Source organism: Mytilus edulis, chromosome 8 (assembly GCF_963676685.1).
Source record: "Mytilus edulis chromosome 8, xbMytEdul2.2, whole genome shotgun sequence".
Taxonomy (NCBI): Eukaryota; Metazoa; Mollusca; class Bivalvia; order Mytilida; family Mytilidae; genus Mytilus; species Mytilus edulis.
Genome location: NC_092351.1, coordinates 85,560,823 through 85,632,911, shown reverse-complemented (window position 1 = coordinate 85,632,911; position 72,089 = coordinate 85,560,823). Strand labels below are relative to the sequence as shown.

Here is a 72,089-nt window from a genome sequence, read left to right as displayed (position 1 = left end):
GGAATATAATTAAGGGGGAAAGTAACCAATTTTTTGTTCTTTATCGGTATTTCCGCTGTTATAAATTTATATCGGAGCACTCCCGCTTTGGATAAATAGGTTTCATGCTGAAACAAATATTCTCACAGATATTTACAAAGTGTGGTGGGGTGCTTTTATGTTTAAAATCGTTATATACAGGTTAGACTGTGATTTTAAAAACAAATGTTGATATCTTTTTATATTTACAAAAAAAAAAAAACGGTGCGGGAAGCGGGAATATAAAAAAAATAAAAAATTATGTTTTGAAAAAAATAGGTGCGGGCGGATCCGTCGAACAAGGAATCAAATTGGTGTGGCCTAAACAGAAAATACATGTAAACAACTGTCCGTATATTTGAACATTCTACGGCATTTCAATACGAAAATATAAAAGAAATAAATATAATCAAACAATAAACGGTTGTCTTTATCAACTATTTTAAAAATAACTATAATTTTGCATTTCTGGCATTATTTTTTTCTGTATTCATCAAAACAACTAAATACTACATTATTTATATAGCAACTTAATGTTCATGAGTACCTACAGTTGCCTGGAGTCTGTGTTTGGCCAAATTTCGTCTGTTGTATATAAGTGCACGTCAGTTTGTTGCTCTTCGATATTTTATTGTTCCCATATCTACTACTAACACAGCACACATACTACAGCTGGAATTTGATTATCGTATTCATTGTCAATTAATATGGTGATTGATTTGTACTTTTTATAACTTATATTTTATCGAGCTATATATATTTTTTAAATACATGTACTAACTGCTCGATGAAGTCCATAAGAAAACAAGGCATCAATTAATAGTCGATTAAGACAACCACACAACACCTCTATACATGTATAAAAACATACAGAATGTTTAAAAAATACTAAAGTTTGAAAACAAAAGAAGTGACCTCATAAGTTCTAAACGAGAATGTATTTTTCGCTCCTGCTTTTCATTCATCATTTTATCGAGTTTAATATCATGTGATTCCAAGGTGTTTGTGATAGACCTATCATTTAGTGTTGTTGAGTTGCTGTCGAAAATGCGTCACTACGCATATCTCTTTATTTATGAAAGTAAACAATTAACAGGATCAAATCATAGCATGCTGCGTCGTCATAATGGTGTTAATTTTTGAATTTTCAAAATATATCATGACCTGATTTAATTTCTTTGGAAAATTACAATACTCTCAAAAATTAAAGCATTTTATAAGATAATACAATACGAGACAAACAAATAATTATGAATAGAGAATGAACGAATTTCACCTAGTATTTCTAATAGTCACGCGTCATCTTAAAGGGGTATTAGGAAATTTATTCTCATGCATTTCACCCAATTCACATACTTGTTTAATAGCATACTAAAACATATCTCCAAATTATAAAAAAGTCTAATATCAATAGTTTACGATGTACGGACTCCAAAATATGTATCAGAATGTCGTGTGTATTTCAGTCTAATTAACTATTGAAGTGACCTATGAAGACTTCCGACGGTCATATTGCGCTATTTTAACATAAACATAGATATACATTTATAGTGAAATATATGTTTTTTCTGTTTTATTTCATATTATAGGTTTGAAACGTTTGTCAAAACTCGTTTTTTCATGCATAAGAATGTTTTTTTAGAGGACACTATTGCTTTCATTTTGTGTTATAAATTCTATCCTTAGTTCTTATTGTCAGTTTATTGTTGACTTTCTCAAAAATTCATGTAAGATATGATACTTTGATTGGATTATAAGTTCGTATTTGACTACATTATATAAATTTTTGCTAATGAAATGTACAAAACTGAAATTTTATCGGTATTTTTATTTTATTTTGTACATTTTTCCTTAAAAAAATTGCAAACGTATGGCTTTTATGACCATTTTGAAAACAAATCTGATATTTGGTATTGTTTATATTTGTTCAGCATAAAGAAACGTTAAACAACAAAAAGAAGAATATATGCTTGATAAGTTTTATTCAATTTGAGATTCTTTAACTTGACATGCTGAAAAATCTAATAAATGGTCAACTAATGAATTATGAAATCTAGGTTGTAGCTTGATGAAAGATATGAAAATACCTTGCTATGAGGACGGTTAAAATATCAAGAAACAATAATATTTTGTTGAATAGCAGAGGTCAATTCATAATTTTGTATCAATTTTTATTGATATTTCTGCCTTTTTTGTAGAGTTATCTCCCATGCCAATGCAAATCTCCATAGGAATATTTAAACCATTATTTTATAGTTTTCCTCAAGGTAGATTTAATGGGACTTTTTTCTGTGTATATTTGGGATATGATGCTAAAGATGAAAACTTAAAAATTCTCTGTTGCAATTACTTTAAGGTGAGGGTTAAATTTATGCTAGATTGACTGAACTATATTTGAAAACAGATATGTCTGATGGACGTTATGAGTGTAATTGTCCGCAATAAGAACAATATATCGATGCCCCAATTTCTGTTTTTCAAGCATGCTAATTTCTACACCATTTATATAAGTGCATTTTATTCTAACAGATAACAGTCTAATAAAATTATAAGAAATCAAACACACAACAAAAGGCAATGAATAACAATATTTATTTGTTCTTTAAAACTTTTTACAAATGTGTTAGAGAAATGACCGATTGACAGCAAATACAATGCAATTACCAATATAATTTATATTTCCTAATGACAGAACTCTTATGAAAAATAGCTGATAAGCATTGATTAACGAACATGTCCATACGATATAAGTTTTATAAATCTGACAATAATTGTACGCTTGAAAAATCTAACAAACTGGGCAGATCGACCGACGGAGGAACGAACGTGCGATGGTTTTTGTACCCAACAATGCGTCGCGCGATGGACAAACACATATATAGTTATTTACCAATAAACGTACGCTATAAGAGCAGTATTTGGATTTTGATTGCAACTTGACCCCCCCCCCCCTTCCACAATAAACAAACAACAAACCAACAAGTGACTAGCTTTTAAATCGTATTTTGGTAAGGCATACCGTTGAAATTTAGGACAGGCAGAAAAAGAACATAAACAAAAAAATGGGGGGATGTATAGGGAACATGTCCGGTCTTCTAGATATTAATTTAATCGTTTTTGCCAAATCAAAAGCTACGACAAATTTTGAAATTGATGGTATATCTTCTGTGTCTGGTAAAAGCCTCCTTTAGCAAATTGAATATCCTTTTTTATAAGATTTTTTATTGTCTTCTGACAAGTTCTGTTTACAGGTGGAGACCTCATGTAAATAACCGTTATGCTGCAATCATTGCCCAAAATAAAAAGGTTATTTTAGGAATAAATGTAAAACTCCTGAAAGTAAATAAAACGTGAATTAAAAAATTTTAAGTGGTATTTTAATGAAACAGCAGCCCACCAAACAAACAACAACTACATCTAGAGGTTAACATATGGTATAAAACAAGAGTGTGTACATTATATACACCTGCATGCCAAGTTCTAAATTGCCGTGAGTCTTTAAATTTCAAAAGCCGTAAAAATCATCAACAGTCCGTTATTACTTTTTTGAGATTTTTCTCACTTAAACAAGAAACAGAGAAAGGTATTTATGATTCACATGATTTTATCAACGAAAACAATTTTACCAATTTATGTGTAGTTCTTATAAGCAATGTTTTTACATCTGGCAAATGTCGCCTATAATTTGCAGAGATGATTGGCGGGAGACGTTGAATTTGTCTGCCAGCGACGTCGTGCATTTTAACGCTAACGTTGAGGTTATTATGGAGGGGACGCAAATTTTAGGTCAAACCACGTTTATCTTCGAAATCAGCAAGGTTACATATATTTTTAATTTGAGATTTTTAGAAAGCATGACAGCATACAGTTAAGGTAGAAAATGATAAAAAAAAAAAACATTTTCAGAACCACTCTGTTTCCATATTTTTAGGTTTAAAATACTTCTACCTCGAGCATCTAATCCGCAATGTCAATAAAGGCTTAAAATTTTTGTATAGTCATTCTTGAAGGATTTTTTTTGTCTTTATTGTCACCTATCACAGCTCCAGATTGAACCAGATCTTATTAATTTACGACGAAGAATATCTGCTCCAAATATGTTTTAAAACTGCTTAATCTTTTTACAGAAATGCAAATATCCCCATTTTTTAGCCTCCGTTTTCTCGATAAGAAGCACGATAAGCATTGTTCTATTTTGTGTTTTATTTTATAGCTCATCAAGGCCTAGAAAATATTTCAAAATTACAAAAATGACATTATATCGATAAACTGTGTTGGATACCCTTAATTTTCTGAATGTAACGCGACACATTTGTGATAAATACATTTATTTCTAAATTATTCTCGAAATTACAAAAAAACTATAAAGAAAAGTAAGGAAAACACACTACACAGAAAACAAAGGTAAGACAACGCATCGACAGACCAAATTATACTGGTAGATACATTGTATCACAACACTTATAAGACCATTAACAAACAGCTGCATAGAAATCTTAGAAATCAATACTAAATTAATCACTTATTCCAAAAAAAGGATAGAAAACATAACAGAGACCATCATATATAAAACAGTTGACAACATAGAAAACAACAAACAAAACATAACTAAGAAAACTAAACAGAAAGCACTACTTAGAAATCCGATACACAAACACTACAAAAAAAAACACCGAACGACAAAGCACAGCTTAGAAAACTGAAGACATAATACCATATAGAAAAAGTTCTAAAATACAAAACTAAGGTGAAAAATAAATACATAAATAACTGGTGAAAAAAACCTACAAAGAACACTGGAGATAAGTCACCACCTTTAACTATTTTAAAAGTTCCATCCAGTCACTACACTACATTATAATCATATTACACTAAAGAAAATTTATTTGTATATCATACAGAATATAATTGAAAGTTCTTTCTAGACTTCGATTTTATATTGGTTCTCATACGTCATTAATAGTTGTACATTGCCAGAAGTATATATTGTACTTTTACTTCAACAAAGTAGACACTTTGTAAATACTCTGCATTGTAAGAATATACAATACTCATGTCTGTTCATGTGATAAACTTGAGATGATATATTACTAAATATGTATTTCTGATCTATTAACAGATTGTACTACAATGCATTTCGTTTGTCTTAATATATTTTGTTATCTCGATTTCCGCACAAATATATCACAACCACACGACACGTCGCAGTCCTAACGGCTAAAACGGTGTGCTGAATAAGCTCGTGATTATCCGTTAACTCCACCATGTTATATTGCACAGATGATTCAACGACAAACTTGTTTATGAGGATCTCGTGTCAGCAACGCTCTGAAATCAATTGTGTATGGGTGAGTGTCATATGCTGTCCAAACGTCCGAGGGTTATGTGTATCGTGGTTGTATTGTTATTTCAGTCATCAGCTACCGCGTCAATGTTTCAAATATTTTGGCCACGAGCATCACTGAAGAGACATGTATTGTCGAAATGCGCATCTGGTGCAAGAAAATTGGTACCGTTAATTTTATTACTACCACTGGGTCGATGCCTCTGCTGGTGGACTATTAGTCCCCGAGGGTATCACCACCCCAGTAGCCAGTACTTCGGTACTGGCATGAAAATACGGATTTTTTTGTGTTATTAAAATTTACTGTTACAAAATGATAGAAATTATTATAAATTAAGGAATGTATCTCCCTCATGCAAAGCTCTGGTTCCTTTCACAGATTTGACTATACTTTTTGGACCTTTTGGATTATAGCTCTTCATCTTTTATATAAGCTTTGGATTTCAAATATTTTGGCCACGAGCATCACTGAAGAGACATGTATTGTCGAAATGCGCATCTGGTGCCAGAAAATTGGTACCGTGAATTTTATTACTACCACTGGGTCGATGCCTCTGCTGGTGGACTATTAGTCCCCGAGGGTATCACCACCCCAGTAGCCAGTACTTCGGTACTGGCATGAAAATACGGATTTTTTTGTGTTATTAAAATTTACTGTTACAAAATGATAGAAATTATTATAAATTAAGGAATGTATCTCCCTCATGCAAAGCTCTGGTTCCTTTCACGGATTTGACTATACTTTTTGGACCTTTTGGATTATAGCTCTTCATCTTTTATATAAGCTTTGGATTTGAAATATTTTGGCCACGAGCATCACTGAAGAGACATGTATTGTCGAAATGCGCATCTGGTGCAAGAAAATTGGTAGCGTTAATTTTATTACTACCACTGGGTCGATGCCTCTGCTGGTGGACTATAAGTCCCCGAGGGTATCACCACCCCAGTAGCCAGTACTTCGGTACTGGCATGAAAATACGGATTTTTTTGTGTTATTAAAATTTACTGTTACAAAATGATAGAAATTATTATAAATTAAGGAATGTATCTCCCTCATGCAAAGCTCTGGTTCCTTTCACGGATTTGACTATACTTTTTGGACCTTTTGGATTATAGCTCTTCATCTTTTATATAAGCTTTGGATTTCAAATATTTTGGCCACGAGCATCACTGAAGAGACATGTATTGTCGAAATGCGCATCTGGTGCAAGAAAATTGGTACCGTTAATTTTATTACTACCACTGGGTCGATGCCTCTGCTGGTGGACTATTAGTCCCCGAGGGTATCACCACCCCAGTAGCCAGTACTTCGGTACTGGCATGAAAATACGGATTTTTTTGTGTTATTAAAATTTACTGTTACAAAATGATAGAAATTGTTATAAATTAAGGAATGTATCTCCCTCATGCAAAGCTCTGGTTCCTTTCACGGATTTGACTATACTTTTTGGACCTTTTGGATTATAGCTCTTCATCTTTTATATAAGCTTTGGATTTCAAATATTTTGGCCACGAGCATCACTGAAGAGACATGTATTGTCGAAATGCGCATCTGGTGCAAGAAAATTGGTACCGTTAATTTTATTTCATCTTCCAGTAAAACATCCCAAAGGTTAGTGAGCTGCCCAGAATAGGTCATAAAATTCGAAACTTCGAAAAGCATTCGAATCTAATAAAATAACTTATGAAGGATCTTAATTAATATTAACATTAATATCAGTCAGCTACTGACCTACATGCACATTTCTTGTATATTCTACTGGACAATAACAAAAAACACACTATTGTTTTTATACCCTTTTAATCTTTATTTGTGTTTACAGAACAATACCGATTTCAAAATGTGATTGATGATCTTATCTGTGTAATTGTTGGCATTTTTTTAGGTGATATTATCGTAGATATGTAAATAAATTTATAAGTATGAAGGTAAAAAACAAAAAAAAAAACATGTCGTACAGGTTAAAATAAAAATAAAAATTTGACAATTTCACTAATCACCAATAAGTTGGTCAATATAAAGGACAAATTTAAAAGTTTTAAATATTCATGAAATTCAATGTTTGAAATTCATTTAGAGTACATATCATGCATATTGTCTTGACAAATGTAAACAAATAGAAAAAAATGAGATAAAAAACAAACAACACATTGACGGCATGTATAAGATGTATAAGTACCGAGCCACGTCAATAGTTATCAAAAGTACCAGGATTATAATTTTATACCCCAGACGCGCGTTTCGTCTACATAAGACTCATCAGTGATGCTCAGACCAAATAGTTAAAAAGCCAAACAAATACAAAGTTGAAGAGCATTGAGGACCAAAAATTTCAAAAAGTTGTGCCAAATACGGCTAAGGTAGTAATCTACTCCTGGGGTAAGAAAATCCTTAGTTTTTCGAAAAATTCAAAGTTTTGTATACAGTAAATTTATAAAAATGACCATATAATTGATATTCATGTCAACACCAAAGTGCTGACTACTGGGCTGGTGATACCCTCGGGGACGAAACGTCCACCAGCAGTGGCATCGACCCAGTGGTGTAAATAGTTATCAAAAGTACCAGGATTATAATTTTATACGCCAGACGCGCGTTTCGTCTACATAAGACTCATCAGTGACGCTCAGATCAAAATAGTTAAAAAGCCAAACAAATACAAAGTTGAAGAGTATTGAGGACCAAAAATTTCAAAAAGTTGTACCAAATGGATATAAACAGCAATGTGTTAATACGTATGTTAGTTTACAAGTGAGAATGTGGGTTTGAAAAAATCAATCTGACATTTTGTTTACGTATAATTCTTCGTTTATTGTTTGTCAATGGGACATTGCAGACATTGAAGTTAAATGCTACTCCAGTGTGATTCAATTGATCATAATAACTCTAATTAGATACATATAAGAAAGAAGACATGGTATGATTGGCAATGAGACAACTCTCCACAAAGACCAAAATTACACAGAAATTGACAACTAAATGTACATTAATTCAACGAAAAACAAATTATTCATTTCATGTGCTCAATGTTTATTCAATTGTCTGTATCATTATGAAAATGACATTTTGTTTTTTACCAGGAACAAACCTTACAATTAAAACATGTTTATAGATTTTATTGGGTGTTTGTTTTTTAAACAAGGAAGTAAATACAATATATGAGTTGAACATCTGGTATATATCAAACGAAGTTTTGTTGTAGTAATCTAATATAAAATCAATAAAAAACATGCAATTAATGCTTCATATGTTAATTTGTCATTATTTAACACCTATGCAATCAACACTAAACGCGCGTCTGGCGTATATACAAAATTTAGTCCTGGTATCTATGATGAGTTTATTTTCAACATGCTTCAAATCATCATTTACTAATCTGTGTCTTAATTTGACAGAAAAATAAAAAGTATATCAATAGATGTTCTTTTTTTAAACACGGAAGTCGGTGCAATTTACGAGCTGTTAATGCATGCAATGTAATATTTGATATATGTAAAACAGGTTTGATGTAGTAATCTAATATGATATCTATAAAAACCCTCACGCAATTTGTTCTTGACATGTTGTTTTGTATTGTAAAACAGCTATGCAACCTCTACCACAGAGTGCTTAAAGTTAAAACTGAATTACTTGAGATTTTTATTACTTTATTGGAGTTGAAGTCTCTCGGCATTTTATCGGCATATCAATTTGATTGTTACCTGTCTTAACATACAGTTTGGTAAACCAAAGTCGTGCCCATAGTACCACATATATTAAGGCACACATAGTGATGCGAAAAACAATACCTTTCAAATAATAATATGTAAATTCAATCCGCAACAATACTGTTCATATATATGTTCTATCTTACAGCTTTAGTCACAAGAATGGAGAAGGACAATATTTGTAATCTTTTTTTTAAAGAAGTATTAAAATGTTCAATGTATTTTCTATACAACAATACAATACAGCATAAACTAATACAGAACCGCCGGTCAGCAACATTAAGCCATTTATTTCAATTGAACAGACGTAAGTAGGGTGTGCTTACCCAATGTTTCGTTTTGTGTACTATTGTATGTCGTTGTTTGTCTTTTTTCGCCATGATATTGTCAGGTTATTTTTCAACTTATGTGTTCAATCTAAATATATCTGCAATAGAAGTTGCATATTTACTGAAAAGCCTCAAACTAAACGTAGATATGCTATTATAAATAACCAAAATTTTTTTTTATTTATATTGTTTTAAGTGATGATATCAAATTGTTATCAAAGGTACCAGGATTATAATTTAGTACGCCAGACGTGCGTTTCGTCTACATAAGACTCATCAATGACGCTCAGATCAAAATAGTTATAAACCCGAACACGTACAAAGTTGAAGAGCATTGAGGACCTCACATTCCAAACAATTGTGCCAAATATGGCTAAGGTAATCTATTCCTGGGATAAGAAAATCCTTAGTTTTTTTTTCGAAAAAATCAAGACGCGCGTTTTGTCTACATAAAGACTCATCAGTGACGCTCATATCAAAATATACCCTTTTCACTTCAGTCTGTAATTTCGGTGTCGATTCGTTGATTTCCGACATGTCAAGCCTTTTATGGTTTTTGACACTGCAAAGTTTGCAAATTGGCATTTCACAATCAATTCAGTAAAATATGAAGTTTTCGTCATGTTCTTTGCAAAACAGATTATCTTCCGGATTGATATTTGAGTCACTTAGAAAGGTATGATTTTTGCACATTTTGGACCTTAGATATTAAGTTTTACAAAATCCACACATCAATTGCTCGCATTGCTCACAATAGTTAAGTCCTGGTCCGCTCATACATATATCACAGGACTTCGAGGCGGATTGCGCCATTTTGGTTGTTTTACTTATTAACCATGAAACTAGTTAAGTCTAATGATATTAATCGACATCAGACATGCAAAACAGGAAGTTCAGGAAATTGCTACCATATCTAGATTGAAAATACAAATTGTAAAGTCAGTTTGAAATGTGTTTATTTGCTTTGAAATGTGTACTATCTATATATATTACATGTCAATTCAGAAATTCGACTTTCATACAGGCAGACAACGGTTGAAATAGAACAAAAGAATCGAAGCTCTTTGTTAGAGAAGGCGATAAATGCTTACTGTAATGTTTACTATAGTGACAAAATTTTTAAAAGTTAATAGAAACAAATAAAATGACAACTTTCTTCTCAACTACGACGTTTTGTGTGGACGAGGCGCGTTTTTGGCGTATTGAATTTTAAACCTGATGCTTTTTGTTATTCATTAATCATGTGTTTCTTTGTCTAATACGTTCTCCTATTTATTTGTATTGTAGTCCTGTAATATTATGTTGTCATTTCAATGTTATATTTAACATTGCCATTAAAGTTCGAGGTTTGGCATGCCACAAAACCAGGTTCAACCCACTATTTTTTCCTTTAAAAATGTCCTGTACCAAGTCAGGAATATGGCCATTGTTATATTATAGTTCGTTTCTATGTGTGTTACAAGTTAACGTTGCGTCGTTTGTTTTCTCTTATTTTTGAGTGTAAATTGACATTGCGATAAGACGTGTCACGGTACTTGTCTATCCCAAATTCATGTATTTGGTTTTGATGTTATATTTGTTATTCTCGTGGGATTTTGTCTGATGCTTGGTCCGTTTTTGTGTGTGTTACATTGTAGTGTTGTGTCGTTGTTCTCCTCTTATATTTATGCGTTTCCCTCAGTTTTAGTTTGTTACCCCGATTTTGTTTTTTGTCCATGGATTTATGAGTTTGAACAGCGGTATACTACTGTTGCCTTTATCTATTTTAAAAACACCATTTGCATAAGTTTTCAATTTATCTAGAACATAGCTAAGCAGAAGAATTAGATATCAAGTCGACGACATGGGTATCTTTCAAGTTGGATGTAGAAAATGCATAACCTCCGATTTTGAATTATTTTTTACCACGGACGGAAAACATATAAATCTATTAGTTCAGTAATTTTTATGTTTGCCCTTCCATTATGTGATTAAAAAAAAAATTAAAAAAGGGTAACTATTGTATCGAAAAGAGAAAATCGAGTGCACCTTTTTATGTTAGGGCGTGTTTGAGTTGAATATTTTGTCTTTGACTTTATAACATAAAAATATCACAATGCTAAAAGATGAAATATATGGGTCATGGAAATACCTATCTAATGAATCACAAAAACATATGAGAATGCGTTCTGTTCGAAATAGCTATTTTTTTACTAAAAGTACTTGACGACAGTCTTTCAAGTTAGATGATGAAAATGCATATCATCGAAAAAATATAATTTTTTGTGTGTGATAACTAGGGTTTATAGTCTTCAACCACTAAAAAAAATCTAGTCTGCCCCTCCACAATATATTTAATTAGATTTTTTTCAAATATTTATGAATTTTCGAAAATTCCACCTGACAACCGATCAGACATCAGTTTTAAGTTGAATCAATGCCGACAAGATCATTACCTGATGCTCATTTGCTAGTTGATACATTTGTCTTTTAAAATACAACTAGCATATACGGATCGTAATGGTGCAATGTGGATAAATTTATCGGTTTCCAAGAGCAAAATTGGCATCGCGTCATCCCTACAATGGCTTCCATTTCTACGATTGTAAAAATGAACGGGCGTAATGGGGAGATAGTTTTGACGAGGTAGAATCCTGACTGCATAGTATATTACCTAAATCAATATTCAGTTAGAGGAGGTAAACTATTTAAATGTCATAACCTAAGTGACTGATGTACATTGTATCTCATTGTAAATAATATTCAATTCAAGATTATCTAATTTTGACATAGTGTAATTATAAGTACACTAATTTCGCGAATTTTACAAAACTGCAAGTTAGCTGATAGCCTTTTTCCAGTTTAGGTGTTTGTATATGTGTTGCATTTAGCATTAGATAAAGGTTAAACAGAACGCATTCTCATTTGTTTATATTTTTATATACATAATTTTAAATGAATGAAAATTTTACTCAGGGTAGGACATGTAGAATCTTCTGAATAATTCTTGTTTTCTATGTTGATTAGAGTTTTATAACACAATTATTAAAAACGGATACAATTACATTATGACACTTATCGTGCGTTATTATTATCAGGAAATCGTTTCCATATGTTTGTCTCCTACCTATCTAGAGTAATGATCCAAAGTGTTTGTTTCGATGATTATCTTTCAAAACAATTTTCACGCATTATAATTTCAAAAGTATGAACAATTATTTCCTTTTATAAGAGTAACGTAATTGTGTATAATAATGTTTTCTATATGCACACGTTCCAATTAAAGTGAGAGGGTTAACGCTATAGAACTAGGTTTAATCCACCATTTTCTACATTTGAAAATGCCTGTACCAAGTCAGGAATATGACAGTTCTTGTCCATTCGTTTTTGATACGTTTTGTTATTTTTTTTTTGCCATGTGATTATGGACTTTCCGAATTGATTTTCCTCTAAGTTCAGTATTTTTGTGATTTTACTTTTCACCAAGCACTGTGTATTCATTGACGAGACTGTAACACTATTCATATCAAAATTTCATCCTAAAGCTTTTCTTGGTGAAGGCTATATTTGATACATATCTACGATATCAATTTTCCTATTTGTTGGTTGTTTTCTATATTGAAAGAAAAAGGAAAACAAATCTAGCTATGCATTTGTCCTCCTTGATAGGAAAAGTATGAACAAACTAAATTAGGAAGATATTTTCCATGCGCAATTCTTTTTCTTTACACATATTTAAGTAGGATATATTCCGGATTCTACTTGGTCGAAACTATCTCCCCACTCTGCCTGCTAATTTCTCTTTTTGAGAACTAATTGTCTATGGGATTTTCCCCAGTTGACATTAGCAGAGATATAAATTCATGTTTAAAAGATCAGTCTATTATCTTTCTATGGATTTTATTCTTCAGCCGAATTTATGCTTAAGCACTTTCCACATGCATTTGGAATTACCACACTCGATTTGTTTTAGAAAATGTGTCTATAATTTAAAAGTTTACAAATATCTCGACGTTCAAAACGATATCATAATTTAAGTAATTACATACATTATATCACAAAATCATTAATAAGCCATATCACTGTAATTTTAAAGACCAAAAAGCAGATGTAAACAATTCAACTTTACAAACTTGGCCTTTTTTACCTTATCCGACAAAACGTTCCAGTGCTATTATTTGATTTCAACAGGGTATCTGCCTGCATAGTACATACAGATGTTCGTTACTAAAACACAATAATAGTGACACGGTGATCTCTCTCTGGTATTATACTGTAGTATTATTATAAACAACGCAGTAATAACAGAAAGGTTCAACCTGTCGAAATCATGGGTGCAGTCCAAAACAGTTTAAAGTTAACTGAAAGCAGTCCTTACAACTGCTCTATAGGTTAACTTAGGTACATTTTAGCAGACCTGTATGTGTTATCCCTAGAAAACCAGACCTCGTGTCTTCTTTTTTAAGGACTGCTGCTGACCAGTCCTCAAGACAAGTTTCATAAAGCAGACCTGTTCCCAGGACAGGCCAGCTAGACAAGACCAGACTTGCAAACAGGTCAGCTTGACCAGACTAGACATGTGGATAGGTCTGCTTGACCCAGACCTGTATGTGTTATCCCTAGAAAACCAGACCTCATGTCTTCTTTTTTAAGGACTGCTGCTGACCAGTCCTCAAGACAAGTTTCATAAAGCAGACCTGTTCCCAGGACAGGCCAGCTAGACAAGACCAGACTTGCAAACAGGTCAGCTTGACCAGACTAGACATGTGGATAGGTCTGCTTGACCCAGACCTGTATGTGTTATCCCTAGAAAACCAGACCTCATGTCTTCTTTTTTAAGGACTGCTGCTGACCAGTCTTCAAGACAAGTTTCATAAAGCAGACCTGTTCCCAGGACAGGCCAGCTAGACAAGACCAGAATTGCAAATAGGTCAGCTTGACCAGACTAGACATGTGGATAGGTCTGCTTGACCAGTACAGACCTGTGAACAGGTCTGCCTGACCAGTCCAGACCTGATGGCATGTCTGCTTGACAAGAACATACCTGTGGACAGGTCTGCTTTACCGGACTCCATTTCTATGAAGCAAAATTCCAGCAGCGCCTGCATATGAAAATTTTCATATTGATACGATATTCCCGAGATTGTATTTCCTATCAGGATTTCCTACAAAAAAAGGCTATTGCACCAATAGTTCCAAATGGTGCAGTTGAAATCATCCGTTCGTAACTTTTACGGACACCATCACGAGTTGGTTGACTGTTATGTAATACTGTGGATTCATTTATTTTCGTGGGTATCAATTTTCGTGGATTGCTGAAAACATGCATATTCGTGGATATTTGATTTCGTTGTTTTGCCAATCTATGGATATAGAATTTGTTATTCGTTGAACATTTGGATTCGTGGTTCTACTGTACCCACGAAACTCACGAAAATTGGTATCCAACGAATAATAATGAATCAACAGTAACAGTTTTACAGATGACATTGGATAATTTCCTTTTGTCGTAACTACAAGTCCCTTCCCTTTTCACGAAAGTGACCTACCGAATTAGACTACATGTATTTACCGGGTTTGAAATAACATGAGCAACACGACGGGTGCTTTTAAAAAAAAATTCCATGTAGACATGGTGATTGTTGTCAGTTAATTTTCGATTTATTAGTTTGACTAAACCTCTTGTATGTTTTGGCCCTCATTTTGAATACAAAACATATCACTTAGCTACATATGAACGTTATTTCTAGGTTCAATTTATGTGTGCTTTAAATTATAGAACACGCCTCGCTACCTTCTTTCATATAAACAGTGTAGAAATATAACTATATATATATAAGTAGAGGCTCAAAGGAGCGTGTGTCGCTCACCTGATTTTTTTTGTTTACAATTGAGGCATGAAATAGTGCATCCATTATACTTTTTCTTTGGTTTCAGAGATGAAAGCCAAAAACTGCATTTTAACCCTATGTTCTATTTTTAGCCATCTCAGCCATGGTTGCCATGCAGAGTTATCAGACACAATGTTTTAACCTCGATATGTTAATGATGATTGTGGCCTTTGTCTCAGTAGTTTTTAGACGAGAAGATATTTGTAAAAGATTACAAAAATTACAAAAATTTGTTAATAAATAACTTTAAAGAGCAATAACTCCTTAACATATTGATTGGCAATATTGGTCACGTTGACTTATTTATAGTTCTTTTGTTACTTAACATTATTGCTGTTTACAGTTTTTCTCTATCGATAAAAATATTCAAGATGATAACCACAAACGGTCATCTAGGTCCGCGGGCAGGGTCATCGGACACAATTTTTTAAACTAGATACCCTATTGTTGATTGTGACGAAGTTTGGTGAAAATTTGACTAGTAGTTTCAGAGGGTAATTTTTTTGTAAAAGTTAACGGACAATAACGACGGACGATGACGGGCTAGGTGACATAAAAAAAAAGATGTGGTATGACAGTCAATGAGACAATTCTTCACAACAGACCCAGTGACACAGACAATAACCTTTACTATTATAGGTCATCGTACGGTCTCAAACAATGAGCAAAGCCAATACTGCATAGTCAGCTATAAAGGACCCGATTTTCTTATTGATATTTACAAAAATGAGAATGATTTTAAATTAAAATTGAGAATGGAAAATCGGGAATGTGTCAAAGAGACGACAACCCGACCATAGAGCAGACAACACCAGAAGGTCACAAAAAGGTCTTCAATGTAGCGAGAAAATCCTGCACCCAGAGGCGCCCTTCAGCTGGCCACTAAACAAATATATATACTAGTTCAGAGATAATTGACGTCATACTAAACTCCAAATTATACACAAGAAACTAAAATAAAAAATCATACAAGACTAAACACCAGAGGCTCCTGAATTGGAACAGGCGCAAAAATGCGGCGTTTTTTTTTTTATATCTTAACTCTCCTCCTATACCTCTAGCTAATGTAAAAAGGTAAACGCATAACAATACGCACAGTAAAATTCATTTCAAGAGAAGTCCGATGTCAGAAGAGGTAACAAAAGAAAATAAATAATATGACAATAATACATAAATAACAACAGACTTCTACCAGTAACTGACATGCCAGCTTCATACCCCAATTAAACTGATTGAAAGATTATGTCTTCATCATATGAATATCGGGCACACACCCCTTCCGTTAGGGGTTTAGTATTATACCATCATAAAATATATGAGAAGAACATAACCCGTGTCATGCCAACAACTGTTTTTTAAATAAGTGTATAAGTTCCCTATGCAAAACCCTACAGGTGAATCAATATTAGAGCCAAAATAAGCAATCTTTAATGAGCTGACAACAGTATAGTAACTATATCCCTTCTTAATAAGTCTGTTTGAAAGTTTTGTTAGCGTCTGAGGTTAATACTGACATTTTTGTGCTTTGTAAAGAATATTACAATTAAAGATTGGAAGTGAAATACCTGAACGTATTAGAAGTCTGCATGTTGAGTTATATTTACGAATGGTCTCCTTGTACCGATGATAAAATTTAGTAAAAATTTTGACTAGTTTGTGATATCAAAAACCCTAGTGTAATAATTTTTCAGTAATACATAAATTTCTCTCGTTAAATCTAAAACGTTGTTACAAACACGAGCGAATCGTACAAGTTGAGATATATAAACACCGTAAGATGGTGACAAGGGAACGTCATCATCTAAAAATGACTAATTAACGATAGGAAATACAAACCTACATCGCTTTCGCATTACCTTTAATATTTGTTTAATAAATGATTAAAAAAATAACAGTCACTATTTGTCAAGAGTTTCTACTGATTTGAGAAATATATGTTTGTCGGATTAATAACTTCTACTGGCTTATGAATATATTCTATCTTTATTACTAGCTATATATATCATATTAAACGGGGCATGTTTTTGGTAATGTATTCCGTTTATCTTATCTATTCGATGATCAATCAGATGTCTAAAAACAGTTCTAGGTTTAAAATGCGTTGTTTATCGTAAAAACCCATTCCAGATATAGGATACATATTTTAGTGGACTCTACTATGAACCAAACTCTGTTTGTATGTTTTTACAAACTGATTTGTCTTTCCCTCAGTTGTTATTAACATTTGTTGTTTTTATCTTTTAATTTCTTTACTACAATCATGTATGGCAGGGCCTTTAATGATTGTGTCAGCTAACACCAATATGCTGATGAAACACATTACTGAAAACTAAGTTTTATTGGTTACGTATTATGCTGTCAATGAACCAAGTGAAAACTTTGCAGTCTTCAGGTTTGTGCCAAACTTATCAACCCCGTAAAAACGTCAAGGTCAGATAAACCATGCAAGTAAAATAACAACCTCCAAGAAAAATGCATTTCAGAATTTTCCTTAGTTAATAGCAAAATCAAAAGCTCAAACACATCAAACAAATGTAACAAATTGTCACATTCTGTAATTAATACATGTATGTCCGTATGTACAAATGATGGATTAAGCCTTGTTTTATAGCTAGTTGAACCCTTCAATTGTCGTTATAAATTACATTTTATCATAACAATGTGTAAACAATACGCACACACATTATATATTAAAATGTCAAAATCAGGGGTACAGACAGGGGGTCAACTTTGTAATGTTGTCTAAATCTATTTCTGATATATCACTACAATCATCAATCATAGTTGACATATTTCTCATATTAACTTTGACAGATCATTTCTCAAAAAATACACATTGACCACTGAACTTGAAGATGAAATGAAAATATTTGGATCAGAGATCAAGCTTACTGGAACGTGACAAGGCCCAATTTAAGGAGCCCCGATAATTACTTTGGTTTCATTGTGACTTGGTACATGTTTGTCCAAATGTCGTGTGGTGTGTAAATCTATACGTCGTGTTGATGCTTTCCACATGTCTAACGTCTTAAACAGCGATTTAAAATACAACTGAAAGTTATTAATCTCATGTGGTGCCAAGTAATATGATTATGAATAAGTGCTTTGTACTACTTAGATGTTGTAGAACTATATAAATCTATTGATAGGATTTGGTCAACAAAAATCTTTAAAAAAAAACATGGTGTCAATCAATAGTATATAAAGACAATTTCATAACCCATTAATGCATGTATACCAAACATTATACAAAATGTCCAAAAATTACCTATACTAAATTTGAAAACAACTTTTGCCTTTGTTAGTCTTGTAATATTTCTAATTTTGTTTCTTGTATATAATTTGGAGTTCGGTACGACGTTCATTATCACTGAACTAGTATAGATTTTTGTGTAGACGCCAGCTAAAGTATGCATCAGGTGCGAGAGTTTAACGCTGCTTTGAAGACCTTTTGATGACCTTCTGCTGTTGTCTATTCTATGGTCGGGTTGTTGTCTCTTTGACACATTCCCCATTTCCATTCTCAATTTTATTCACCACAAAATCAACAGAAGTTTTTTCAGGTACACTGAACGTGTAGGTAGTTTTTGCTCAAGAACTTCAATTCATTTGTCATATTATGGAGTTTGATGTAAATCGTTATGTCTCCAATATGTCTTCAACAATTTCATTTCAGATGTGTTACAATGTATTTTATTTCAGACTATAAACAGTTTTCACCATGCTATATGATCAAAACGTGTCTATTACTAAAAAGATGTATCTAGAACGATCATTTGCTGTTGAAATCAACGGGATCTTCACCACATATATTTTTTTTTTGGAAAGTGAAAATATAGCAGAAGCGAATCCTGAAATTCTGCATCTACATCAATTTAGAAATTATTGAAATATCAAAATCAACCATGACCTGATTTAATTTCCTTTGAAGATGACAACATGAATTCATACATTCAATAAGATGGTACGATGCGTGGCACAAACAAGTATAGTAAAAAATATAAACAAATTTTAACAACTATTTTAAATATTTGGTGGTCGTCAAATAAATTATAAATTGACAAAAAAAAGTGTTGATTCCTAGATTTTACACAAACACGTGTTGATTGATTTGTCTTTGTTTTTTTGTTTTATTTGTTTTCAACAAGGAAGTCGGTGTTATGTATAAACTGTAAAGCTGATATGCTAAATATGACAATAATTTAGATGTAGTAATCTAATATAATATCGATGAAATTAACACGCAAAAAATTTTGATATTTTATTTTGTATTGTAAAACAACATTGCTACCTCTTATATCTAAAATTCGACTAAATTTGTCTAAATAAAATATAATATATATAATTTCAACTTAAAAATCAGTCAAAAATACCAAGGGAACAAACTCTGTCATAACACTCAAATGTACCACACTAAACATCCGCTGTCAGTAATGAAGACCATGCTTGTCTAAAATATGTCCTTGCTCTGTTAAATTCATACATGAAAACTACGTACCTTTTGATAATTTAGACCTACTGACTAAGTTATCCTGTACAATGACAACAGTATTCTAGTAACACTATACCATACAGCAGTATTACACCCGAGAACTGATTGTCTTGGTGTACGTTCTGCATGCTATTCGAATGATGTAAAACTAAAAAGAAGGATTTAAATAATAAGCCATCAATCTAGCATTTATAGTTTGTAATGAATATATCTTCTTAGGTTTTTCCTTCATATCTAACCAACATCTGCATACATTGTATATTGTCATTTAGCAAATACAATAAATAGGATAATTACATGCACGAAATTTTCATGGCTGAGAGGCTCATCTTTCCCTTTGGGACTAATTCAATGCTGAATTTGTGAACACAAAGGCAAAACAAAAACAAACACAAAAACACATAACAACAAAAAAATCCATGTGAATTTCAAATGCTCAAGAATATTGAAATCTTATATTTGTTAACAAAATTAACCCATTATATTTTATTCGTTTGACAGTTTCAGCTCTTAATCTCACAATTTGATAAGTCAATTCCCGTTTTCAATTTTTCTTATAGGTCCGAGTTTTGGCATTTTACTCTGTACTTATCATTTTTATTTTTGTTTTCTATATTCGATGATGTATATTTAAAACAATAAGATGTGGTATGATTGTCAATCAGACAACTCACTACAAGAGACCAACATTATACATAAATTAACAACTATAGATCACCGTACGGCCTTTAACAATAAGCAAAGCCCATATCGCATAGTCAGCTATAAAAGACCTCGAAATGACAATGTTAAACAATTCAAACGAGAATACTATTATTTATATAAAAACATGAACGAGAAACAAATATGTAACACATAAACAAACGACAACCTCTAAACTATAGGCTCCAGACTTGGGACAATTTACTTATAACCAACTTAACATTTGACTTATATTGTTAAAATGTTATATTTCTGATCAATTGTGATTTAAAACCTCAGATAATGCGTGTCTATGTGTTGTTGTTTTCTATATCATGTTGTTATTACTACACACTATTAAAACTGAGTATCACATTTGAAACTGATAAACAAGGCCCTATTTAAGTGTTTTCAAGATAAAAGTTTGGGATAGCCTCTTAAGACGCATTACTGTAATACAACTGTTTATCGTATTCATTAATATGCTTACATCTATTTATATATTCTGTGAAATTATGACAGATATATCATCATCAGGGGTTATACTGTCACTGTTATTTGACTTTTCTGAAACAGTAGAACAACATCACAACATAGAAAAAACACACGATTAAATATCAATTGGAAGGCTTCACTCAATCAAAAACCGTAATTTAACACACTATGAACGATAACATATGATCTGTGATACCTTAATGCAAATACAAAGTTAATAAAATTATTAGAGATATACCTAATTAAGGCCAAAAGTAAATATACAGGTTTAAACAAAGTTAAAGTAAGATACCACTGTGAAATATTTAACAATTTTTAAATAATCATCACTTTTGAAAAAAAAATGTTTCATATATATCCTATACAGGTAAATGAAAAATAATTTTGTCGTTAAGTATACATTTTCGTCTGTGTGATAAAAAATTCCCGATTAGGAATACCAAGAAAGTTCTGTAATATAAACTGACCTTACACTTGGTACATATGGGGTGAATATCAACAATAAAACTATACAATAAGAGCTAGATAAAACGTCCTGTACAGGTGCGAGAACAGAACTAAGGAAAAATAAAATAGTTTTGATGTTCATAGTACGTAGAAGTGGAAATTGTAACATATTATCAACATCGGTTTTTATATAAATAATTGTTTTTTCGTTTGAATTGTTTTACATTATCTTATCGTGGACTTTTATAGCTGACTATGCGGTATGGGCTTTGTTCATTATTGAAGGCTATACGGTGGCCTTTAGCTGTTGATTTCTGTGTCATTTTGGTCTTTTGTGGACAGTTGTCTCATTGGCAATCATACCACATCTTCTTTTTTATATGATCGTTTTATTCTTTGCGCAACTTTCTTGGAACTAAATATATCAACTAACAGGCACATATCTCCAAAATGGATTGCGAATATATGTTATTAATGTCAATACCTTTTCTTAATGCATTATATTGATAAAATATTTTATCCGGAAGCAATATACTTATCACATAGCTATTTTTTCGGGCAGCGTATCATTAAACGCGTCATGTAGAGTTATTTCCGAAATATGCATACATTCACATATTTTATATGAAAACCACTACTGAACGATAATCTACTATGATATCGATGAAGTTACAATCAATACATTGCTGAATTTAATGTTCGTCTTACTAAACACAAACGGAACTATCACTGCAAAATAATAAAAATGTGGATTTATCTTTTCTTTTGTCTCATTGTTTCTTCATAAATGGCCACAGACCACCAGCAATTTTCTCTTTTAGTTCTTTATAACGTGTTGTCTCATTAAACTATGCACCTAGTCTGTTTGTCAAATCTTCTGTGTGTGTAAAGCATTCAGAACGATTGCATGCTAGCATCATACAAATTTACCCAACACATATCCATAACCCTATGGACAAGTCACAAAATATTCCGAAAATTGATATTACAATTTTTTTCACTTGGCCTTCAAACTCTTTACATGTCACAATCAGTTAAAGTACAACATCCAAAAAATTATTTCACCTCTCTTCTTTTATTTCCAATCCATAAAAACTAAAAAAGAAATGAATGAGAAATGAAAAGAAAAAAATGTTAAGAACAAATAATTTTAATAAAAAGGATCTATATTCGTGAACGGAGAAAAGCGGGTTCATTAATTGTGGTCTTTGACCAGATTACTTAAGGTTTTTAATTTCACTTTTTGAGTATGACATATGTATCGGTTACAATTCCTAAGAGGGACTGTGCGAACTTGGCAGTGAACATTGCTTCCGAAGACAATCAAATCCTAATACCTGCATATATACCACATTAAACAATCATTGGTGTATAATATAAAATCATCATTGTTATTTAAATAAAAACAAAAAAATACGTTTGCAAATGTAGTTTATTCTTACATTAAAAATATGTATTTTACATGAAAGACCAGTTAAAAGATGTTTCTCTCTTTAATTTCAAACCCGGACGTTCATGTAAAACATTTACGGTGCCAATTTTACTGCACCAGATGCACATTCCGACATTGGTTGACAGGTAAATATTTAAGATGTTGTAATATAATACGATACCGATACTCAACACGCTATTTATGCTTGATATATATGTTTCTGATAAGTCCTCCATCTATATTATTAGTATTGCAACAAATACTTTTTATCGGAAAATGAAGCCCCTTGTCGTTTTGATTACAATTTTAGAAATTATTCTTGTTTCCAGTGCAAATGAAGAGAACAATTTCCGACTATCGCTGAAAGGAGCTCAAGATGTTCCAATTCGAGGTTTTCTCCTAGGAAATCATGATTCAGGTAATTTCCCTAAAGACTGGAAAAAGTGGATGCAGAAGCAGATGGACGACAGACAAACGAGGATGGAGAAAATGACAAAGGTCTTGGATGTAATGAAAGGGAGTGATAATGCAATGATGGCAAAAATTGAAGGACTGAAACAATTACTCCAGAACACACAAGGAAAAATCGAATCTAGCTTGACTGCTATTTCCAAAAAGGTTGATTCTATTCAGTCTAGTCAAGGAGATAAAAATGGTAAGCTTTGGTGAACATATTGTTTATTCTTTATGTATCATTAATATAATTTGGATAAGTACTGCCTCTCATGTTGCGTGAAACTTTTGTTTAATTATTATTTAGCTTTTAACCTTTTTATTTTATAAATGATTTTTTTATTTTTTTATAGAACTGTTTATTACCTGATATTGCTTATTGTTGTTCGAATACTGAAAGGTTTCAACTTAATAATTATATCAAGTATGTTATACTGTTCATTAATTTCTTTTCAGGATATATCGGATGTTTTCAGGATGATAACAGTCGTCACTTAAAACATCGATATCAAAATTTGGGCAATGCAATTACCTTGGCAAAATGTAGGGAAAACTGCAAAGGTTACAAATACGCTGGCCTACAAGTAAGTTGACATGTTCTTAGCCATACAAAAATGTTTAGGATTAAAGGTTTGCAATTTCTTGGTAGCACTATCTTGTCTAGAGGTATTTGTACAACTCTGTGTTAATCTAAAACACGAAAATAGGTATCTGCTTTTTTTCCTTTCATGTTGCATTTACGAAAACGAAAAACGATTGCTGGTGCTCGGAATCATATGTCAAGTTACATTTCTTTTGCAGAACGCCACCTAGTTTACAATTTGTGTTGGTCTCTTACAATAAAGAATACGGATTGTATCACCTTAATACATTCTTGTGCTTATGTGACACCGGAAGTTAATCATTTAGTTATCGAATAATCCACCTGGCAAACTCATTATTTCTGCCTTTCGTTTTAATTTGTTCAAAAACATAAACACATGGAATATCATTATAGTTTTTGTATCAGCCAAAACATACTTCATAGGTTTATCAATCCTGAAGCCTGATCTATTCGGTTTTGCTACAGTTAAACATATAAAAAACTAGGAAATAACAATGTATTAGTGTTTGATAAAAAGTTAGCACTAAATTGTAATATCGATATTTTAAACAGTACAGTGTGCAATGCTTTTGTGGAAACCAGCTAGTAAACTCAAAGTATCCAAAGAAACCTGATTCAGAATGCAACACCAAATGTCGAGGAGAACCAAGTAGGGCGTGTGGAGGTACTTGGAGAAATTCTATATACACAGGTTTGTAACACATAAATACACATAGATAATATAAAATGTATACATACAATATTGAGTACTTGTGTATGAGACAGTAACATGATAAGTACAAATTCCTAAACGAACTCTAGAGGTAAAAATAAAGTCTTCAAAAGTTTACAATTTGTGTTTAAGTCTCACAAACACTTGTACATGGTGTAGATCAATCATATAGATACAATAAATAAAGTATTACGAAACACAATTTCTGATAGCACAAAACATATGGAAGAACAACAGGGTTTTCTGTATGAAATGTTTGTCACTAATCACTATAGTCCCTGTATAACTTCCTGTTCGGTGTGACCATATGCTCCATGCAGAAGGCCGCACTTTGACCTATACTTGTTTACCTTTTATTCATTGCGATTTGGAAAGAGAATTGTCGCATTGGGTAACGGCAATCATACCACATCTTCTAATTTATATGTATTTTATGTTTAAAAACATTCTAAGATGAACAGACATTTTTAAAGACATTTACATAACATTAATAGGAGTCTGAATTGTTTTTTTTTTAATTTAGAGAGCATATATTAATTACAAAATATTTTAGAGTGTGTACCTGCGATATGATGCTTGATCCTTTGTTGTCTGTTTAAATTTCGATATTCATTGTGCTACATTTGTTAAATCTTTCGAAATAGTATTTTGTTATACATGTTAAATGTATTTCTTTATTTTAGTTTAGTGAAAACGAATCAGGAACGCAACAAATAAGAAGAGATAACCAACCGTTCAAGTCTTGAAATAAATTAATTGAAGCTTTACTCTATTTTTCTTTTATCTCCTGAGCTATATGAAGTTATTCCACTGAAATAGATTACCAATACATGTACATGTCCTGTTTAGATAATCTTGAATGATCATTATTTTATATCAGTCGTCCGTGATCATTGCATTTATAAAATCCAGGAGAAATGTCAAATCGAGGCATTATTTCGTACTTGACTGTAAGACAGAATTGATTAGGTGTTTAATGTATAAAACATTTCCTGTTTTCTGTTCTTACTTAGAATATCTGAAAACATGATGACGCTTTCTCTTTTGATATTCAATATCCAATTAATGATCTTCAAGAAACAAAACGTGTACTAGTTGTTCTTTCAACCAAAGCCAAAAGGAAATATCATATTGCAGAGTTTTTTTAATTTCGCTCTCAGATTTCGAGATGTCGTGTCACTCAATTACCTAATTCAATAAGTGCTTCAACCTCATGTATCTATTTGATATTTGCTCCGTACCCGCACGTTACTGCACCAGAGTTATGCGGAAGAATAATAGAAATTAACACGTTTTACGTTTTACAGTCAGTAGTATGAATTGGTTGACCAATACAATGTACTAAAATCACAATTGCTGGAGAACCGTAAGTCCTCGACGTTCTTTAGAATGCTTTAGTTTGCACTTTTGTGTTTTCATAGCATATAGTTGATACGGTTATTTCAATTAGGAAACTACAAAAGATAGGCAGACACCAGAAAGACATTCCAAATTATAAGCCGATACTATACTCAGTATACTGACTACGTCACACCAACAAAAAACAACAGACAAACAAAACAAAGAAAACATAGATAAAAAAAATAAAGACAAAACAACACGAACCATACTAAAAACTGTGGTGAATCTCAGGTTTTCCGGAAGGCTAAGCAGATCTTGCTCCAGATGTTGCACTAGTCGTGTTGTTCATGTTTGTACAAATTGGTATACAATATTACTGTAGTATGAATTATTAATTCTTCTATCCCCTATGTTTATAATACGATATTCCCGTGCCGGCATTTCCTATTATGATTTTTCTTGATAGAGGGTTGCTGCTCACAAGGAAGCTATTAAACCAAAATTTCCAATTAATGCAGTTGAAATAATCCATTCATAAATTTTACGGACGCCATCATGAGTTGGTTGACCTTTATGGAATAACCATTTCACAAATGATGTTGGATATGTTCCTTACGTCGTAACTACAATCCCCTTCCCTTTCATGAATGTGACTTACCGAATTAGATTATTACCGGATGTGTTATAACAATTACCATTTTCTTGACTTGGTACAGGACATTTTGAGAAACAAAATGTTGGGTTGAAACTGGTTTTGTGGTTAGCCAAAAGATCCCACTTTTCTGGCAATGTTAAATATAACACTAAAATTACAACATCAGATGACAGGACTACAATAAAAGTAAATGACAAAAAAACAACATTCGGGATAGAGAAATACACAAATTAACAATACACGAGAATATTACCACATGCTTATAGTTATTAAATGTAACAGATTAATGATTTAATACGCCAGACACCTATTATGTTTCCATAAGACTCACCAGTGCACTTATGTCAAAATAATAAAGATAGCAAAACAAAGATGAAAAGCATTGATGACCCAAAATTCCAAAACGTTGTGCCAAATACGGCTAAGATTATCTGCCTGGGATTAGACATTTCTTAGTATTTCGAATAAATCATTCTTTTGCAAACAGTAATTAAAATTAAAAAAAAATGACCATATAATTAATATAGATGTCAGAGCAGAATAAAAACGAACACGGAAAACAACTTAAGTCAGCACACAAAAGAAAAAAACACCACAGCCGAACCATGCATTGTATGAACGACGCACAAAAGTGACGTCACAGGTAAATTTCTAACTTTTTAAAAAAAAAATTGGATATAATGTAAGAATAGGTTTGCAATAATTATAATTGATGTATTTAATATCATTTAAAATTACAGAACTATTACAATATAATTATGCTAGTTATTAGATACTTATTGTATCATCTAGCTATGCCGATATTTATTCAAGTCAAACCGTAAACCAAATACATCCTGTAATTTTAGTTGCCCCAAACAAAAATATCATAAATGAACTTATCTTTACCTTCACACACAAATAGAAAATTATAAAGTTAGAATAACAACTAAAAACCATATGACATTTTACAATATCCGATCAGTATAACTAATACAACATCAAAACTAATTTGAATGAAAATGAGATAATAAAATACCGTGACATGTCTTATCGCAATGCGAGTTTACATCCAGCAAAACAGTCACAATAAAGTATAGGCCACGTTCGGTACTTACAAGACAAAACGACGTAATGTTAAGCCCCAATCTAAGACGTTGGAAACAACATCCTTAGTTTAGGCAAAGACACGTCGTTTGGATCAACTAATTCGTGATGGTATACATCAAATTTACGGGGTGTCATTTTTAATCTGTCCTACTTCACTGGAGCCGTTTCTTGGTAAGAAGCACACTTCTGTATATGAAGTCCGTATAGTGTGAACATGCACGAGCATATCGTTTAAACTGAGAAATGAAAACACCATAAGAAGGGGCAGATTGTATGTAACTACTGAGAGATGGGAAATTGATAATTAGGAGGTTGAAATTATTCCGTTTGTCATAGATTCTAGTGTGAAAAAAAAGAAGATGTGGTATAATTGTCAAAGAGACAACTCTCCACAAGAGATCAACCTGACCAAAATGACACAGAAATAAACAACAATAGGTTACCGTACGGCCTTCAACGATGAGCAAAGCCCATACCGCATAGTCAGCTATAAAAGGCACCGAAATGACAAATGAATGTAAAACAATTCAAACGAGAAAACTAATGGTCTTATCTATGTACAATAAATGAACGAAAAACAAATATATAACACATAAAAACGAAAACCACTGTTTTACAGGCTCCTGACTTAAGACAGACACATGTATACATAATGTAGCAGGGTTTATCTTGTAAGTGGGGTTCCAAACCTCCCCTAACCTGAGACAGTGGTATAACAGTAGAATATAAGAACGAACTATAAAAATCAGTTGAAAAAGGCTTGACTCATCAGATGGACAAAAATACAAGTGGACGTGGCCGAGTACTTGTACATTCCAACAACAAAAATACACTAAGAACATATCTGGGAGTACTTGCAGTTAAATGACAGCTAGTTCAAAGCCACATACAACTAATAAAAAAATCATGCATCTAAGACTTAATTTGTACTCCTGTGTCAATATTGAGGACAACATCAAGGTATGAAGCAGTCTTTCTAGTATCAGAAGTATCCTTTATTTCAAGTTCAATTGGATATATGAGATGTTAGTATTGGCTGAAATATGGGTTATTTAGTGAAAGGACATCGTCAATATATCTGAAAGTAAAATTAAAGAATTTCTCAAGATGTATGTTTTTTTTTTGTTTTTTAAGAAGATTCTGAACTAATTCTGCTTTATACGAGTACAAATACAAATCGGCCAGTATGGGTCCACAATTAGTACCTATTAGAATACCGACTGTATGTTAATATCTATCCCTTAATCTCAACACTTATATACTATCAATTAAACTTTCCACCATTTTGATAATATCATCTTCTGTATATTTTCTGGTAGTTCCAGTGTGAATCTTCACAAAATAAGAACTATTATAAACCGCAATAAGAAATTAGTATCTCAATTCCCAAATTTTTTTAGAAAATGCTTTGTTTAAAGTGATTGTGACGTCGATATTTTAAATGAGTATGTGGAATAATAGTGTAAAGCGGTAGAATATTTCTTATCACACTATTTTTAAGACCATCCTTTACTGCAGAAAGAATAGTAGTCAGTACTTTAGAAAGATATTTAGTCGAGCATTTTGATGATCTGCCTATGTATCGTTCTATATATATATATATACGTTTTGGTCTACTGTATTATAACTGTAAATTTTCTTCGTTTTCTTTGATGCTGATACCAAAAGAAAGAAGGACAGAATTGTGATTTTGTAAAATTTTATCCTTGGTAAATGATGTTAACTAAAATGTAGGATTAGCAGTTGTTCTATTTATTTCAAGCTCTGTTGTGAGACATTTCTAATAATTGCTTTTACATATGAAGACACTATATGATTGGAGCTTAATCTGCTGGAACATTGACATATTTGTCATGCAAAGAGGAAAAAGCATCCACAACAAGGAACACAGTAGCGTTAAATAAAATAACATACACAGGTATATATATTTTTTTGTAAGGAATAAATGATATACAGAAAACAAAATTACAAAATAAATAAATATGTTGTTTATAGTACGAGAACACATAATATAATGAATAAACTATCAAAAAGTAAAATCACAAAAATACTGAACTTAGAGGAAGATCAATTGGGAAAGTCCATAATCACATGTGTCAATAGATACCAGAATTACAACTATGAACACCGCGCCCATTCGTGACTTTGATTTATACAATCACAAAATGTAAGGCATAACTTGCCTCAGCTCTTATTCAACATCTAATAAGGCAATTGAACATTGTAACACATATGTGTAAACATTATAAAAAGATCCAATTAATATATAATGGAATGAGTCTAACGATATCTCGAGCCTTCGGATAACATACTTTGCAGAGAAATATATGTATTAGTGATACTATCATGTATAACGATGACTGTCCAATATTAAACACTTTTAGCTTAGCTGCAGCCGTCTTTCCTCGATGGCAAACATGTAATGTTTAATCTTATAAAAAAACTTTTTATCATAAATATCATGGCAACAACAATATGGAGATGCCTTTCATTTATTAAAATGCACCTGAAAATTGATATCTGCTTACAAGAAAATTGACATGTTTGTTTATTCAAGATATGCTTCTATAGTTGTGAATAGCTTGTGGAGAGTTGTCTTATTGGGAATCATATAACATCTTTTTTTACATTTGATCATTATCTTTTAAATGAACCTATTGAGAGTACAGTTAAATTGTACAACTCATTATACTTACTATTCATCTAAATGCATGTCCAACAAACAAAAACTATAACGTATTACTACTTATATATTGAAATATTTTATGATCAAATGAAATTAAGGTTTTTTGATTCCTTGTTGATTGTTGACAAAATAACCTCACATAAACAAAACAATATCTAGATCTATAGATTTGTATTTCTTTTTATTTCAAACAAGGAAGTAGATGTTATCTATGAAATGAATAAATGATATGCTATACATTAAACAGTTTTGATGTAGTAATCTTATACGATATCGATATGATAACACGCAATATATATTTATTAATTTGTCATTATAAAATACTTACAAATGTATGCAACTGTGACTTGCAAATGGATAAAGTTTCAATTTACCATGTTTGTCTTAAATTGATCGTTATGTCCCTGTATATTTTTATATTAAAAATAACGATAATAATACAAATAGATTATGAGAATGGTTGAATAGCCAAGTAGTACTTTTACAATATAAATGATCTCTGCACCCCGCCATCATGGTATTTTGAACCCCCTACTATAGACCTTAAATTTCAAAAATTCTAACTATTCTTACTCCTTAACATAGTAATAGTACTCCAATAAGTAGTTTGTATTTATTTAACATGATGTTGTTTGTTTATTATGTATATACTATAGGGCTTTTTACAGGATCGCTGCGGCAGTCAATAGGATCCCCTGTAGTCTGAACATTATATATCTACTATAGGACGTTCTATAAGATCCCCTGTTGATTGTTTTTCATTTTTATACTATAGGGCGTTCTACAGGTTCCCCTGTTGTTTGAAAATAATTCATCTAGGATAGGACCTTCTTTAGGTTCCGCTGTTGTTTGTTTATCATGTATATACTACATGTACTATATGGCTTTCTATGGGGTTCCTTGGGCGGTCTGCAGGATCCCCGCGGCAGTCAATAGGATCCCCTGCTGTCTGAACATTATATATCTACTATAGGACGTTCTATAAGATCCCCTGTTGATCGTTTTTCATTTTTATACTATAGGGCGTTCTACGGGATCCCCTGTTGTTTGAAAATAATTCATCTAGGATAGGACCTTCTTTAGGTTCCCCTGTTGTTAGTTTATCATGTATATATACTATAAAGATGGCGTGCACAAAGCTGAGTAAAAAAACGTAACGTCTTTAAATTACTAAAATCATTTACGACGTCGCTATTTCCCCCCAGAAAACGTAAGCGTAACAAAAACACTGGACAATTAGTTTATCACAAAACTTTAAACATAAACGTTCAAAATATTTCTTTTTCTTTCGAATAACAAAGTACAGCAAATGCACATTCTGAAAATGTTAAAAACATATATGCTTAGAACAGTGTAATGGAAACAATTAGCGACTATGTCATGGACCCTAATAACAAAAATAGCGTTAAAACGTCATTTCTTTAATCTGTAACATAATGGCTGGACATTTGCAAAATTCAGGTGTTCAGTCTGGACTATCGAATCCTTCTTATATTGTAAATATTTTAAAACCTCTTTTTATGCACATTTAGAATATCAAGTCATTTCGCAATAAGAAAATAGCAAGTACATATTTATTTTAACGATTCTTCCATGTTCTAATATTAAACTTTGAAAATGTCTACTTCTTACATAACGAACTTCATTTCCAACACATCCTCCATGGCCAATTTGGATTTTTTTTAGGTAAAGTTCGTTTGACTTTATAGTCTGAATCCTAAAATATCTACTGTACGAAAATGCAATAAAGTACGTTAAATTCAGGTCAAAAACTCTATTTTATGCTTATTTAATGTTACAAGTTACATATGTTTTTGCCGTTTCCATGTTTGTTTCATACTTTATAGATTTTATTTTGAGAACTTTTTTAATAATTTGGATGTTAATGGCTAGTGTTCATCCTTTCATCATAAAAAAAACTTCCTGTTTGAAATGTATGATTTACATGGTTGTATAAAGCTACTTTTAATTAAGCGCATTTTACAATTGCCGTCATCTCTGTGCACGCCGTCTTAGCGTTCCCCTGTTTTTTCAACATTATATATCTACAGGATGTTTTTTTGTTTATAATGTATATACTAGAGGGCTTTCCCCTGGGCGGTTTGCAGGATCGCCGTTTGTTTAAAGATTATGCATCTGAGATAGGAGCTTCTATAGGTTCCGCTATTGTTTGTTTATCATGTATATACTTTAGGGCTTTTTGGATCCCTTGAGCTGTCTGCAGGATCCCCTGTTTTCTCAACATTATATCTACTATAAGACGTTCTATAGGATCCCCTGTTATTTGTTTTTCATGTATATACTATAGGGCGTTCTACAGGATTGACTGTTGTTTGTTTTTCATGTATATATTACAGAACGTCCTATAGTAGATATATAATGTTGAGAAAACAGGGGATCCTGCAGACCGCCCAAGGGATTCCATAGAAAGCCATATAGTATATACTACACGATAAACAAACAACAGCGGAACCTAAATAAGGTCCTATCCTAGATGAATTATTTTCAAACAACAGGGGATCCTGTAGAACGCCCTTCAGTATATATACATGAAAAACAAACAACAGGAATCCTATAGAACGACCTATAGTAGATATATAATGTTCAGACAACAGGGGATCCTGTAAAACGTTCTATAGTATATACATGATAAACAATCAACAAGGGATCCTGTAGAACGCCCTCATAGTAGCTTCAATATAAACAATTAACAAGGGTTCCTATAGAACGCCTTATAGTAGAATGTTCGGACAACAGGGGGTCGTGTACACGGCCAATGGGATCCTTTGAACGTCCTTTAGTAGACGTTTTATATCGAGACAGATTTTTTTTTATTCAAATGCAAACCTAGCAATTTTTTTTTTCAATCAATCCAAAGCCAGAATTTATTATTCAACATCATACATGCTTATTGAAGATGAATTCAGAACTGTCTTTGAGCAACTGTATACTAGGTCTGATTTTTTTAATTATCAAAATGAAGGCCAGATTAATTCGTTTCTGTAAACGCAGACCTGCCCCCCCCTCACACTCCCGTAAAGGAGTAAAGCTACATTTTTTTCAATTTGCCTAGCCTACATCAAAGTACTCTTTTAAGCGGATAATAAAAATATTATTAACTCCATAGTATATTCAAAGCCCTGGGACCACGTGCATGGGTCTTTACAACATAATTAAGGCACCACTACTGTTTGTCATATATATATGAAATATCATGTATTTTAAAAAGGAATCTGTATTTGCTTAAAGAGGGCACAATGATATATGCTACTGTAATAGCTATATTGCACGAATGTTAGTTTATCGGCATTTTATGTTTGCTTTATATGCTTTTATTGTGCTTATTATTAATTGCTGTGCTTGATAACATTATTTATTTTGCATGATGTCATTTATGTTTTATGTGTTTTATGTATTGTGCTTGTCATATATTTATGTCGGATAAAAGCTCTAGTATTTTCAGAATCGTTTATAAATAGCCTATAAATAGAATATGGATAATTCATGAATCGTGACGTAGGGCGGTTTACGGGATCCCTTCTTCCACTTACCATTTTAAAATCACACATAATTTTCATAACTACATGTGGACAGGACAACTATTTTCGCGTTTTTCTGTATACTATGATCATACATATACTTTAAATAAAAAATATTTGCTATTAACTATATCAATTCCAAGTTTACTATTCTCGGTGGTCACTGATATATTACTGTGGATTCATTTATTTTCGTGGGTATCAATTTTCGTGGATTGAGGAAATCTTACATTTTCTTGGATAGTTGATTTCGTGGTTTTGTCCAGGTCTGTTTGCAACCCAATAGCAAATTTGTGATTCGTTGAACATTTAAATTCATGGTTCACCAGTACCAACGAAAACCACGAAAATTGGTATCCCACGAAAAATAATGAATCCACAGTATATCGGAGACATATATGTATGAATATAGATGTCTCTGATTATATAGAGACTAATTCCAAGTTTACTATCAACGGCGGTCACTGATATATTACATCGGAGATCTCGACATATATGTATATATGTCTCTGATTATATAGAGACTAATTCCAAGTTTACTATCAACGGCGGTTACTGATATATTACATCGGAGATCTCGACATATGTATATATGTCTCTGATTAGTATGAAATTCAAAACAGTGTAGCTGTGGCCATTGATTGACACATTAAAATCATTCATTGACTGGGACAATTTAGGTGAACGTGTGTATGTAACGACCAATGTTCACTATGTACTTTTTAAAGAAACTTAAACTATGGGGTCACCAAAGGTTCTCAAAACCTAAATAAAGTAATTCGAAAAATTAATCAGAAATAACACGATATTTTGATTTATATCAATTATATAAATCAAAACACAAAGTTTATTCCTGATTAATTTTTCGAATTATTTTATAATTAAAGGCGTTAAGAAACCTTTGGTGACCCCACAGTTTAAATGTCTAATCGTAGGTACGTCATGAACAGTGGTTGTTACAGACAAACGTTCACGTAAATTGTCCCAGTCAATGGATGATTTTGATGGGTCAATCAATGGCCACAGCTACACTGTTTTGAATTTCATACTATATAGAGACTAATTCCAAGTTTACTATCAACGGCGGTCACTGATATATATTATATAGAGAGTCTCTATAATATATCAGTGCCTCCGTGGATAGAAAACTTGGAATTGATAGTAAAATAGCAATTACACTGATTTATAGTATATTTATGGTGAACTTCATAGTATACAGAAAAACAGAAAACAAAAAATAACGGACTTTGGAAGAAGAAAAAAGGGAGGGCTAAACAAAATTGTCCTGTCACATGTAAGTACCTATGACTTTTGATACCTTTCCTGAAGTTCTCCAGACATAAAATCTTTTACAAAAATTCAACATACTTTTAACCACGCTCTAAATGCCCGCGATTTCGCGGGTGTGTTCTAGTTATTATTTTAATTACAATCCCTGTAAACAGTGTGCATTTTTTGTAATGTATACAAGTTTCTCTTCTTGGCGACTTCACAATCTAATTAAAATATTGATCTCTGATTACGTTATACTACATATGAGTAGTATAACGTAATCAGAGATCAATATTTTAAGAGTATAACGTAATCAGAGATCAATATTTTAATAGTATAACGTAATCAGAGATCAATATTTTAAGAGTATAACGTAATCAGAGATCAATATTTTAAGAGTATAACGTAATCAGAGATCAATATTTTAATAGTATAACGTAATCAGAGATCAATATTTTAATAGTATAACGTACTCAGAGATCAATATTTTAATAGTATAACGTTATCAGAGATCAATATTTTAATAGTATAACGTAATCAGAGATCAATATTTTAAGAGTATAACGTAGTCAGAGATCAATATTTTAAGAGTATAACGTAATCCGAGATCAATATTTTAATAGTATAATGTAATCAGAGATCAATATTTTTATAGTATAACGTAATCAGAGATCAATATTTTAATAGTATAACGTAACCAGAGATCAATCTTTTAATAGTATAACGTAATCAGAGATCAATATTTTAAGAGTATAACGTAGTCAGAGATCAATATTTTAAGAGTATAACGTAATCAGAGATCAATATTTTAAGAGTATAACGTAATCAGAGATCAATATTTTAATAGTATAACGTAATCAGAGATCAATATTTTAATAGTATAACGTAATCAGAGATCAATATTTTAATAGTATAACGTAATAAGAGATCAATATTTTAATTAGATTGGGCGACTTCATTGACTGCTTACTTTTGTTTGGACTACTACTAACTCATTCGTCTCAACTCGGCCGATTCCGTAGGAGAGTAGCGGATTCTACCTAGGATAGCCGAATGCTAGTAACTGTTAATCAAATATAAATTGAATTGGTGACGAAGATAAATGTAAAGCATTTGAGAATTAAACCCGAAGTTAATTGTGTTATGATAACTATCCATGCATTAGAATGTTCTACAAGAGAAAACAAAATTAATTAGGCATGTTGTGCGAACTAATCTATGTGTGGTATCCTGATTTAGAAAAATCATCTTCCTCGTCTCTTTGATCACTTTAATGAAATACTTCCTGTAAAAAATACTTTGCTCCTAAAATTGACGTTAACTTTGAATAAACACTGCATGAATATATAATACAAGTACACATCCGTGATATCGCTGGTCCGTGACTGAATTAAAGTATATAACTATGCCCAAGCCTTATTTTAGTAATTAGTATTGTCATCTGATAAATTTAAAGTCATGTCGATTATAAGATACAAAGTTTTCTCTGCTTTCAAATATTTTTGTTTGAACACGGCGACCTGGAATTTATCAATTATTGGTAAAATTAATTATTTGGAAAACAAAAGGTCCTGGCTATCCAGGAATGGAGTATTTTTTAATCAACAGCATTGTCCAATATTAGTTATCTTAGAAAGTCTTGCTGATTGCTGAATAAAAGTACAATAGGGAACAATTTGACAATGATTGAATTTAGTAGTGTCAGCCCTTTGATTATGACCCGTGTACATAGCAAAATCCTAAATACACCGTTTGGTGGTGGGCCTGTCAAATGCGGAACGTACAGATAAGGTAATAGCTAACAGGTGAATATACTATTGGCATCGGTATCGGATTCGACCCGGAACTTGTTAATTATTGGCAATATTAATTATGTGGAAAACAAAAGGGTCTGGAGTGGTGTAATTTTTAATCTACACCATTGTCCTATATTAGTTATGGTAGCACTCCACAGTTAGGTGTGTAGTTTCGCATTTTGGCCCCTGTGGATTTTTCAAATATGAGAGCTAGTGTGCAATAAAATTCATTTTTGGATACTAGTAGCTGAGTATTAAAATAGCCTTTGTATTGGGTTTATATGAACATCAAGATTATGTAATGTATGTAATATAGGCTGTTTTCTGTATGACAGTCCGTATTTGCATGTCCCTACCATACCTTGGTCCGGCAATTATTGCAATGTTTTTTTCCAACTTTTTATCGCACGAACTTTGTGATTGGATTTTACGAAAAAATGAGGCGAAAGACACCCATTTTTTATTTGATCATTAGGAAGATTTATGAAAACAGTTTCTAAAAAGGTATCACTCAAAGGCATTGAAATTCTAGTTTGATCAAAATTTTGGGGAGATATGTGACATGTCCACCCCCCCCCCTTTTTGCAATATTTTATGGTAAATAAATGCAGAATGTTGCCATGGATACACATAAAAGAAATTAATTTTCACTCTTTTAACTTTTGAAAATCAAATCTATGGAATATACTGATTACATACATATGCACATGTACAACACAAACAGTTAGGTTAATGTATTAGAAATCCAGGAATAGGAGATGATAAAACATTTTGTGGCTCATTTTTAATTTTATTTTCTAACTGTGGAGTGCTACCTATATATAGAGTTTAATTCTTTGATTTGTCGTTTTTACCCGATGACGGCTGACAAATTGGACCTCGTAATTTTAGTATTATAGATGCTAATGATGATAGTAATAATTATACTTGTACTATTAAATGTGAATACCTCATTTTGTGTGTCGCTTCCCTTCCTTCCACTATAAATTAATTCTCATGCCTCTGTGTCCTATAAGTATCATGCATAGCGGCATTTGTCATCCTCGCTTATGATTATTCAGTTTGGGTTATTTCGGGTGGAAAACGAACATAATTAAAAACGTCCGGATATTGTTTCCGTCATCGGACAGCCTTTTAAGTCATAGACAGGACTTCCGTTTAGGACTGTTTTAAAATTACACATAATTTTCATAACTACTTGGGGACAGGACCATTATTTTCGCGTTTTCTGTATACTATGATTATACTTATACTTTAAATAAAGTGTATTTGCTACATTGTATTTGCTATATCAATTCCAAGTTTACTATCCTCGGTGGTCACTGATAGAATGAAATTCAAAACAGTGTGGCTGTGGCCATTGATTGACACATTAAATTCATCCATTGACTGGGACAATTTACGTGAATGTTTGTCTGTAACGACCACTGTTCACGATGTACCTACGATAGACATTTAAACTGTGGGGTCACCAAAGGTTTCTTAACGCCTTTAATTATAAAATAATTCGAAAAATTAATCAGGAATAACCTTTATGTTTTGATTTATATAATTGATGTAAATCTAAACATCGTGTTATTTCTGATTAATTTTTCGAATTACTTTATTAAGGTGTTGAGAATCTTTGGCGACCCCATAGTTTAAGTGTCTTTAAAAAGTACATAGTGAGCAGTGGTCGTTACATACAAACGTTCACCTAAATTGTCCTAGTCAATGGGATAATTTAAGGTTGTCAATCAATGGCCACAGCTACACTGTTTTGAATATGATTCTATATTATATCGGAGACATGTATGAATATATATGTCTCTGATTATATCTATAGACTAATTCCAAGTTTACTATCAACGGCGGTCACTGATATATATTATATAGAGAGTCTCTATGATATATCAGTGCCTCCGTGGATAGAAAACTTGGAATTGATAGTAAAATAGCAAATACACTGTATTTATAGAATATGAATGGTGAACTATTCATAGTATACAGAAAAACATAAAACAAAAAATAACGGACTTTGGAAAAACAGGGAGGGCTAAAAAAAGTGTCCTGTCACCAAGTATCTATGACTTATTACAATCTCCAAATGTTGTGCATCAGATGTCCCCATTCCGATCGAACCTCTGTCAGCTGAGGTTCTTACTGCTGGACAGAAGAAGTCCCAGTCGACCAAATTACTGTATCCTAGAGAACATTGGGATTAAGATTTATATTTTTGAGATGTGTGATTTTTGAAAAGCAAAGGAATAGTAGATGTATGAGAAGAATAATTTATTGTAGAATAACTAAACTTTTAGACAAACTGCAGCAATCACCGATTTCATGACAGAAATTGACAACTTTTGCAATAAGTGCATTTTTATAGAATGCCATTTTCAATAAGACGTCAGGGATATAAATGTTACTAAAACTGTGACATTTTATTAGGGGTAATTCATAATACATATCTAAAATGCAAGGCGTATTGATAAACTGGAATCCTCTTGTATGTAACGCTTCGCTAAAACTATAAACAAAGAGTTAGTCAGCCGAGAACCAGCTTATGTTATTTGGAAAGTCAGTAAATATTGCAGTTCATACATTAAATAAAAAAGCAACTATCAAAATGAAAAGATGCTAAACAAACATTTCAGATTACAAGTTTCGTAGTCCTTATAATCTAAACACTGCATGATTACAACAATCTGTCTGCCAACACTAAGTGACAGTATCAATATTCGCAATTCTATTGTGCACATTTTATAAACATTTAGCTAGTTCTTCAATTTCATTTAAAACAAAATCGAGGTCTTCTTTCTGTATTGCTGGGTTTGAGATGGCTATGCGGAAAAAGTTTGGTAGATCTCCGAGAGGCTGATAAGTGACCATAATGGTACCCTTTTCCAACATAAGGGCTTTCAAACTCGGTGCAACCTATAAAAAAGTAGAATAAAAAGAAAAATGTTTTTAAACAATTGGAAGAAAGACATATAATCATGATAAAATTTAGAAGTATGAAGTTTGTGAACTTTGAATTTTTGTTATCCTTAAACAACATTCCACCACCACATCTCCTTCTATGCGATTCATCTTTTCCCAATTTTCTTGCAGTGGGTTTTATCCTTCTGCATTAGGGAACATATGCATTGGCCTCATATTAATTGTAAACACGTTGATATTGGACAGGTACATGTGCTCATGTAATTTATCTTCTATGGGAACGTTGACATCACAGAGAAGCAGAACCCCGAGTGAATGATTATTTTTCAACGATTTTTACTTTTAGTTGAGAAGAATCGTTGGTTTCAAAAGCTACTAGGTTTATGACTGGTGAACTCTTAAAAGCAAACAAAATATTGTGAAAGTCGTACCAGAACCAAAGAATCGTTTAATGAGTGGACGATATTGGTGGGCTAAAATACATATATAGAAAATCGCGTTACAAAAGAAATGTAATATTTTAATATTTTTTCTCTTTTACGAACCCCCGTCCCAACGCCCACCACCGCCCAAAACCCATACAAACACCCAAACCCGAACACAAACCTGATATAGATATATTATATCAAAGAAAACGTAATATATAAAGTTAAAAAATACTGCGCGTGGCATCTCTATCTGTTTTGACTTTCCAACTTGCCCTGAAAAGTCATAACGGATTTGACATTTAATTTCAAGTAGACTTTGGCTAAACTTTCAAAACGGAATAAGTAGCAAAAGCGTTCATGTGCTTACAAATCGAAAAGAGAGACTTTATCAAAAACACAATTTTTTTATTAACACTTTCATTAATATGTGATAAGTTTTTGAAAAGGCATGTTCAACAAGAGAGAAAAATTTAGATGATAACAAAATAGGGGAAAGAGATAGATACACAATATGTAAATACAGTTTAACTAATGACCTTGTTCAGTTGTGTTTTCCCTTTATCGTGTTCGTCTGTTATGACAATACTCGAAGGTATATACCAGAAACATATATTTGGCCCTTCTATCTGAAAATTAAAAATAAAATAAAATATTCTTACAAAAAAAAACCTACAGGTTAAAGATTATAGAATCTGGTCTAGGATTACTTACAAATTGCATTTAGTACATCAATCATGATCGTGTATTCTCACACTTACAGAAAATTATTAGTCCAAATATCGTAACAAACTTTCCTTATCGTTATCAAAATACAAATTACATTAAATAGAAAATAAATTAGAGAAAAACAAACTGAACCTTAGTGATGTACAGTAGTTGTCGTTTGTTTATGTAATTTATACGTGTTTCTCGTTTCTATAGATTAGACCGTTGGTTTTCCCGTTTGAATGGTTTTACACTAGTAATTTGTGGGCGCTTTATAGCTTGTTGTTCGGTGTGAGCCAAGGCTCCGTGTTGAAGGCCGTACATTGATATATAATGGTTTACTTTTATAAGTTGTTATTTGGATGGAGAGTTGTCTCATTGGCACTCACACCACATCTTCCTATATCTACTTAGAATCGTTGAGATGTGTGAAATGCATAATTATATAACATGCTAAAACGAAGCAATTTATTTTTTAGCAATGTGATGACGATTCTGAAAGAATAATTAAATGTTTGGGCGTGAGGTCTATGATGCCGGATATTATGCTTATGCAATACGCAGTGGTAAAATACTAATAAAAGGTCAGAGATAACATAACGAATGTCTTTAAAGAGACTGGGTAATGATAGATACAGTCAGAGATAAGATAAAGAATTGTTATTTATAGTAATTAAGGCTCTACATTTGATCAAGATATAACTGAAGAAACAAAAGCAATAATAAAAGACAACTCGATGACACCAGGCAGTTAGTTTTCTCGTATGAATTGTTTTGCATTTGTCATTTCGCGGCCTTTTATAGCTTACTTTAGGGTACGGGTTTTGCTTATATTCGAAGGCCGTACTGTAACATACAGTTGTTAACGTTAGTTCTACGTCATTTGGTCTCTGCTGGAGAAATGTCTGGTTGTAAATCATACCACAACTTTCTTTTGTTTATGTAAAGAAACCATAGTTAATCTTATTTAAAAATGCTTGAACCCTGGAAATTTGAAAGGCACTATTTGGGTGTGTTAAATGCAGAAATTGTAAAGCACTTCAGAATGGAACAAACAGTGGTTACCTTCTACTTAGCATGATGTAATTTTATCTATCGGAAGAGAGAGGGAAGGGAGAGAGATACATTATTTATTTAACAAGAAAATTATCATGTTATGCCCAACATTGAACAGCAGTTTTTATATAACAATTATCTGATCTTTTACATACAGGCACTTAGGTTCACGATTGAATTTTTTTTTTTTTTTTTAAAGTAACTTGTAAGATTTGTCTAAAAAGAAAAGTTGTCGAAACACTTAATGATGTGTTTTCTCTTTTATTGACAAACCTTATACATTAATCGTGCATGCGTGTACTCTGTCGTCTTCTTTCTTATATTTGCATTTGATCTGAAAGTTACTGTTCCTTAAGTAAAACAAGACCAGATACCCCCCCCCCCCCCCCCTCCAAAAAAAAAAACAAAAAAAAAACACAAAAACAAAAACAAAAACAAAAACAAAAAACAAAAACAAACAAAGAAAACAAAGAAAAAAAAATCGTTGTTGCTACGTGTCAATTGTGTTAAAAGTGAAGAACGGGAAGTAACTCAAAATGTTCATGTCAGACATTTTTTTAATTGAGTTATCTTTTCATTTAATCTTAACTGATTCAATTTGCTCTAAATAAAATAATGACAAATAAAAAGGACAAAACAACATTTTGCTTTTAGTTGATGCAAAGTTAGAAGGGAAGTCAACATATGCGTTTGAAAAGGTCAAAAAGCAAAACCAAATTTAAAAATGGGATCTTTATTCTCGGACACCATGTACATTTAGGTCTCAATGTGTTAATTAAAGTTTCCAATCACGCACAAATAGGAGAATTATAAGTATCAATATTTCTTTACCTTAAAAAAACAAGAATTGTGTACAGTGACTGACTTACTGACGGTTTCATGCCATTGTGACCGATATAAACATTGTCTGTTCGGCTTACTGTAAACCAAATAATTTTCGTTAACAATTTATTTATATAACAAAAATATACGCTTTATTTATATAACAAAAATATACGCTTTATTTATATAACAAAAATATACGCTTTATTTATATAACAAAAATATACGCTTTATTTATATCGTCAATATGCAAAACAGGAAACATCGATTTAATGCATAGATACATGAGCAAAGTGAGAAAGCTGCGATGATAATAAATTGCTGCAAAGTCGGATAGAAAACGATAAACGCGATAAAAGTATCCACGAAAATTACTTAGTTTACAGTATTTGATGATTTACTTTTCCATGTGACTTATATATGAGGCTGACTTCATGCAGGAACTTCTTAGGAAGAAAGATAAGAAGTTAGCAATATCCTTTAACTCTACTTTCCGCTATATAGATGAGGTTCTTTCACTAAACAATTCAAAATTTGGTGACTATGTGGAACGCATCTATCCAATCGAACTAGAGATAAAGGATACTACAGATACAGTTTAGTCGGCTTCATATCTTGACTTACATCTAGAAATTGACAATAAGGGTCGGTTGAAGACAAAACTTTACGACAAAAGAGATGATTTCAGCTTTCCAATTGTGAACTTTCCATTTCTAAGTAGCAACATTCCAGCAGCACCTGCATACGGGGTATAAATCTCCCAATTGATACGATATTCCCGTGCTTGCATTTCCTATCATGATTTTCTTGATAGAGGTTTGCTGCTCACAAGGAAGCTATTAAACCAAGAGTTCCAAATGGTGAAGTTGAAATCATCCCTTCGTAAATTTTACGGACGCCATCACGAGTTGGTTGACCGTTATGGAATAACCGTTTCACAAATGATATCGGATATGTTCCTTACGTCGTAACTACAATCCCCTTCCCTCTCATGAATATGACCTACCGAATTAGACTATTTACCGGATTTGTAAACACATAAGCAACACGACGGGTGCCACATGTGGAGCAGGATCTGCGTACCCTTCCGGAGCACCTGAGATCACCCCTAGTTTTTGGTGGGGTTCGTGTTGTTTATTCTTTAGTTTTCTATGTTGTGTCGTGTGTACTATTGTTTTTCTGTTTGTCTTTTTCATTTTTAGCCATGGCGTTGTCAGTTTGTTTTGGATTTATGAGTTTGACTGTCCCTTTGGTATCTTTCGTCCCTCTTTTATATACTAATTTTCCATGCAAATTATTAACTGACGATCTATGTGTCTGAATCACTTACGTGTCTATCTGCCGAACTAATGGAATCTTCTATTTTGAACACAATCGCGATTAATGTCTTACCTCTTCTAAAACAAGCTGGAAACGTGGTCTCTTCTTTATCTCACTGACAAGATATTTTGACAACGTGAAACACAAATCAATTTGATCTTCAAAACCATTATCACCCTAAATTAAAATTAAATTGATTGAAACGAATATTACAAAAATGCAAACATCAAGGTAAAAAAGAACAGCCCAAACGTTAATTTTAGTCAATATTTCAGAGAATATTTACACATAAAACTTAAGTTTGAACAACACACGCACACAAAGAGGGACTGATGTCAGAAGAAACAAATTGTGTGAAACAACGGCAAATTCTGACAGAAATAACTGAATATTACTATTGATACCAAATTCGGATAATATCACATTGAAATTGAGTTTGGAGGTACAATGTAGGTGTTTCATTTTCTATTTCTTGCATTATTCAAATATTTTATTGATTTTAGTAAGTTACGACATGTCATCCGTGGATTTGACGTTAAAATACAATTATCATAATTTTATAACGTTTTTCATTCGCTTTGGAAACAAAGCCATATGTTCTAATTGCAATAGAACATGGCCTGAACGTGATTGACCATATCCAGAAATCAACACCACTTTGCTTTTTTGAAAATTATACTACAGAAATTGGATACGGGTCACGGAAATTATATTAAAATGATAGGGATTTTTTTTTAAATGTCTGTTTTAATTTTAATTTAAGTGATAAACCGGTTGCCGGAGCAGAAAATAAATATACACAACAATATACACCATTTAAACCACAGGGACTCGGTTAGCAAGTTAAAATTGTGTAAATCAATGTTTTTAATTTATTTTTTATTATTTCCTGTCTATTTGCATTACTTTATTAACGTATTTAACGTTGCCATCACTATTTCTTTGTTTTCTGGCAATGTGCAGTTTACTATCCATATCTGTATACTGAAAAAACTTAAAGGGATCTAAGTCGCCATCTTGAATTGCCTTCCCTACTTTAGATAAAAATAATTAAAAATATTAATAAATTACTATATACCTAACAACAGCCCTCATTTTCTTCCGAAATTAGTCTTCTATCAAATGCATATTTTGATTTGTGGATTAACAGAACCCTTACGCAGCTTCAGTTGCATTCGTGTCAGAATATTCAAATTTTCCGGCGAAAGCAACGTAACTGGCAAACATGTCGTTTTCAATATGATAGACGAAATGGGAGATAACTCTTGTCATTCGGAAACTTCGGAAACATAATGACTGTTGTTGCAAAAATCAAGGTTCCTGAGCTATTTTAAAATTCGAAGCGAGAGGCTTTTAACATTGCAGTGTAAAATACAAGCTAAAATGGCTGAAACGTCGAATTTGCAAACTTCTTGTTAAAAATTGGCTTACAATGTCATTATATTAGAAAAACAGGTTCCCGGGGTGAAATTTGAAACTTGAATGTCCAAAGAATAAGCAAGTCCAAACCTTTTATGTGTAGTCGTTGAACTCTTGGTTCCCACGTAAAGTTAAAATGCCACTATTTCAAGAAGAATAAACTCACAAAAACACGAAAAATTCACTAAATTCGAGTTCAATGTTTTGCTTTTGACCGCCTGTCAACTTTACGGAAATATCAGAGTGATTGTAAATAAAAACTCTGTGACGGACAACTTATAATATCCGTGTTTTAAAGATTTTAGTGAAATAAAGCCAGTCCAGTTCAAACTATAATCACGTGGTACAATTCTCATTTACATGAATATTAATTAGCAAAAGCACTACTAATTTCTGGCTATGCGTCACAATTAATTGAATTTGTATTTTTCAGTTGTATTTTGAACAACGCCGGAGAACAAAATGAACATTTGTGTTGGTGTTGCTGGCTATGAAATTAGATAAAATCGTTCTAAAAGTAAGTTTACATTTCTCTGTTCAATTTTTATATTGAAACGGTTGATTTTCGATATCGTTTTGGCTCATAAATTCAATATGACTGCCTTTCGAACGTGTATTAAAGGCCCACTTCAAAGTACAAACGTTCTAAATTTTCTTATTAGAATCGAATAATTATATCATGCCATGCTATATGCTCATTTCAACATGGGTAGACATTATATGTGTCAACATTTAACGCTCGCTAACGCTCGGTATCAGATACAGGGGATATAATGACGTTGCTAACGTAAAATGTTATTTTTCGCGACATGACATATCGGAAAAGATGCATTGTCCTACTGATTTTAATTCCCTTAAAAGTAGCACATGAGGGTACATTTTTTATACATATTTGATTTTTCTATAGCTTGTAGGCGAAATTGTCACCGTGGGATCAAAAGTGTATCGTATGTCCTAAAATAGTATCCAACGAACAATAAGGATTAAACACATTTTTCATAGATACATAAGTATTATATAAGAAATAATTCATGCAAGACATAGATTTATTGGACATTTTAGCCTTCTCTAATTACGGGAGTAAATTAGAACAGCCATACACACGGCACACTTTTATGCGCTTCACTTTTAATCTTGATCTTATTTGTCTTATTAAGGAGGTAGACCTAGGTTAAGGGAAATAACTCTTAAAATCATCAGTACGTTTGTGTCAGCCATTTTCATAAATATGTCCTAAGCTTCTTTGATACATAGATTATTTTCAATCTGTTTCAGGTAAATGCTTAAAATTCATTGAGGAAACTTGACTTTTACAAACACATATCTGATTTAAAGAGTTATCTCCCTGTACCAAGGTCTACTCCCTTAAGACCGAAATTAAAGTATGACACACATACCTTAATATAGTATAAGTTAGTAGCTGCGAGGTTAAGTTGAATTAGTTGTAGAGTCAACTTCTATATCATTTGGTCTATGATGGAGAGTTGTCTCGTTGGCAATCATACGACATCTTCTTATTTTTATATCAAAATTAGTTGTTGTCGGTTTAAATTCGAATCCTTGTTTTCTCTATTTGTTTCTCCATTTTTCTTATTTGTTGTGTTATAAGTTATAGTTATTGAACAATCAAATCGGTATATGTAATTTAATCTGCACCGCTTGGATGACCCCACTTGACTCGAACGACGTAGGACTTACTGACCGTGCAAGTTAATTGATGTATACCGATTTGATTGGTCAATAACTGTTTTAACACATGACGCCATCAATTTACATGAACGTTTTGAAAATGTGCGGACGATATTCAATCCACGGCTTCTAGGAAAGTTTCCTAGGGTAAAGAAAGGGGAAAATACACCTTTAAGTAGTAAACGTTGGTAACGTTTAAATTATTAACTTTTTTTTATATTCAGGCTTCCTTCTAAATTTTCGCATCACTTTGAGGCGATTTTATTGCAGATTTATAATTGTTTCTGTTAAATTTATTCACAATCTTTATATAAATTCGTGACGATTTAGAACTTGACATATTTTGTAGCACCTATCTATTGTTGAAAACTATATGTTACCATCTAAATTAAATTTTCCTTGGTATTTTTTGTCGTTTGACTGCTGTCTTATTAACGAATAATAGAAAAACAAATGATATGGGGTATCCATCCATGCCACAAAATCAGTACATGCAAAGCAAAAAACACACAAAAAGCAAAGGGACAGAGCTTTTATTGCTGTTCTTCATCTCAAAGTCACAGTGAGGCCTTCGAAGCGAAAAAAAAGCCCCGTAAAAAGCTCTCATTCCACTACAAGTTTAAGGCGGTCCCTAGCACCAGTTTGAATTGAACCGACTTGATAAGATGTATCACCACCAAATCGGACCCGGTAAAAAAAACATACTGGAAAGTAGTACATATTTAAAACAAAATAGTTCCTACGCATATGTAAATCTAAAACTATGTAGAATACATTTTAGTTACATGTATTAAGGTATCAAATGAAAGGTGAAGGACTGGCGATCCTTGTAGAACACATATTGCCTTATACTTTTGAGTAATACGAAAATGTATGAATTAATTCTAAAATTTAGGGCATATATAGGCTGTTTCTCAGATATGAAGAACCTGTTTTTTTTTCAAAGTTCAGGAAACCAGTACAGTCTGATGTTTAATAACGTTATATTCATCCCACCCCAATATATGTTTGGAAGTGAAAACTTTAACATTGATATGAATGAGGGCCAATGATAGGTGGTGTAGGTCTTAAATTTGTAGTACTGTTATGAGATTGTAATTATCATGATTATTTATATTGGCCTAATTTGTTTTGTGTGGCCTTATAAGATGTTTACATAATTGGGTTGTGACTTATTTATAGTTGTGTACAAAATAATGTTTAGAAATCACTGGAAGTTGAGTCTGGAACAATCATAGATACTGATTGAATAATTATAACTTTCTATTTATATTGCATAATAATTCAAGAATTTTCATAATCTGCGATGCGTAATTTACACTTCTATAGTGTTCTAGAAGTTTCCCTTCTACAGTTTTCTAGAAGTTTCCATTCTTCAGTGTTCTAGTGCTAACTATATATACAGACACTAAAATTAGACTTATTCGGAAATATAATTATATTCTTATGCAGAAGATCTTTGGAGTTGTTGGATTACATGTAACACTTTTATATACAATAACAACACCATACTAGTTTGTGAACTTAATGGACATAATATTCCGTTTTGGATTCCGCAACAGTTAAGAGGAGAATTCTGGATAAAGAAAAGACCTTAGAATCGGACATTCATATATTTTAACAGTTAAGTTGACCTTTCTATTTGTATGATATTTCTTGTAAAATTGTATAATATACATCATGTTCAATTTATATTTGATTTTTGTTTTCTTTTGGCTACAATTTAAAGGTGATTTCTGGCCGCAACAGTACACAAACTGGCCCAAAATTGAGATAATGATGTGGCACACATAATAGAATTATCTCAAGAATAAATACACCATAGCATTAAAAATACAGAAGATCATACTATCAAGCACGGGGAATGGTCTTCGGCCTCCACACAGCACGAGAGACAAACTTCGTTAATATAAAGCGCATATCGCCTGCAGTTTTAGTTCCGTTTGATGTACTTTTAAAACGGTCTATGACAAATCATAACTGAAAGGGTTATTAAGAATAGATTAACTGCTTTTCTTTCACTCAAGAATATGCTAAAATCGACTCCCTGTATATAATGTCTAATTATTTGTTCTTTCTTGTGAATCATTCAAGAAAATTTGGTGGTTATTTAAACTCACTGATAATAGGGTTTAATTAATCAAAGAACTGTTTTTTTTAAAGACGTCTTAACAAGATTTTGAATAAAAGACACAATGGGTTAATAGGTTCGTAGTATCTTTTTAACAAACCAACGCTTATCCATTGTATCTACATTATATATCTGTTTAGAGATGCGTCGGGTGTTAGTGATTTTTGTGGTCTGTTGTACAATGTGGTGTTTTCTTTTGACGATTTGTGATATATCTCTTCATAGGATGAAATCAATACAAAAGTTGATTATTTTGTAAATAGGGACAGCCACTGAAAAAAATAGCATTATGATTAAGTTCCGTAGAGGATGGCAAAATTTGCTTCCGCATTTGCAATATTTACCTTTGATCTCCACATTAACCATAATTTGAAGACATCATTATGACGGCCACATTGTATAGACTTGTCACCAGTGTCAAAGCTTGTATCATAATGTTTGTCTTTGTGATATAGGTATGTTGCACCAGTTTGGTTGACATCCAGTAAAACACCCTAAAATGATTTTTAACCAAACAATAACATATATCACACTTTGGGAATTAGGAAAATCGGTTTTAGTTTTCTCTTTACTAAATATTTGCAGTTACCATTATTAAAGTTTAGGCTGTCATAACACTGACTTTATTCAATTCTTTGATAAACTTTCACATTTCAAGCCTGGGGTAAGGTTATCTCTAAACTCTTTAACAACCGTTGAATATTTAATCTGTGGTCAAATCTTATATGAATCAACTGGATTTACAATGGATAACCACTGAGGTTTTAGCAACACAGTCCAAATGGTTAACATAAAATAAACTCTGTTTCGTAAATGAACGAACTTTTTAATTAATAGGGGTATTCATATAGACAGAAAGTTGACATTTTCAAATAATCATTGTTCAAATAAAGAAAATAAGGAGTTTCGTGATATTTTCATCAAAAAGGGTTATTGCTTTATAACTGCATTTTAACCGGATTTCCAAGAGAAAATATCGGTTATTAATTTGGTGATGTATGGTGGGTTGGCAGCTGATAAACAGTGTCTGTGCAATAACTTGAAAACGCTTAGACGAGATCTTTTCAAATTTAGATATGTTGTTTCCTGTGCCTAAATGAAGGTCAAGTTCGATTTTTAAGATTCTAGCTTTCATCGTTGCTGAGTTTAAGTTGCGAAAAATGAAACTTAGATTGATTTTGGTCGTTCCATTTCTGAATCCTAAAACAAATCATTTATTTTGTTTATTTTGATCATGTTTTGGGTTCCAGATTTTTTTTCATGCAGGAAAATCCGGTTGGCTTTCAATCCAACAAATCTCTTGTCTGTGTTTAAATTTACTCCGTTTATAAAATTACCATCGAAAGTTAAAAGTCTGGTCAAATATACTATTAGATCATCATAATGTTACTTAAGGGCTTTTCTCGATCCTCGTCCTCGAGTTAAGATTGTAGTTTATATTGTGCGTAATTGATGAGCAGATACTCCGAATAAAATCATACTCTATAAAGCAGCTGTCAAACAGTATGAACAATGAAAAATGTTAAAACAAGTGTCGAAAGTGCATGCGCTGACTTAGTTTTCAATGATATTTTGAAAAGCAGCGTAAGCACTGTAATTTTAATAAGACATTTTATATCTCATACCTATAACTGGCTAGTAATATATGAAATATGATATAGAGAAGATACATACAAATAAATAACTAACTAAGAGTTCGAGTATACTCAATTGAAATGTTAAATTAGCTGGTACATGTATTACCTTTTCCTTCAACAAAATAGCTGAACATTGCAAAGGCGTGCCCATCATCTTGTGTGGATTCCATGTCATAGAATCAGCCCTTCAGATAAAAATATTCGATCTTAACAATAATATTAATATGCCGGATGTTCAATTTCATTACAGTATCAAAATTTTTCAACTCGACCTGCTTTAATTTATGTATTAAGTATTTATACTCATAAAAAACTGCATTTGTTGTTGTCTTTGTGTATAAGAAGGTGTTACATACATATTTAGTGAACGCTTGTGTAATTCTTCACGAATCATTATAGAGAAACATCTGCATATTTTTAAGCTTTAGCTCAGTTTCAAATTAATCAGGGTATAGTTCTTGTTGTTTTATCTATAAATAAGAAGATGTGGTATGAGTGCCAATGAGACAACTATCCATCCAAGTCACAATGTGTAAAAAGTAAACAATTATAGGTCAAAATACGGCCTTCAACACGGAGCATTGGCTCACACCAAACAGCAAGCTATACAGGGCCTCGAAAAGACTAAGTTTAAAACAATTAAAACAGGAAAACGAACTGTCTAATCTATATAAAAAACGAGAAACGAGAAACACTTATGAACCACAGCAACAAACGACACACACTGAACAACAGGCTCCTGGCTTAGGACAGGTGCATAAAAATGCATAAAAAAGTTTTAACAGGCGCCAACCTTCACCCTTACCTGAAAAAGTGGTACAACATTACAACATTAACATTCTTCCGCAGAAAAGATGAGTTTGTATTGAAAAACACAGAAGAAACATATTAAAGCTATACAGCAGAACAAAATTGAATTTATACGTCAAGAAATATCTTAGTAGAGATTTCTAATAAAATGACAAACGTACGTAACTCGACGTACGGACCTAATGGGACTGGTTATTGCCAACCATTGCATTTGGTTAAATACGTCGCTCAAGTTTAAATGCAAGTATGCAAAGACTCTTAAAATCATACTCTGGAATTTTCGTCCATATTAAATAATTTTAACATGATGAAAAATGAGAGAAATCATGCATTTTCATTTATCACGTTATTCTCTTAGTACTAGAGGTTTCCCAATTTGCTACCGTACCAACCGAAGTACGAACTGGGAGCCGTCATTGAACTTTTGAAATTAATTCATATATATATGCTATTAATGTCAATGTATGTTTAATGAATCTTTATATACATTATTTATATGATTTTTATCTACGACTTGGTATAACTTTCATGTAAATATGTTACCTATTTATAACAAACGATATTTTGTGTAGTCGATTATATCTTCAACAAACCGTTGCAAGCAACCGTTACAACGAACGGTTAGTAATTAAGATTTATTTCCCCTGAAATTGCACTGGCAAATTCATAGTTTATTTAAAGTTTGCCTGATATATCTTCATATACGTAAAGCATAGATAAGTTGGCATTTCTTAGGGGTAGGCTTTTAGAAAACATAGTAGAATAAGAACTATTTTAACATATAAAATTTACCTCATTGAAACGGTATAATGTTAAAGTTAAATACAAAACCTGTTCCACTTTATAGAGAAGATAAAGATAAAAAAAAACTTGATAGAGAAGAAATTTGAAATTCAAAAGAATAAGTTAATATATAATAATTAAAGTCACATGAAACGAGCTACTGGTGAAAAATAATATTTATCCAATTCTTGAACCAATAAAATTGATAATGGAAATGGGGAATGTGTTAAAGAGACAACAACCCGACCATAGAACAGACAACAACAGAAAGTCACCAATAGGTCTTCAATGCCGCGAGAAACTCCCGCATCCGGAGGCGTCATCCAGCTGGCCCCTAAACAAATATATATACTAGTTCAGTGATAATGAACGTCATACTAAACTCCAAATTATACACAAGAAACTAAAATTGAAAATCATACTAAACTAACAAAGGCTCCTGACTTGGGACAGGCGAAAAACTGCGGCGGGGTTAAACATGTTTTTTGAGATATCAACCCTCCTCCTATACCTCTAGCCAATGTAGAAAAGTTCAAGAGCAATGCATGTTTATATCAAAAACTAAGTCTTGTGTGCACGATTTTATCATTTTTTACGCAAACATATCGTATAATCGTCATTGTTTTCCCTCTCTGTCTGTTATGATGTGGAAATATGGAATCTACTTATTTGTCGTGTTAAGCAATTAAAACAAAGTAAACTTCTTTTCAATGTGGACAAATTAAAGAATTTTGTACAGAAAAAAGTATATGTACATAAGTTTTATAATGAAAACTATCCGTTTAGTTATAAAAAAACCAATGCATCATTTTTTTTTTATTTGAGGGTTCATATGACTTCAAAAAACAATACGAAATAATATCAGTAATCTACTTACTTTTGTTTAAATAATTAGTAAAAGGAATTATTTCCATTCTGTAGGAATTTCATATTATAGGTTATTTTAGTTATTCAATTCATTATTTCTTATATTTTTCTGCATTTTGGCAATTTTACGAATAACGGATCAAATAAAGGATACACTTATAAAATATTCAATAAACACAAGTGTCAGTACATTTCTATTTGATATAATTGCATGACAATTATTCTAGTCAATTAAAATCAGGAAAAAAGTGAATACTGATTTTCAATATTTTTTAATCTACTTTTTAGAAAGCATTTCTATAAAAAAAAATATCGAATAATTCCCTTTTCTCACTGAAATGAAATATCAGCTCCCTCATCCTGTCAGAAAAAAAATTCTTCTACTGCAATGATTGAAGTAGATTCCTTGAATGATAAAACTAGTTTCAAAATTATGCATGAACTAATTATAATACGAACATTACGCAACTTTGACACGTTAACAAATATAACGAACCCCATTATCTTGTGTATTAGAAAGTAGTTCATAGTTATTAATTTAATTATTCCAAAGTCTGTTAGAAAACAAACTTTTTTTCTATAAATACACGAAATATAAACAATACCTATAACAAACAGAAATGCAAATCTATATTTGGAATATGAAGGCCGTGTCAACTGAGTTCGTTTAAGGTCTGTTTGATTCATGCACTTGTTCATAACTTAAGTTATCGCCTGAAAAATCCTAAACAATGTGTTCAAGAAACGTGGAGATCGTTATCCAGTTTTGGGGTAATTTACATTTCAAATCTTTTAATTTTATCATGATGCAGAAATTTATTTCATGCATTAAATGATACCTCCAAAACAGCACCAACGGTTGTGTTACGTACCAACCGTACATGATACGTAGCAAATCGGGAAATCTCTAATTCCCGCCTTAATTGTCACAGACATTAGATCACGTATAAACACACGTATCTCTTACCTAGCTATCATACAATCGATTTGAGTTTTCTTTCATGGTTTCGATTATGCAAAGTACTTTTGAATATACTTTGCTCCATTATTCTATATTTTACATGCTTATTTATGTCGAAATCCGATGTTCTTTCTTTCTTTCTTCATCGATCTATTTATTCATATTTTGAAAAGGGGTGAGTGACAATTATTATAAGATGAATTTTCTGACTATTTCAGAAATGTCAAAATCAGTATTTGTCAGAATATTCCTGTTAATTTCTAAATGAAAGTATTTTCCATTCATCATTAAACGTATAGATAAAAAAATCCCTAAATAAGTTGTATTTTGAAAGGTGTGCTCGATTCAGGATTGTTCTGTGTTGTTTTGTTTAAAACGGAAATGATACTTGAGTCCAAACACAAAAGACATTTCCAAGCAAAATATTTTATATTCCTTGAAGTACATTTACTTATACAATGTATATAGTATTTTATCCATTTCATTGATAAACAATTTATAGGGGGTCACCGAATTTGTTTTTACTATAAAGATCATTGAAGTGTATTTGTAAGGTAAGAAACATAGACAAACATTTGATAAGACTTCAATAAAAGATGCCAATCCAGGATTTTGAAAAAGGGTGTCCCAAACTAGGCAACATTAGGAGTGGAACATGTAAAAGTTCTATGCATTAACCACATATGTAGCTACATAAGGGGGTTGTCGAACCAAGGACTACCCGCACTCGAGCAGTGGCGTAGATTCCATTGAGGCAATGACGTTACCGCCTCACCACATTTTTGACTATTGAAAAAAAATAAAATAAAGAGACAATAAATACCGTGTATTTCATAGTAAACAGTACAGAGTGACGACGGCTTCAAACGTTTACATCCTTTACACATGATTAACTTAACAAAATAATAAGTAAAACTTTCTTTTAATTTAATCAAATGAACAAGGTAGATACAACTATCTTTTTCAAGACAGACACAGAATATCTTGTAAAAAAATCATTCAAACAAGAGGTTATAGCTGTGAACCTGATATGATGCTTGATTTTTTTCTGGACAACGAACTTATTACTTTAGGTGGACGTCATTTTCAACAGATACTTGGCATTCCTATGGGACAAACTGCGATCCACTTTTTTTTGACATGTAAATTGATTAATAAAAGTCATACTTCATAGTTCACCCAGTTATCATAAGCCATGCATTTTGTCAAAAGCCCCATAACGTACAAAGTTAAAAGACATAAGGGATCGTAAACTTGAATATCACCAAATCTGTACAAAAACATTTTGGTCATACATATGAATTTTATTTAAACAAGAGGTCATACATTTTGCAACCGTCAATCTGACATGATGCTTGATTTGTTTTTCTTGACAATGAACTTATTACTTTAGGTGGACGTCATTTTCAATAGATACTTGTTATTCCTATGGGACAAACTGCGGTCGACTTCTTACTGACATGTAACTTGATTAATATAAGTCATACTTCATAGTTCACCCAGTTATTATAAGACATGCATTTTGTCAAAAGCCCCTAAACGTACAAAGTTAAAAAACATAGTTGATCACAAACTTAAATATCACCAAATCTGTACAAAAACATTTTGGTCATACATATGATTTTTATTTAAACAAGAGGTCATACATTTTGTAACCGTGAACCTGACATGATCTTTTTTTTTTCTTGACAACGAACTTATTACTTTAGGTGGACGTCATTTTCAACAGATACTTGGCATTCCTATGGGACAAACTGCGATCCACTTCTTTCTGACATGTAACTTGATTAATATAAGTCATACTTCATAGTTCACCCAGTTATTATAAGCCATGCATTTTGTCAAAAGCCCCTAAACGTATAAAGTTAAAAGACATAATGGATCGTAAACTTTGATATCACCAAATCTGTACAAAAACATTTTGGTCATACATATGATTCTGTCAGTTATTTTTGTTTTGATCAGAAACTGAGAATTAAACTTTTAACTAACAGTTTCATTTTTAATGCGCACTGGAAAATATAATTATTTCATGATAAAAATCCACAAATCCGCGGGATGTACCAGTATGTATTGTATACAAGACCCTACTAAAAAGTGCAAATGAAGGCAACAGTAGTATACCGCTGTTCAAAACTCATAAATCCATGGACAAAAAACAAAATCGGGGTAACAAACTAAAACCGAGGGAAACGCATTAAATATAAGAGGAGAACAACGACATAACACTAAAATGTAACACACATAGACAAAATCCCACGAGAATAACAAATATAACATATATATATATAACCCATGCTTAAAACGGTGGTGCGTCTGGTTATCTTGGATGTATAAATACACTGCCACATCCAGTCAGAATGGGGACGTTCAATCAAATGTAGGTAAAGTGCAATTATCAGAAATACATGCTGTTATCCGTGTCGACCGAGCCTACATATTTTTGAATTATTTTGTTTTATTTGTCCTGAATGTGCATGCAGTTTTTGTCAACAATCAATCAAACTTGTTTGAAATTCGATTTTTTTTTTGCATTAATTTTGTGAATGCTGAAAACTATTTTTCTATTCTGATTTGCATTAACCGTCCACTTCCTATTTACATTGCGGTCTTTTAACCAAATTGAGGCTTTGACTGCCAAGATTTAAATCGTTTGTCGCATTAGAAATAAAGTTCAAGCTACTGTCGATGCGAGCGCGCTACTACTAGACCAAAAAGGCGGTTATGAATATGAATGATACACATATACATGTATATGTACATTCAAAACATTTGAATTAAGAATATGTGGCCTTAAGACACCGCGTCCTCTCACATTATCACATTTCCATGTTCAGTGAACCACTGAATCCGGGTCAAACTCTATTTTGGTATATAGTTTTAAAAGTTTCATAATATGCCAAAAATCGTCCGGAAGCTAGTTTCGAAATATAATGTTATGTGACATGTAACTGGAAGGCTACCATGTAGGTACTCTGTGTACACCATCAAAAGTGCAAATATTTGATTCTATTTTTAGAAATTAGCAATTCTATTTTTAGAACACATCCAAGCATTGGCACAAGCATTTTCTTATGAAAAAAATGGCCATCTTTGTAATTGTTTTTTTTTGTCATTTTTATAGAAAATGTAGTTATTTTCTTTGACAGAATGTAAGTTAAACATATTTTCAACTGCATAAAACGGTTTTTACCGTCAAATGTTATGAATTGGCATCATGCCAACTTTTCAAAAATGATTGGTACAAAAGGTTGATGCTGCCTACTGTTTTCAAAAGTTAATAATTTGCAAGATAACACCTGAATTTTGTTTCTGTTGTAGTTTTTATGTTTCATAAGGTTGATATCTTCAGATTCTGTAAGCTTTTGCTTTGCAAATAAGTTTTAATGACATTTTGAGCATGTCAAAAAATCTAAAATTTTAACGAAAAAAAGAAGAATTTCAGGCAGAATTTACTCTTTACTTGTAAACAAACTCCTCAATTTTATCTAAAAATTTCAATCAAATACTAGTATTCCACGCATGTCCGTTTTTCGTACGTATTTATATGAGTTAAACGGCAAACATTTCATAAAAACAATTTGTGAGCAATGACGTTAAATGTTAAGACTCTTCCTAGAACACATTCATCATTGTAATTAAAGACAGAGTGAAAAAATAACTGATTCAATTTAGTAAAGAGTAATTTTTTTTTCTTCTTGAAGATACATCCTCATTAAATCCATTTGATAAAGAAAATATTCTAAGAAAAGATGAAAAATTACTATGTACTAGATGCATCAGTGATCTTAATTTCTACCTCTGACAAAAGTATCTTGAAAAACATTATAGAAGTATGCTTGAAAAAAGTAAGTCTTGTACATTTTTTATATTCCGGCAGGCGTGTTAGAAACTCCTGTTTAAACCTTGTCACTTATGAATAAAAAATGAGACTATCATCTCACTTCGGATTTCATTATTCTCTAATGTTTTACAAACTTAATTTTGATTTAGCAGTTTTAAGAACTCACCCTTTTGATAAATAAATATATGGGTAGAGTGAAATGACGAAATAATGATCGCTGCATTTGATTACCGGTAACAGGATTAATTATTCCCTAACAAGTTGTTATCTTCTGATACCGGCTGCTACCATCGGCTTGCTTTACACTAGTGATTTGTAACGTCAAACAAAATTTAACCGACATTGTCTAGTTTGTTTGAATGGACTGCACGGTTGACAGAAAATGTTTTGAATCTAGAAAAACACTAAATTACAACGTATAGCAATATCTGTTTTCTATGAATTTAGATGTTGTGAAACATTAGTCAATTAACAAAAAATGAACTGCTTGGCTCATTAAAATTACATATAATAAAAATAGCATAATTGAGTTTTTAAAAGCATCCATTCCAACAAAGTATGTGTATTCAACAAGCCAAAAAAATCAGACTGTCTATGCTTCCCTCCGCCATGCTTTAATGTAATAGGCCGAGATACGTTCAGATAGGTTGGTTATGTCGAGCAATGTCATTTTATTGGAATCTTTAGTAAACGATATGTGATAGCAACATTTCAACGAACGCAGGCTATCTCGTGAATATTATGTCAAGCTCGTCTCACAAACATGAATGTTGACAAACTTCTGATACCGGCTGCTACCACCGGTTTGCTTTACACTAGTGATTTGTAACGTCAAACAAAATTTGACCGACATTGTCTAGTTTGTTTGAATGGACAGCATGGTTGACAGAAAATGTTTTGAATCTAGAAAAACACTAAATTACAACGTATAGCAATATCTTTTTTCTATGAATTTAGATGCTGTGAAACATTAGTCAATTAACAAAAAATGAACTGCTTGGCTCGTTCGACAAGAATGCTTCATACTAATTTTTACAGAATCTACAGCAGAACCTGATATATTATATACGACATTCTTTAATAAATTTAAATTAAGGCTCATTTACATTTTTTTAAATGGTCCTTTCTTGACGAGATAACATTTAATTTCTTAAAAATTAATTTTATCAATAAAAAAAAGTTCGAGGGAATATAAAAGATAATAAATGCAAATTTTACCTATTGATTCCTTTCAACAAGTAGCGGTGTTTGTCAGACAATAAAGCACCACCTCCCCAAGCTCCCTGTAATAAAAATTGAATTTGAACAGAAACAAATGCAATTTCGAATATTTAAACAACTTGTTTACATTCTTTATAAAGATAATTGCAAAAATGATCAGCGACACAAAGAGTAATTATAATTGGTTCTAACTAGCAATCTGACGATTTTTTTTCACCAGGTGAGCGATACAGGTACAGGTGTGCCTCTTGTTTACTTCACTTCTTTTCTGTTTTTCACGAACAAATATGTATTTGTATTTTCTATTTACTTTTGCTTTGTTTAATTTTAGGTAGCCCCCTATTGTTTTTTTTAGATAACATCAATAACTGCAGAAACAAAAACAGTAGAAATTTATATTTAAGGGTCAACAACTCCAAAACAGATTGTCAAAAAAATCATAGTAGATAGATAAAGAAAGGCAACAGTGGTATACCGCTGTTCAAACTCATAAATCAATGGACAAAAAACAAAATCGGGGTAACAAACTAAAACTGAGGGAAACGCATAAATATAAGAGGAGAACAACGACACAACACTACAATGTAACTAACACACACAGAAACGGACCAAGCATCAGACAAAATCCCACGAGAATAACAAATATAACATCAAAACCAAATACATGAATTTGGGATAGACAAGTACCGTGACACGTCTTATCGCAATGTCAATTTACACTCAAAAATAAGAGAAAACAAACGACGCAACGTTAAATTGTAACACACACAGAAACGAACTATAATATAACAATGGCCATATTCCTGACTTGGTACCTTGTCATACTGAGTATGTTTGCAGTTTACACTTTTAACCTAGCTCCTATTATAGTTTTCAAAATAACAGCAAAAAATGCTAAAATTGGATAAATGTATATTTCAGTGTTAATAGAAATTGACGTGCTGATCATTTTTGCAATTTACACTAGCTCCTGTATTTTTCACGATAACAGTCAAGCACGTAATACAATATTTCCATGGTAATAACTCCCAAAAAGTAGACATATCTTTCTGGAATTTTCAGGGTAGATACATCTTGTTGTGCTGGACCTTTTTGCTATTAACCCTTTTAACCTAGCTCTTACAATTTCCACGATAACAGCCAACAACTGCTCAAAATTGGAATCAAGATATATTTCAGTCTAGCTCCTATAGTTTTCACAATAACGTCCAACAACTGCTAAAAATTGAGAAACAAAATCAACACAAAGGGTAATAACTGAGGCAGACAGATTTTTCAACCTTTTTTTTTTGGTAGATGGAAACTGTTGTGATGGCCATTTTGTATCCGGTCAGTTTGTCGTTAACTGTTTCAGTTTTAGAGATATCAGCTAAAACTGCAGTTTGACCCCTATGTTCTATTTCAAGACATGATGGACATGTTGATTGATGAACCTTGACAAAAATTACAAGCTTAAAAGTATAAAGACGACGACAATATGTTCCCCTCTATCCATTGATCAGTATCAGAGAAGGAAAAAATTACTGACGACAGACAACAGGCGATTGACGAAGGATGACGGACACACGGACAACGGATTACAGAAAACAAAAAAAAAAGACGACGGATGACAAACGGATGGACGACGGACGAGTAACTGACGGACGAAGGACGGACGACGGAAAAAGATGGCAAAAGCTCACATGACATTTCAAGTCAGATGTGCTATCAAAAGATTTTGAAAATAAATGGTTTCAATTTAATAAATCACTTGAATATTTGAACCAGAGACATCAGGACATATAATATAATATTTTGGTAACTAGGTGAAATTTTGTGGTATCACGTAGTATTCGTGATTTCATTGAACATGTGCGAATTAACATCTTATTTCTAAATATTCACAAAAATATTTAAATTGCTTCCTCCAAAAAACATTTAGTTTTCCATGTTTTATAACATCATATATATTTACTATCAACAACAAAATAAGGTGTACAAACAATACCAACAGTCACAGTTGAACACCATGCACCCATCTATCTGTGATTTCGTTGCATTTTCAATATCTTGAAATCAATTTTTATTATTTACTTTCAATGTTTATAAAATCTTATTTTTTTTTGAAAAAGATACGTTTTTCAAACCTTTCAAACCATACATTCTTAAAAATTTAAGAGACAAAAAAAGAGAAGGGATCATCTGTACGTGAAAAAGAAGTTTGAAAAATAATGAAAAATAAAAACGTATAATATATTCAATAGATTAACATGGAGTTGATGATTGTTTGTATTGCATGTCTCTGTTTGTACGTACGTCTACATGTAGCCACATCCCAAACTCTTCACATACATCGGCAATTTTTTCCAGCGGGTCGAAAGCTCCCAGAATTGTTGTTCCACATGTCGCATTTACCATCAAAGGAATTTTTTGGTTTGCAATTGAGTGTTTTATTTTTGTACGCAAGACATCTACCTTCATTTTCCCACTTCAAATACAAATATACTTTATTCATATCATAAGGATATTATAGTTTATCAAAATAAACTGTTGTAAGCTATTACTTGTGATTTTGTTTAAAACTTCCTTTAAATTATTTTAATGTTTTAATTCAACGAAAATTTACACAATCAAATATAAAAAAGACACCAGAGTAAAATATATATGTTTGGTTAGTGTTCATCATCTTTGTAGTCAGTATTCTGATAGTAAAACGAAAAACCTTATACTTTTACTCTTTACATTAACTTATTACAAATGAATAGTATATGGAAGCTAAAACTTTATTGCTTCCATTCGAATCTCGGATTATTCTGCTAATGTTTTGTTGAGGTTCGGATTTTTGTGCTTGTCCTGATTTATGTGTATTGTCACTTAACTATTATCTTTGTTTAGCCTAAATTGGTATTAAGCATAAATGTATATGGTAACAATAGTTTCATAATTATTTTTTTTTTGCGTTTCAAGTTTAAGCCGGTATAACCTCTTTATTTATGAATCTATACTGTCTAGTGAGATTTTGAGCCACAGATATCATCAGTCAAGTTCTCGACATATTCGCAGTTTCATTCATGTCTTGTAATTAATTTACGATAACCATACGATTCATCCTTAGCCTCTATAAGGTTTTGTGTTTAGGTCCGATTTTTTGTTTTTCATGCATGAATTTTTGGCTCCGGCCGTACATGATGAGAATTATTGAAGACCGTGACTTGTTGTGTTCGTTTATTGCTATATCATACATGGCGTTTAGGAAGGTTGGCGGAATAGTATATATATCTTAAAAATCAGGGGAATTACACACTCGAGGTACTGTAAAGAATTTTGTTAACATTCCGAAGGAACATATTTTTTTTAAATTTCATTCTACTTTAACACTGTTTAACATGTTTACAGTTTATTCATTTCGGTCCTTTTAATTTGTTTATTCTAATGGAAGTAATTGCTTGCAAGTAGAGGTGATGAATTCTTACTTTGAATCACAGTCTACTGCAATTACGTTGTCCAGACCAATTCCAAGCAACATGGCAGCTTTATTGATAGAAAAATGACTCTGAAAAATACTGATTAATAAACTAACAACGAAATAATCAATGATGATTAAAGTTCCCAAAGTCTATTTTTGAGGGGGGGGGGGGGTGTTATGACAAGAAAAACTAAAAAGAGTGTCTGAACACACTTTACTTTTTAACATCATTCTAGTTTACTTCATTCCCCAAATATTTCACGACATTTTCTGCCTAATTTTAAGCCATTCTTATTCTACTTATACTTTGTTTTAAATGTTTCATGAGTAAATACAGTTACCATATGATTTTGATCTAGTTGGTTTTTCTGATGTTTTAGTTGTGAACATAAGACTAAGAACTGCAATCAAAATACAACAGTTTTTGGCTTCGTTTCCAGCCTAAAGATTGATGTTAAGCGCCAGTACGAGTGACCGGGAAATGCTGTCTGATGAGAAATTCATGTGACAAAGATTTGTTTTCGGCAGTATAAACCACTTCAAACTTTTCTAAAACTTTGTATTTAGAACTTGTGTCCACTTTTCTTTCTGATTGGCGAAACTAAACGTTCAACTTCAATCTGCGGAACCCAATCGTAGATGTCAGGTCAAAGATACAGGCTCCTTGTATTTCTTATCTTATCTTTCCACGGTGGCGTATCTTTCATGGTAAACATACGTTTGTCTAAAATGCATTATAGTTTTATCCTTCCACAAATTGTATTGAGATGGAAAATTGTAATGGTAATGTAAGTTAAAATAAAATATATGTCGTCGATAGAAAGACATGGTATGAAACTAAACTCTTAACAGGAGGGATTGTGCTTGGTTTTCATATGATGAAGACATAATCTTTCAATCAGTTTAATTGAGGTCTGGAGATGGCAGTATTCCTTTGTTAATTTATGTATCATTGTCGTTTTGCTTAGTTTCTATTGTTACCTAATCTGACATCGAACTCAGACTGAGTTTTACTGTGCGTATTGATGTGTGTTTGTTTATTCTACATTGGCTAGAGGTAGAGGGGGAGGGTAGAGATCTCACAAAACATGTTTAACCCCGCCGCATTTTTGCGCCTGTCCCAAGTCGGGAGCCTCTGGCCTTTGAAAGTCTTTTATATTTTTTTTAATTTTAGTTCATGTATATGTTTTTGAGTTTAGTGTGACGTCAATTTTCATTGAACTAGTACACATTTTTGTTTAGGGGCCTCCGGGTGACACATTCCCCATTTCCATTCTCAATTTTATTAACACTGGACTGATAATTCACACTTGTGTGCTTTGAAATATAAACAAATTACTTGTTGTCTTTAATCAATTCGACGCATTGAAAATGTTCAATACTTTTAATCCTTATTCTAATTAAAAAAATATATGTTTTAAAAAATCGCCTCGGACGCACGAAATGTATAATTTTATTTCTTTTTACAATGAAATATTAAATTTCAGCAGTAACAGTGTGAGTAGAATAAAGACGTACAGTTGTATTCCTTACTTATTTCTTGCGAAACCTATTTTTACCTGTTCAGATGTGTAAACAACTATATCTCCTTTACTTGACATCCCTGAATATTTTACACTTGGAAATCGTTTGTGTCGAGCTGACAACATGCCATATAGGTTAGAGATAGATCCTCCTAAAATATGTTAACCATAAGAAAACATTTAAAGACGTATCGTGGAACAAATTATTTATCGAAGAAGAAGGTTCATTGCACTTTATCCCTTTTGCAAAACCATAAAAAGGCAAGAGAAAAAAGCGTTTTTACTGATTCTATTGAGTCATAATCAGATGTGTAGTTAGTGGAATCTTAGAAATTTTTCTGATATAACAGGAATTATTTTACTATTACATGTATTAATTGCTTGTTATCAAAATGGTTTTAATTTTAATCGTGTAATCGGTAGTTCTTTGTGTAATGTTGTTTAATCTTTCTTTTCTGAGTTTTATTTTCTGCAATATTTGTTTTCTTGTGATAATTGAATCGTCTGTCCCATTTTTACAAATAATTTATAGTGCCCTCATTCTAACTTGTTAAACTGATATCACTGATTCACTTACCTGGAGCAAACATTCCTTCCCCATCATACCAACCAATGTATCCTAACATTTTAGTAAGAACAATATCCTCTATAAGGGTAAATACAGGAGCGACTTCGTATGTGAACCTTAGTAAAAGACAGTAGTTGTAACGAAAATAAAGTTTTATAGATTTGTGCTTTTTGTGAACACGTAGAACCATCTTTTGAAAAGACCAGACAGTCGCATAATAAAACGATCGAAAATATGTAAACATATATGATAAAATATACTTAACAATAATTTACTTTCTTTCAAGGTTTTGATTGTTAGATGAATGATTTCAGTAAAGTGCAAAGGAATATCCTAGAAATTATTTCATAATTCCAGAAGGTTATCTATATGTGTCCTTGGCGTAGCCGACCATCTCGTGTATCCACTTCGAAATGTAGTGTTTGTTTCAATAACAACTCAAACAACAACAATAATAATGATTATGGTAACAAAAACGATAATGAATGAATGAATAACTCAATGTATTTGCTTTTTTAAAACTCATATAAGGTTTTATATTCAACATACATGTTCGTGTCAGCCACCGACGTTAACATCTCTCCAGCTATACCAACAATATCTAATCCAGTAGACAGCTGGTTAAGAAACCGAGGATGCCCTGTAATGTAATATTGTACCTGCTAAAAGACTATTTATCTCTCACGTAATAAAATACTGACAAAAATATCTCCTTTATATGCGATTTTACATCCATGGCAATGCGTATTAAACTGAATGAATAATAATAAAGATTAGAAATTCAAGGAAAAAAAGGGCTTTAACATTGTGTTTAGAAGTTAACAGTATTGCATAAAGAAAAGGTACTGGATAAACCAAACATTGATACCCAACGCCGTAAGTGAAATCATTCATAGCAACATAACTACTATCACTAATAATAACAATTTAAAATGATTATGAACCCGTTTTAACACAGTATTTAAGAGTTTCTCTACAGTCGCTGAGTACTTCCTCCAAACTCTTTGGGTCCTTGTTAATTTTCAAACAATGCTCCATTATCTCTTTCAATTGATGTGGATGATGAAAGTCGAGTACTTTTGACGTACGTTTGTGTTCCGACTGTAAGTAATTATTTAACAACCTGACCAATTCATTTAGGAATCGATTACGTAACTCTCCAGTTGTATCTGCATGCATATCTAAAACAAAAAAAAAGGGTCCGATTGTAGACAAACATTCGAAAACGTTTATTATATTACATATACCATTCTTTTTGTTGGAATCTGAATATTTTATTTTCGCTAATTATGTGACCCTTTCACATACGTTACTCATGTCCATATACTGTAAATATTAACCCCCCCCCCCCTAAAAAGTAAAAAAAAACAACACACAAAAAAAACAAACAAGCAAGCAAAACAAGATAAGCAACAATTACAAATGAGTTAGATTGATGGAAAATCAGTTCTCTTCTAAGATATTGATAAACAGGACAATGAATAATTGAGCTGTTACACTTGTTGCAATGTCCACTGAGCTGTCAACGCTGTTGAGAAAACAGTTATTTCGTAGTGCATTTCTTTAAATGAAATTTAAAAAATCCTACCTGCGCTTTCTCAATAATATTTTTTACAGTGAAGTGTACTACTTTTGGGGCAGATTATAGAAAAATTATAGAAAAATTCATCGGCTCTAATTCAAAATATGGATAATTTTATGTTAATTTGACTTGAATTCTCTTGACACTTTCAGAAATACTAATTTTTAACCTTATTTAGCTGGATCAAATCACTACTTAACTTTAATTTACTTTAAAATTCATGACCCAAATGTTTTTACAGTGTAATTTCATCCCCCCCCCCCACTTGCAATTTTAGGCATAAAATACGAAGAAATAAATTCGGAAGGGGTATGCAAAATAATTGCTAGTAATACACTGTCCACACTTCAGAGTATATATGTAGACAACGAATATCAAAGGACAATAACTGTGTTCCCGGACCTAAAGAAATATGGTAACTTTGACTTTTCTACATTAATAATAATAGTCTTTTATCTAAAAAAAAAAAACTCATCATAGACACCAGGATTTAAATTGTGTACGTCAGACGCGCGTTTCGTCTACAAGTATTTTATACACATTGAGGGCGTTAGACAAAATGGGTGTATATAAATTACACCAAGATATTATTGTTAATACATAATGATAGTTTGCGATAATTTAGGAGGTGGTCTTTCAGCGATTTGGACATATGTTATTGAAAAGCATGATAAATGCAGAGTATCCAATTTCATTCAACGACACGTGTTCTTGGTGTAAAAGACAATACAGTTTAAAGAATTAACGTTATTATATATATAATAGCATCGATGAGTATATACAAATGTTGTTATAATTACAAACAAAATTGAATCATCAGCAAAGAATGACAACTCGTTATATAAATACTGAAATGTGAATATTACATAATGAATAACGATTTTCATCCGCTAAATTTCTAATTTCTTTGGTGTTATAACCAGACAGTATAATTGTTTTCTCTATTTCTTTGCCAATTAAACCCTTTCCAAAACCCATTGTATAAACAAATTTCTCTTATGATTGTGGTCTGTTATCTATTTCTTGCATGAATAGATATTTCAAGTCTCACACTACACGGAAAGTGATACGAAAAAAGGATAAGAAAACTGCGTTAATTTTGATTGGCTTATCCAGCACAAGGAGACGATATTACGACGTTTCTGTTGGATTCGTTAGGTCATTAATAACTTTCAAAGGTTAAGGCGATAACATTTCGCCCATGGCAACGAACATATGTGATTTCTTCAATAATATACAAACCACACACACTTTTCACTTCGGAATCTTCCTTGAATAAAATTTTATTACATTCTGAAACGTACAAAAATATTTAAAATGTCTGATTTTAAACTATGACGTCATACAGGTACGTTCAAAGGACGAGATCAAGGATTCGCGGATTTTGTTTTTTTAATTTAACATAATGAGAGTGTTGATCATACGAGAAATAGGTTTAACAACACGTGACAATTGGATATTGCTTGATATTTAATATTAATAATAAACTCGCCGAATTCTCGTGTATTATTATATTGAAATTAAATAACTCGAGTCGATATGAAGCGATACCCAATTCTCACTCGTTTAGAAACCTATAATTAATCGACTTGTGGTTGCCGATGATCTCAAAAGATGATTGAATGAATTTAAAGGTCATTACCTTTATCAGCTCACTGGATGATTCAAAATGTGCAAAACAGGTGTTTATGAAAACGATAACTTCGTGAAATGTGGATGGCAATCGAAGGGGATTTTCGTTTATCAAAAATGAAAATTTATTTGATTATCATTAGAGAAACAGATTCTTACATAGCTACTCGTGAATTATCGGATTTATCCAATCTCGATAGTTAAATTATCAATTTTAATGTCCTCGCCGAGGCTCGGACTTTAAAATTCGATTATTTGACTATCTCGATTAGATAAATCCGATAATCCACTAGTACCAATGTAAGAATCTATATATAACAAGAAAGTAGTTTCCAATAACATGGTTTTATAATTTCATGATAATGAAGGGTGTCCATTTTGCTGTCCGGAATGTGTTTATATGCAGCCACTTCTAGTTCCAATAAGGCCGTTAAGCTGATTCCCCAAGTAGGGAGAATGCCAATGATACTTTCAAAACCTTTATATTAGATTTATAGTTATTTTTCTTGTCCTGAATGTGCATAACATTTTGCCATTGGACGTTACCAAAGCAGCAATCAATTAATCAAAGCAGATATTACATATTGTCTTAAAATAGGTAGGTATGCAGTAGTGAAACACCTGCGGAATTATATTGCTTTATACAAGTTTGCTTACATGTACTTCTTGTGATAGAGCATGTGGAAAAATCAAGGGTATTTAATCTTTAAAGCAAAACATATTTGAAATTTTTCATGATACAAATTTTATAACTTAACTCGTATTGGGTTTGGATATTAATTGTAGATTTTTTTTTCATATCCATATTGACTGTTTTTCAATTGCTGAAATAACAACTTATGCCGTTCATTTTCCCTATCGGAACAGGAACTTCAATTAATGCTGATGGGTTTTCATTTGTATTACTCTATTTCGAGTTTACAGGCATAATTTGTTTCTTTTCTGTCTGCATACATTTTTGTTGTTTCATATATTTTAAATTCTATAGCCTTAGTGTTTCACTGAGCCCTATATATAAAAAAAACATTTCAAGCGAATTTGGTATCGTACGTTATTAAACCACCAGTTTAATACTTATAATGATGGTCGTCCTATTTTACATAGGTGTAAGAAATAAATTTCTTAACCAGTCATGAATATCGAGCCAAATGTGTTGATGTTTAGTTATTTATACATTGTTTTTTAAGCAACAATACCTTTTGCAAAGTATTTTTCAAAATATGTCCAGTCTTCACTTTGTTCCAAACTCTTTGAACTGTTCAATCTGTTCCGACTTTCTTTTAACGGGACCCAATTCTCTGCTTCTGTGTTTTCCATATCTGTATAACAAAATCTTGTTTTTAGTTTTTCCCATAAATTTGAGGCCATATTCCTGCAAAAAGAATTTATTTATAGGGGGTCTCCATTCACACATATTTTGTTGATACCTTTGATATTCTAAAGATACTTTTACAAAAGCCAAAGCAAATAGCAACTAATAAAAACATGTATCTAAGACTAAAATTTTAATCAGTACACATCCATCTTCTAATGGATATATATGGAACGCCAACACTGTCTTGTTATGACCTTTTTCATTATATGATGTGCATTTACCTTTATATGATGTGCAATTGTCATTATATTATACGCAAATATCCTTATATGATGTGAAAACATCCTTATATGATTTACACACATCATTTTATGATGTGCAAACATCATTATATGATGTGCAAACATCATTATATGATGTGAAAACATCATTTTATGATGTGCAAACATCATTATATGATGTGCATATCTACTTATATGATGTGCATATATACTTATATGATGTGCATATATACTTATATGATGTGCAAATATACTTATATGATGTGCATATGTACTTTTATGATGTGCGAACGTACTTATATGATGTTCAAACATTCTTATATAATGTGCAAATGTACTTATATTATGTACAAAGATCCTTATATGATGTGCACATATACTTATATCATGTGCAAATATACTTATATGAAGTGTACATATCATTGTATGATGTGCAGTAACCATTATATTATGTGCAAATATCTTTATATGATGTGGTTGTGTCATTATATTATGTGCTTGTAATCTTATATTATGTAGTTTGGTTTACTTCATTATATGATGTCGTAACGTCATTATATGATGTGCTTTTATCGTCCTTATGGTCAATGAACATGATTACGATTATAATGATTACTGTCTACGTCATAACTGATTCCGATCTGCTTCTGTAAACTATAAACCTGGCTCAAAAATGTGTCTATCGCTAGCGAGAGTGCAGTTAATAGGGAAAATTAAAAAATGCAATTTAACAAAATCAACGTTTCAAACATTTCGGAGGGAGATTAAGATCAATTTATACAGGAGCTAATTGGAGAAATTTGCGGCTGTGGCGAAAATATGATAAAACAAATGTTGAGGCTCTTTATAGGTTGCTTTTTGGGTTTAGCAAAGGCTACGTGTTGCAGGTCGTACTTTGACCTATGAGTGTTTACTCTTACAAATTATGACTTGTATGGAGAGTTTTCTCATTGGCTCTCATACCACATCTTCTTATATCTATTCATTGCAAAATACATCATTGAACTCACAGTCAGTTTTAAAAATATTTCACAACAATAGCTATAAAATTATCTATTCATGAATAATATGGCGAGATGGTTTGTTTTATAAAAGAGGGACGAAAGATACCAAAGGGACAGTCAAACTCATAAATCTAAAACAAACTGACAACGCCATGGCTAAAATTGAAAAAGACAAACAGAAAAACAATAGTTCACATGACACAACATAGAAAACTAAAGAATAAACAACACGAACCCCACCAAAAACTAGGGGTGATCTCAGGTGCTCCGGAAGGGTAAGCAGATCCTGCTCCACATGTGGCACCCGTCATGTTGCTTATGTGATTAGAAATCCGGTAAATAGTCTAATTCGGTAGGTCACATTTATGAAAGGGAAGGGGATTGTAGTTACGAAGTAAGGAGCATATCCGATATCATTTGTGAAACGGTTATTCCATAACGGTCAACCAACTCGTGATGGCGTCCGTAAAATTTACGAAGGAATGATTTCAACTTCACCATTTGGAACTCTTGGTTTAATAGCTTCCTTGTGAGCAGTAACCCTCAATCAAGAAAATCATGATAGGAAATGCAAGCACGGGAATATCATATCAATTATAAAATGTTATTGAATAATATAAATGGTAAGATGTATAATGTAGTGCTACTTCTCCAAAACCATACAAAGTCGGAAATATTTGTGATATGACGTATATATGTAGTGTTTTGTACTTCCTTAATTGTCTTTGAAACATTTTTTTTTCCCACAGAAAAAGCCAAAATATCCAAATTCGGAGACTGCATACTTAATCCACGTACTGCCCGCGAAATGCAAAACGGTCAGGTTTGGTAATGTTCACATATTTATATATACAGATTGTTTATTTTCAACTTATTTAAATGGAGATTTTTTAAATTGCTAATAAAATTCTGCAACTTGAGTATGTCAACAGATTTGTAGTGGCGTCAACGGTTTCTGAGATACAGAGGGGTTGATTCCTGTTTTGGATTTTATTTTTCATCTGATTAGATGGTATTTTCTTTCATTGTGAACTCATTTTGATCCTTTTGGCAATGTCAAAGGATTTTACGTAGTTCATATGGTTATTTAGTTAAAAGGACAAACAAATAAAAAAAAACACTGAAAATCACACTTTGCCCCACTTTTTCAATTAATGGATATTT

General features: G+C 32.1%; 2 protein-coding genes across 2 annotated transcripts; one reads left to right on the top strand and one right to left on the bottom strand.

Annotated features, from left to right (window-relative positions):
• The first annotated feature begins 23,068 nt into the window (after nucleotides 1-23,068).
• LOC139487162 (xylosyltransferase oxt-like) lies at nucleotides 23,069-25,352 on the top strand. The gene is made up of 4 exons (XM_071272139.1): nucleotides 23,069-23,471; nucleotides 23,726-23,853; nucleotides 24,426-24,564; nucleotides 25,269-25,352. Exons 1-4 carry the CDS (start codon nucleotides 23,093-23,095, stop codon nucleotides 25,271-25,273), a joined length of 651 nt encoding a protein of 216 aa, XP_071128240.1. The 5' UTR covers nucleotides 23,069-23,092; the 3' UTR covers nucleotides 25,274-25,352.
• Nucleotides 25,353-39,420: 14,068 nt separating this feature from the next.
• On the bottom strand, nucleotides 39,421-69,686 carry LOC139486499 (glutamate decarboxylase 1-like). Its single transcript, XM_071271398.1, has 13 exons — nucleotides 69,522-69,686; nucleotides 66,056-66,292; nucleotides 65,661-65,751; nucleotides 65,121-65,227; nucleotides 64,580-64,695; nucleotides 63,028-63,107; nucleotides 61,871-62,042; nucleotides 59,573-59,637; nucleotides 51,196-51,274; nucleotides 49,797-49,946; nucleotides 44,286-44,390; nucleotides 40,847-40,936; nucleotides 39,421-39,876 (listed from the first exon to the last, which is right to left on the bottom strand). The coding sequence occupies exons 1-13, from the start codon at nucleotides 69,640-69,642 to the stop codon at nucleotides 39,703-39,705; spliced, it is 1,587 nt and encodes a 528-aa protein (XP_071127499.1). The 5' UTR covers nucleotides 69,643-69,686; the 3' UTR covers nucleotides 39,421-39,702.
• Nucleotides 69,687-72,089: the final 2,403 nt, after the last annotated feature.

Bases quoted from the DNA above. Each gene is read 5' to 3' on its own strand.
- LOC139487162 (XM_071272139.1), top strand. From the start codon at position 23,093: ATGAAGCCCCTTGTCGTTTTGATTACAATTTTAGAAATTATTCTTGTT. The intron at 23,472-23,725 runs GTAAGCTTTGGT...ATTTCTTTTCAG, and splicing joins TAGTCAAGGAGATAAAAATG to GATATATCGGATGTTTTCAG. The intron at 23,854-24,425 runs GTAAGTTGACAT...TATTTTAAACAG, and splicing joins ACAAATACGCTGGCCTACAA to TACAGTGTGCAATGCTTTTG.
- LOC139486499 (XM_071271398.1), bottom strand. From the start codon at position 69,642: ATGGAAAACACAGAAGCAGAGAATTGGGTCCCGTTAAAAGAAAGTCGG. The intron at 65,752-66,055 runs GTTCATAATCAT...ATTACATTACAG, and splicing joins TAAATACTGTGTTAAAACGG to GGCATCCTCGGTTTCTTAAC. The intron at 39,877-40,846 runs GTCATTAGTTAA...ACTTTTTTATAG, and splicing joins GGAAAACACAACTGAACAAG to GTTGCACCGAGTTTGAAAGC.